Here is a 72,089-nt window from a genome sequence, read left to right as displayed (position 1 = left end):
AGGATTGTGCTTAAGAAAGCAATTTGAGGGAGTGGAGGCCTGGCCAGGCCAAATTGCTTTCTTAAGCACAATTTTAAGATTGTGCTTAAGAAAGCAATTTGGCCTATTGGCCAAGCCTCCAAATTGCTTTCTTAAGCACAATCCCAAGATTGTGCTAAAAAAGAGATTTGGCCTATTGCCAGGCATTAAAAAAATAAATTTGCACTCTTGAAAATAGTGCTGGGTGCATACCTCTTGGGTGCTGCTCCATTTCCAGCACAACCCAGGATGTAGCTCTTGTAATGTGAGAATCGAGTATGGTGGTGTTGTAGACATCGAACGAGCAAAGTATGTCCTAGAGAAGAGGAGAGTATCGATATGATGTAGGAGGTCAAAAGGGAGAACACAAGAGGGTAAGCAAGAATCAAAGAGTGGGAGGTGTTCAGTAAGCCTTTCTAGCCTTGTATACCCATGGGCACGACTCCTAATGTCTGTACTACAACCGTTGAAGCCTGAAGGGCACCATTCTTGGTGATGATGCCTGCGCAATGGTCATACCATGGGGCTAAATAGAGAGTCCTTCTATTTATGGCATGTACGGTGGTCATACCTTGGGGCTAAATAGAGAGTCCTATTTATGGCATGCATGGTGGTCATACCTAGGGGCTAAATACTAAATAGGGAGTCCTAGAGTTATGGCATTATGGTGGTCATACGGTGGTCATACCTGGGGGGTAAATAGGGAGTCCTATTTATGGCACACATGTGTACATAGATTTCAAGGTGGCTGAACCATTCTTGGAGGTGGGTGCATACACCTCTTTTAGTACCTTAGTCATCTACTTTTTTGAGCTCTTTGCTATCTCATACCGACGATCCTGTTCCAATCTGATCTCTTCGATCATATCTCGTTCCATTGTGTGTGCTCCACATCCATTAACCGCACTCTCTCCACACTACAAAAATTGACTTGTAGGCTTGGTATGATGAAGTCCTGTTCTAAATATACTCAGATAGTAAAGTGTGCTCAAGAAAGTGATTTGAGCTATTGGGCCAGGCTCCAACACTCCAAATTTCTTTCTTAAGAACAAATAAAAAAATGTCTTCAGTTAGAGCACAAAATGCACATGTGTTTGGAAATTTGGTAGTAAAGTGTGCTAAAGAAAGCGATTTGAATTGTTGGGCCAGGCTCCAACACTCCAAATCGCTTTCTTAAGTACAAATCAAAAACGTCTTTAGACAGGGCACAAAATGCACATGTATTTGAATTTAATAGATGATATTGGAAATGTGCTCATCTTGGTCTGTTGGACCCGAAGAGCAAGAAATTAAATTTGAAGAATTTATGTACTAAGGAACACAATAATTTCGACCACCGTGTTGCTCAATAACTAATGTTTGTTCAACCACGCTAGTTTAGGACAATCACATAACTGGTGATTGAGCTGAAGTAGCCACAGTTGCATGATGTTCCAACCATCGGGATGGTTTAGTAAAATAATAATATATTGCTGTTCATTTTTGCTCAACCATGCCACGGGGCTGGACAACAACTAATGTCTCTTCAACCACGGTGGTTCAGGACAATCACATAACTAGCGATTGAGTTGAACCAGTTGGACAACAACTAATGTATGTTCAACCACGTTGGTCCAGGGCAATCACATAACTAGCAATTGAGTTGAACCGGCATATGGTTGCATGATGTTCCAACCACCGGGTTGGTTTAGAAAAATCACATTTAGTCCAAGCTTGGTTTAAGAAATGAAACAAGTAAACTATCCCAAAGTTCAATCACAAACAACCACCGGGCTGGTTTAGGCACCACTAACCTACGTTGTATCTAGCATGTGTATGATGTGCTCCTCAAACAACTTGCATCCCGTCTGCTTCTTATAAATGTCTTTTCTATTTAGAGAAACTCTCATATTTTTGTGCCAAAATGTTGTCATTGTAGCAATGACTTCCTCACTTAGGTTGTCTCTCCTTTTCTTGCATTTTGTTGAAGCCCACAGACTTCTTAGATCAGGATGATCATGCATTGCTTCTACTGTACGTTTAATCAATGGAGCCACATTGGTCCTTTTGATTGATAGCATCTTCGACATTGTGCACCCAAGCCATTTCTCTTTTGTTTCACTGGACACCAACATAGCTAATGTCACCCTCTTTGCTACTAGTTGATCTAAGCTATGCACCCCTTTCACTTTCTGTAGGCCATTTCTCACAGGTTAGAGAACATCACCTCTTGGGTGTGCATCTCCCGAGGTGTTGGTAGGGTTGTTACTCTATGAACTTTATGGTGCAGGATAAAGCTTGTGAAGACTTGAGACTAGTAATCATTTGAATGGCTTGATGTTGGTGCCTCAAATGCTTCCACCAATCATGACACCACAGCTCGTGTTCTTTGCTCCGATGGCAATGATTGAATGCGTGCATCTCGAACCGCTTCTTGCTGTTGCTCTACAAGGAGTCTACTTTCTTCTCATTGTTTCTCCCTTCACAGATGTTGCAAAAGTGTCTTCCATTGTCATTTCGATACCATGCCAGCACTATCCTCAACCCACACTCTATTCCTTGTGCCTTGACCTAGCTTTTCAGCTTTCCTATCTCGCAGCCTCTGTCTGCTTCTCTTGCAAGCCATGGCAAGCTGCATGTTGCCATTGATGCCATGGTGAAAGGGAACGTTATTGAGTTTGATGCTGTGTAATATGAAATGCAATGACTTTGGCATGCTCATGAGCCATATAGCACGCAAGTGCATGGAAAAAGAGACAATTCAAAATTGCAAATTCTTATTGGTGACTTTCTCTTATTTATGCATAGTTTTTATGTCCTTTATATAGCATTTTCTTTTGAAAACTTGTGATTCTTTACAATTTACGCATCTAGGTTCTTTTTTTTTAAATTATAGGGTATAGTACCTTGAACTTTCAAAGTTTGTACCAATAGAAATATTGCTAACGTGTGGATTAGAGAGGCATTAGAATTGATGTAGTTTCAAAATTTGCTCACACCTTGACTCTTGCCATTTCATAAGGGAAAGAAACCCGAAAGTAAGCTCATCCTAGAACTATTGGTCTCTCTAGGGTAATGTCTACACAAGGGCTTAATGCCATCCTTTTGCCCAATGGACCATCCTGCACTATGATGAGGAAAATGGAACATGGATGGTGTTGGGGAGATAGACAGAATTGCCAACCATTGGACTATGGGACTTGTCAAATTTGAATCTTTCAATGAACTTGCTTATAAAAACTTTCAAAATGATCATGCTTTAAAAAAGGTTGCAACCATGAAGGAATTTTAGAGGATCAAGTAGACCTTAATAATATTTTGCTTTCTATCTTAGAAAAAAAGCCAAGCCAATTAAGTAAAATATTTTTGAAGCAAAAATTAGGATCTTTCATCATTCAAGTCTCAAGAAAAACTTGCACAAGGCTTAGAGACCTATGAGGTGATTAATGTATCTTCCAACTGTTGATGATTTTGATATTGTTTTTACTATTTGTGCTTTTTATTATGTAACAATCATTTTTTCCTTCTTAAATAGGATGTTACTACATCTCTTTCAAAATAAATAAGGACTTTGAAGCTATCATTTCAAAGTGATGGGGATCTTAAAAGATCGAGCAATGAAGAAAAGTAACTAGCACAGATACAAGTTTTGTCGTGGTTTGTGAAGATGGCTCATTGGCACTTGCACATTCTATTACTCCCTCAAGTGCATGATGACTGTGTTTTACATATTTTGACGAATGTTTTGGTTTGTGAAGAAGGCTCATTTTGGCACGTGTATATTCTATTACTCCCTCAAGTGCACGATGACCGTGTTTTACATATTTTGATGAATGTATATGAAAGTTTTGTATTTCCAAACTGTTATTGTACATTTACAAGGAAAGGAAAATACATCCATTAATCTATGAGGTATACTAGGGAAATAATTAAATGCTAAAACATTATGAGAAATAGCCAATAAGGACATGGTTTTTTACACATGTTGAAAAACATATGTGAATGAATGAAATATTTGTTTAATGAAGTCATTTGGAGTCAAAAAGATAATTAGTATTCCAAAAAAATCAACGAGCATTTGAATATCAAGTAGGTTGGAGCTATAGAATTTCAATCTTTTAATTGCAAGAAAAAGATACCATAAACCAATGTGCATAATTCCTAGCTATAGCTTTATAAACAATTGAATTTTAAAGAAAAGAAAAGTTAAAGTACACATTGCATGCATGGCGTTGGTACCATACAAAGGAAATAAAATTCCTTAATAGACCATCTATCAATACCATAAGGAAGTAAAAAAGCTTAAAATATATGGAACATTCCATCTCTTATATATAAGAGACATTAGTTTTGTTATACATTTATGGACTAATAAGCTCCCATTTTGGATGAATTGGAGAAAGAGACTACCAAAAACAAAATCATTGGTTTGAAAATGTGTCACTTCCTCATATGAGGCTTCATTTCAAGAACATGGTTTAAAACTTAGGATCTCAAAGTATGTGGGAGCATATAAAGGTTCTCCCTTTCACAATAGAATTCTATGCTTTTGTCCTAGGGCCTCATATGATGATTTCAAAATTTTAAAGTTTAGTGATTTTTTATGGCTAAGATTTGCAAAATTTAGGGCTTTTACAAAATCAATAGAAATTCTTATATTTTAAAGGGAATCTTTCAATAATGCAAAACACCAACTGTGTAATGTTGCCGTTTCAAATGTAACACTTTTACTGTAGTAAGCATCATAATTTTGTACTTTTAGTCAAAATTGAATGCCCCACTAAACTCAATTACAACTAAAATATGACCACATATGCTTTCAAAAAAGAGGACAACTTTGAAAGGCTTAAACACTAGGCATGGCATTCTTGACAAGCAAAGATATGTAGTAAGATGATGATATTCTTCACCAATAAATTAATCTCTCTCTCTCTCTCTCTCTCTCTCTCTCGTCTTCTTCACCAACAAATGAATCTCTTCCCTCTCTCTCTCTCTCTCTCTCTCTCCCCCTCTTTTCCACCTCACACATCACACACACAACCATCTAGGACGGCACAACTGCCCGTGGCCTACGCTCATAGGAAGTGAGGGTCTTCCCAAGGAAATCGAACATGGTAGCCAGCATAGGTGGGTGAACGCCCAAAGTGCAAGCTCTGCTGCTCCCTACTCACATTTCCGAAACCACTCTCGATTACTTTGGAGTCCACCCACCTTCTCTTTGTAGGTGCTTCAACAATCAAAGCTCAGCATCTCGTGACCTTCTTATATAACTATTGCCGCTCGCAAATCGGTAGAACAAAATAAGACAGCTTGCATGCACGGGTAACACACACGATTGCCACACTCATGCACCGATCGATGCCTCCCAAAACCAACACCTTTCTGTCAGAACTCACGAACTCTTTGCGTACCCACACCATCTCCATTTCACAGGTCCAACTGTCCAAGCCTTGCAGTACGTGATCATACGTACTCAATCTTTCCCGAAAATTTAGGGGCTACAGTGGGCAACAAATTACCCTCTTACGGGAGCCGCTGCATGATTTCTAATGCACTCCTTCCCTCCTTCCCTGTGATCGCTTGATCTTCCTCTCCATCACCTTGTTTCTAGTCATAGCTCCTCTAACAAAAAAACTGGTCCTCGAGCTTCAAGGGCGGGGCGGGGTGGGAAGAAAAAAAGCAAAAAATAGAAGATCCGAGATGGGCAACGCATCTTATTTCCATAGAAGTTACATGCGTTCTCCAGTTTACGTTTCTCATCAGGAGAGGCCACCGCTTCTTTTCCGAACCTCGAGTGCACTCATGGTGCTTATGGTCTTGTTAAAGTGTTTCTGCATACAATGTCAAAGCGGAAGCAATGCTGCGTTGCCAAGGCACTCTAACTTCCTTAGGTCAATGTACAATAGGAATGGCGGCCGACAACGATACGTTCTGTGCGCAAACAATGCGAATATATGCTTAGATTCGAGCAGAAACCCTTCAGGAGGTCTCACTTGTTGTTCCAATAGATACTGCAGGGATACCAGCCAGGATCCTTACAACTGCGGAACCTGCGGGAATTCTTGTGCGTATGGCATGACGTGCTGCAACGGTTCTTGTGTAGATGTGAATACAGATAACAGCAACTGTGGAAGATGTCGTAACCAGTGTCCGCAGAACGATGAGTGTACGTATGGTATGTGTGATTATGCGAGCGGCGGAAGCTATAATGATCGCAAGTCGAGTAGGGGACCAAAGCACAGATGATACATCTCTAAGTATGGAGAGGAGTCCATCATTTACTATGAACTGAACTTATTTGTAAGAAAGAATCGTTGAGAAGGTGAGTTCTAATATAGAAGACGGGAATGCCTAGTTACATGGCTGCGTGGGATGAGGTGGTTTTTTGATGCAGAGTGAAGGTCATGCGCGCATACGACAAAACAATGAGGCTTAGGAATAACGCGTCGCGAAGGTCATTGCAAGAGGCGCGGACCTGGAGGAGGAAACATTTGTACAAGAAGAAGTACTCCTCTTTCATTCCGGAACCTTCAATTCATGTGTGAAGGAGTGGATTTTCATAACTATTGGCAATCTGCAACGAGCCCGTTCCAGATACCGCAGATACTGTAAGAATTGTTACCAGCTTGTCACCAGCTTGTATGTAGCTGTATTTTCCTATGAGGTTGGGCGAAGCTCCTAATCGGAGCTCATATATCACCCTATCTACGACATCCTGTGGTTAGACTGCCGATTACTGCGTATTATTCAGTTGTGGTGTCATTCTGTTAATCTATAAGCCCGTGGCAAGTCATGGGACATACTCATGACCTTGAATCTACAACGTCTGGGTATACGAAGGCATTCGTAACATTGGTCTCACTGTCGTTAATGATGAAATTTCATGAACGATGTTCTCCGTCTTCCTCAATACTCATTTTTATTTAAGGGGTGCTGGCATGCTCTTTTTATTGTCCTATCAATCAAGGCCTAACGTACATGCGCTAGTTCCTTGTGCACATTGCCAAGCGATGAGTTAAGATGTTACAAGCATACACCGTACACCTATTAATTAAAATAGAAGTTAATAGTGTAAATGAGATTCAGGGCATGTTACCTGCTCCAAGTTACTCGTCATGCCTTGGCATATTTTTTTGCATGAGATGTTCATCTATCAACATAATAGTAACAAAATCACCTACTTTGTAGTGCTAGAGCCTGGTCATTTAGTATTTGCTATGTTTCTTAAACCAATCCCTTCTCAAGGTAAGTCCTTTTTGAGGCCTATCTAATGGGCTTACGTTCTCCTCTCTCCGTCACCAGGATCGATCCTTCCACCTCTCTTTCCATCATATTCAGTCATCATCTGTCTTTTAGTGCTTCTAAGGAGAAGATCCTAGTGCAACCAGGTGCCACGGAACCAGAAGAAGAAGAGGAGCAAGATAGTGATACTCTCCCATCCTCAGTGTCTGAATCAATGGAAGAATCAGACAGGGGGGAGGAGTTCTCAGAGGAGGAAGTTTACATGATGGGGGTGTCTTCGATCCCACTACCTATAGAAAAGGTAACAGCTAGTCCTCAACAGCTTGAATCTATACTTTCCCCAGACCTCACTCCAAGTGAGAAAGACGAGTTCCTAGAAATGTTCAAAGATTTCCTTGACCTCTTTGCAACTAGCTACCACCACCTTCGCCATGTGACTGCCATAGAGCACAAGATAGAGCTGAAGCCTGATGTGAAGCTGTGGCTCAGAAGTATCGGAGATTAGGGCCCCTACAGACCAATGCTTTGTGCTCGGAGTTGCAGAAGCTTGTAGAAGCTGGATTTATTGTTCCGGTTCACAATACTGAATGGGTTTCACCAGTAGTAGTCACCCCAAGAAAAACAACAAGTGGGGGTCTGCATCGACTATAAGAAACTCAATGCAACCACCAAGAGGGACCATCATCCTCTTCCCTTTCAAGACCTCATTCTTGAGAAGGTAAGTGGTCATGAGATGTATACTTTCTGTGATGGTTACTCTGGGTTTTATCAAATCAGGATTGCTAAGGAGGATGTGGTTAAAACCACATTTGCCACGCCTTGGGGGACATTTGCATTCAAAGTAATGTCATTTGGCCTCACCAATGCTCCTGCTACCTTTCAAAGATTTATGCAGATGGTGTTTGCTCCTTATTTGGGGGATTTCTTGGAGGTGTTTTTAGATAATTTTTGTATATTCTCATCACGTGAGGAGCACGTCATGAAGGTTAGGTTGGCCTTCCAAAGGGTCAATGATGCGAATAACAGTCTCAACCCTGAGAAATGCAGCATTGGAGCTACTCAAGGGAGGTTACTGGGACATATTATCTCATCTGAGGGCATCAAGCCTGAAGGTAGAAGCCATCCTCAAGCTCTCCCCACCAACAACCAAACATCAGGTATGCTCATTTATCAATTTAGCAGGATACTATCACCACTTCATTTATCAATATGCTGCTTTGACATGATCCATGACTATGCTATTAAAAGATGGGGTTGATTTCTCTTGGGATGAGGATTGTGATCATGGGTTTGCACAAATCAAGAATGCTCTGGCTTCAGAACCCATTCTATGCAATCTAGATTGGTCAAAGACTTTCTATATCAATCCTAGGTTTGGTGAGCACACTCTCGCAGGTATTCTTCTCTAGCAAGGGGAGGATCAGTTCATGTATCTCATTCGATTTGCTTCTCGACAATTACTCGTCGACACTGAGCGACGCTATTCAGAGGCTGACAAGCATGCCTTGTCTTTGGTGTTCTGCATTGAGAAATTTAGGCATTATGTGGCTGGAAAGTCCTTCATTATACTCACTAGCACTAGTCTTGCAAAGCAGGTTCTTCAATCACCAAACCCTATGGGCCGGTTGGCCAAATGGTTGGCAGTTTTACAAGAATATGATTTTTCTTTCAAAATTGTAAAAGGGGGTTGTTCCAACTTGAAGAATGGTTTGATTGATTTAGAGGAGTGCCTTGATGTAACCTTTGTAGCAACCATAGAAGTTGAGGATCCATGGTATGGTGGTATCTACAGGCTTCTGACTGCTTTCTTTTTTCCTCCAAAAAGTACTAGCTATGAGAGAAAGAAGATCCGCAGAGATAGTAGGTGCTACACCCTCCTTGATGGGGTGTTGTACCATCAAGGCATGGATGGGGTACTAAGACGGGCCATTGATCCAGATGAAGTGCCTAAGGTATTGAAGCATTATCATGATGGATTTTGTGGAGGCCACTATGCCAGTAACTATACAGCTAAGAAGATTTTACATGCTGAATACTATTGGCCGACCTTGTTCAAGGATGTCACTTTGTATTGCAAAACCTGTGAACCATGCCAATTCTTTGGTAGGAAGGATTTGCATCCTAGGCAACATCACCCAGTGATGTCCATCCATCCATTTCAGAAGTGGGGAATAGATTTTGTCAGGCCCTTGCCCATGATGGCCCGCAAAAAGAAGTATCTTTTGGTAGCCACTCAGTATGTCACTAAGTGGGCTGAAGCTATCGCCCTCCCCGCTGCAAATGGTAAGGTAGTTTCAAATTTCATATTTGAACATATCTGCACAAGGTTTCGGACACCCATGGAGATAGTCTCTGACCATGGGAGTCCATTCTTAAATGAAGCAGTGGAGTTACTCATGGATCGCATGGGTATTGATCATCGCACTTCTAGCATCTATTACCCAGCATCCATGGGTCAAACGGAGCGGACCAATGGCCTCGTTTGTAAAACCATGGGAAAAATGGCCGCATGGAACAGGAGCCAGTGGGATCAGAAGGTCACTGAAGCCATTTGGGCTTACAATATCACTCATAAATTGTCTACAGGTCACACTCCTTTTGAGTTGGGGTATGGTACTAAGGCAGTTTTACCACTAGAGATAGAGATTCTGGCCTTGAGATTGGCAAAGAACAGAGGATGATAGAAGATGAACATGTAGAGGCTAGATTGGTACAACTTGAGAAGTTAGATGAAACCTGACGCCTTGCACTACACCAAACAGAGATCCAAAAGAATCGAAAAAAGGCTCGCTTGGATGCTAAGATTCGCAAGGGATGGGAAAGACATTTTGCTGAGGGGGATGTTGTGCTATGCTTTGATAACAGATTGGACCACCAAATGAATAAGAAGTTTCTGCCATTGTGGACCGGTCCATACAAAGTCATCAAGGAATGTAGCAATGGGTTTGTACAAGTTCAGGAGCTGCATGAACCATATGGCAAGAAGGTGATCAACAAGCGTTACCTCAAGCCCTTCTTTGTGCATGATGGACCTAGGCATGGAAATGCTATGCATTCCCTACCTGGAAGGGGGAACTATTATGGATAAATTTGTCTAAGGAAAAAGGCATTAATATGTGTGTGTGTTTGTATGTGTGGCAATAGTATAATAAAATATGGTGTGCATAGGGCCCAAGGTTGAGGTGGCACGGCATGACCATGTGCCACCCTTCCACATAAGAGGACCCATAAGGTGTGTTGTACATAATCCATGGTAGTAATATTATAAAATGTAAGGTGGCATGGCTTCTCCATGTGCCACCCCTCCACCTAGGCTGCATTTAGTGAGATATGGCCCAAAGTCCATGGGAGAAGTAATATAAAATAGGTGGAGATGGATATTATATTGGGTTATTCCCTCCATATAGGATAGGCCCATGTGGGGGAGGTATAGAAGGTCGAGGAGAGCAAGTTAAATAATGGGGAAAGTAGGATGAGGTGGCAAGATTCCTTGTGCCAACCCTCCACTTGTCCTCCTAGAGGTTTGAACGTATTATAAAATTGGGAAGAGACCAAGCGAGTATCATAGACTTGAGATATGGGGCTTGATTTATGTGGAAAAATGAGGCAAAGGGTTGTCACATGCAATTGAGAGTGCGTAACTGCCTAGCCCACATGGGAGACTTTTCCACACACACCATGCATGTGGGAGGATGCATTTATTGGGAGAGACCCCCTCTCTTGGCTATAAAAGGAGGGGGCTATTCCTTGATGAGACACGCTCATTCTTGTAAAGCCACCTAGCTAGTACTTTGATTTCTCCCTTCCCTTCCTTTCAAAATAAAGCATGGTCCTCTTCCCTTGATGTCTCCATCTTTACATTCCTCCTCCCATCATGTACATGCTTCTCTTCCCCCTCTCCCTTTCCCCTTGTGTCATAGTCTCCCTCTTCATTCCCTCCCCTTCTAATTCATTTTTCCCTCCCATGATAATGTTTCGCCTCACGTTCTCTTTTCCTCTATGGCCCTCGAGCATCGCCATGCTTAGCCTCTAGCCTCTGGTCCTGATTTCTTTTCCGGATAATACCACCACTATGGCCATGTCAATCCTATTGAAACCCCTATGGTGGCTGTTGATGTTGGGCATGTGGTGCTGCATGCGACCATCATGAGACGACTAGTAGACCCTATGGCCCACGTGAAGTATTGTGATGGTTGAGCATACCACCACGATGGTTGTAAAACCAACCAACTAAAAACCAAATCCATGCCAAAAAAATTTTGCATCCCTTAATTTAAGGCCAATCCTAAAGTGTAATCGAGTATCCATAATAATATCAAGATTTTATAAATAAGACGAGTATTGATAAGACCAAAATTCAAAAAAAGTTTGTATTCATAAGACATGCAACCACCATGCTAGCTGGTGATGTAGGCATAGTGGCCCACATCAACCACTGTGATGGTTGACAGCACCATCGCAATGGTTGTAACCTACCAACTATCCATACAAACATTTTTTGAAACCCTTAAATTAAGGCTAATCCTTAAGACATTAAGGGTAATCCTAAAATAAATATCAAAAATTTTCAAATTAATTATTGTGTAGCTTTCAGTAAAGGGGTTTTTAAAGATGATTTGGGTGAACAAGACATGCCCAAAGCTTGTTTAAAATTGTCACAAGCTGAGGAAAAAAGGTAATTATTGTCTAACTTGTATTACATGGTTTTTCAATATGAGTTGGGTGAACAAGCCATGCCCAAACCACCTTGTCCCACTACTACACACAAACCCTATTGCAATGCTTAAGTATCGATGTTTAGCATGCGCGGGGAGCTAATCATCGATATTAGAAGCGAGCTTTGTTAAGGGTTGCTACATAGCGACTTTAGGAAAACATCGCTATATAGCAACGTTTGCCTAAAGTTGCTATATAGAGACTCTTATCAGATTGGTAATGGTCGTTATATAGCGAGACTGAGATAGCTTCCTATAGCAACGTTTTACAAAGAGTTTTTTTTCCCATACCAACCTTAAAAGATAGTTTTTCCCAATGACAAATTTTTTTAAATTTTCATACATGTTTGATCCTTTGAGAGAATAAAAGTACAAGAGCATGTATATCAAGCCTTTGAAGCTCATATATTCATGTCTAAGTTTGAGATGAAAAAAATCAATGAAGAGCATTTACATCAACGGCTTATCCTGAGCCAAGTCTAATGCACCAAACAAGTCTATCTCTAACTCTATACCGAGTTGATCTCCTATATCATCATCGTATTCTAGCATCGTACGTTCACCTAAGAGTACTTGATCATCTTCTTTAATAAAGTGTGGTGATTCTTGATGATCGTCATCTTCTTCCTCAATATCGTGATCTCCATCTTCCTCCCGTATGATGTCATTATGTGCATCTTCCTCTTGGCTCATATTGTGATCTTCATCTTCTTTGCTAGATCCATCTAAATCAATTGGATCTGGCATTGGTAGTGGCATCTCCATATCCACATCTCTATCTTCAAATATTTGCTTACTTCGTGGTGCAACTTGGATCATGTACCACCATCTTGGATTAGAACGATCCGGATGAAAAACCACCTATATTGAAGATGGGTGCCAAATGCCATCAATTATATATATGAAATTATGCTTAAATACATGTATCAATGGATCTTTAAAAATGAAAGCTTCGATTAATTAAATCATTAGTATGCACTTGCTCACAGTGCTCGGGAAGAACAAAAGTATCACTTTCATCGGTCTAAAGTTTGGTGGAGTCTATTACAAAGAAACCACTATTGTCTTTTCTCACTATCGCATGGGGACCATTGTAAATAGTTCTAAACCATTTTACATCAAGAATGAAAATACTAAATTATCTGAAATCAACTTCATAGATTTCGCATGTGGTTCCACAATAATCCAACTGTGAGGAGAGGAGATTGGTATTCGAAGCACTTGCTCGGCTATCTTGTGTGAAGTTAGCCATGACTCCACAATCATCGGTGACTCTCTTTGAATCGATGTGTTCCACACAAAAATGTCGTCCATATGACCATAATGCACTGTACCTTTTGTATTGTAAAAGAGCATCATTAAAACAATGAAGATGCATCTATTTTATAGCATATATTGGCACAAATAATTACTTAATTACATCAAGAGCTAAGAAACTTACATGCATCATACATCCAGATGAAAACTCTCGCTCACGCTCGTTTATTGTCTCTCCATCACGTTCGACTTTACATAGAGCCAGTTGTAGCCAATCAAGTGATATGTGAATGGAGAGAAGGGCGAGATCCCATGGATATGGTTGCGATCGCCTATACATTACTCTGAATCTCGTCCTTGCATTTATTCTTTCTGCTTTGGCCACTTCATATCTCTCCTTGCTATTGAGGATACAAAACTTATTGAATTTCTCCATTTGCTCTTCGCTCATCTTTCTTTCAATCCCTTTTCCTTGGGGAACCTCGCCAACGATGTGATCATCATCGTTGTTATGCCAAGCTTGCAGCATATCGGGATCCGTGGATGCAAGAAACTCCGTGATATATACTAATGACTCTTGCACAAGCCATCCCTCTGCCATGCTTGCTTCTGGTCTTGCTCTTTGTCTTACAAATCCCTTCAAAGTTTTCATAAACTGCTCGAGAAAAAACATCCACCGACTATGAATGGTACCTGCAATGGCCGCCTTGACCGTTGCCTCCTCTCTTGTAGAGAGGATCCATGTTGCTTTCGGGAGGATAAATTTTCCTGAAGCATGCACTTGGGGCCACAAACGAGACATCCTATTCATAGCATGCAAGTCTTCTCGCACTCCTCTTGAGTCTTTGGAACCAACCAAGTGTGCCCAAATAGTAGCTCCCACATTCTTGAAGATATGCATGGGATCCAAGAGATGATTGATTTGTAATTGACCCCAATAAGGAAGCTCGTGAAAGATCGATAGCCTCTTCATACCATGATGAAGTTCTTCTCCATTCGCCCTCCAAGCTTGAATCTAGTCACTTGCCTTCAAATATGGTGGTAGATCAAGTTGACCTCCACGCACGAGATGGTCTAGCGGAAGGTATCGAGCATGACCTTCATAAACATTTTACCTCATATGTTTGGAGTATCGTGCAAGCAATTTCAAACCCGATCCACAAACAGGACAAGCATGGTACCCACTTGTAACAAGTCCTGCATGCGTGCATGAATGTGTTAGTATAAGACATGCGTGCGAAAGAGAGTCATAAAAGCATAATCCTATATTATACATGTAAAGACACAACCATGTACCTACGCACTCTCCATATCCTGGGTAGTCATGCATGGCCCACATCAAGATACCCCTGATCAAAATATCATTGGTATGTCTAGGAGCTCTAGAAATATCAAAGACCCGCACTCCTATCCATAAGATCTGTAACTCCTCCATCAAATGTGCCATGTACACGTCCATATTTTTAGCCTTGTACTTCCTTGGCACAAGTAGTGCAAGAATATCCAAGGCACAATGATCTAAGCACTTTAATAGCATGACCAAATAATGCGTGGCAACATTGATTGCTTCCTTCGCCTAAGTGCGATCTTTTGTAAAACATTGGAATACATTTTAGAGGTCCCATGTTACCTTGATGGCCATTTTCCTCCACTTAGTTTCAATCCCAATGAACGGGTCGATGCTCAGACTACAAGATGACTCTATCAAAGAGTGATCTTCTTAGAAGCATGCCACATATCTCTGTTTAAACAAATGGTGGATACAGGCTACCTGGAAACTGAGCAAAAATTGTATGGTGCCAAGGCTTTAGAGTAGGATCGACTGGCATGGCATAAGTTCCACAACCATTGGATTGCATGCATGGCAACCCAAGTACGTGCTCACAATAAGCCATAACCCGAGGATGGGTGATAAAATGGATCTAGGAGTATCTCTTCAAGCTTGTCTTTGCAATCCTGGAGCTCTTCTTCTTTGTGAATTAGAGTGAGTCGAGCTTGTGCCACTACCTCTATCTGTTGCGCATGTGTAGATGTCAAGGAGTTATAGTAGGTCTGTAGGATTGCCGTTGCTTCTACTGCCATAGTCAGTTGTGTTTGACTTTGGTGGAGGTTGGAGGTCACATCCCTTACTGCCTTCTCTTGAGCTTGGAGAGCTTGATTCATGCACACTTCTTCTACCTCCTTCTCATCTATCTGTGCCCGAAGTGCCTTGACCTCTATGGCGATTGCCTAGAATTGGTCTTCGATTTCTAATGCAGTTTACCTTTCCAATTCTCTTGCATATTGTTCCTTGGCCAAGCTAGTGAATAATTCTGACATTTGGATCATTTGGCTAGCTTGATGTTGGAGAATGACAGATGGTGATGAGGTCTGGAAATATTGCTGATACAAGTGGTGCCCATGTAGCCATCCCAATGATTCTATAGTACTTGGGGGAGGTTGTTCCAATGGCATTTCAGTCCCTTGTGTACAATAGTCATATTGCTGATCTAGCACTAGCTCCCCTTGTGGCTCATCAACTGGCATGGCGTCGATGGGCGGTTCGAGTGCTGATGTAGTCTCAGGCTCTGGTGCTGATCTTTCCTCAAGTTCAGGTGTCGATCTTGTCTCAAGCTCTAGTTGGTGCTGTTGGTGGATGCTTATTGGTTGCAGTTGTGCATCGAGCTGTAGCATCTCGTGGGGCAATTTTGTAATCTCGACCTTCAGAATAGGTACTTCTGCTAAGGCATTTGCACTTATCAATGTGATAGTTGGAGAAGTTGGTGACGGCTCCCATACTGGTGAGAAGGGTATGTCCAATCCTCAATTGGTTTTGGTGACTGGGGCAGAGTCATTTCTCTTTCTTGTAGTTCTTTTTTGATGATTATAGCCAATAAGTGTGGAATTTTACATTTTTGGCCTGAAGAACCATCGAGTTTCTTAGTAAAGAAGATGACGAAGTGCTGGACCCAATCTTGTTTTAGCTTCCTACTCAGCAAAACAAATGTGTGGAGTGGAAGGGAGCAATCTTTGCAGTACTTAATGCCCAGGATTGTGGATAGGAATTGTGCTGCTTCCTTGAGGCGATGGTCAAGGATTGTGCAAAGCAATATGCCATCTCTATGGATCAGTGTGCCCTTGGTGAGGAGAGACTGTACTTCGATAAACTTTGCATCGGCAGACCATTTAGGGTATTTGCCACCTTGTTTTGGTAGTGAGAAAGCCCTTTGAATGACTGTACTCTCGAGGATAATGTTGAGTGGGATCTGCTGTACAATGATTGTATCGTACTTGCCATCCTTTGCATTGCTGGAGTAGTAAGAATGGAGAAAGTCCCCTAAGAGAGCCCCAAATGTAAAATGTTTGATGAATAAAGTTAACACTATTTTGAGTCAATTATAGATTCCAAAATTCACAAATTTGTTTGGAAATTGTAGAATTGCATGTGCGACATGGCAGGGCAGAGGGGTGAGTGGGTTGGGAGGGAGAGTGGTAAAGATTAAGTATTACCGAACTGGCGACAAAAGACTAGGGGGGAGGAGGTGCACTCAAAAAACCCTAATTTAAAAGAAAAACCCTAAAGTGCTTTAAAAATGACTATATAAAGCACTTCAAAACCCTAAAATCCCTCATTTCTATGGCACGAGTTAAACAAACTGCTAGACCCACTGGATGTCGTTTAGATGCTACCCGTTGTCCTCCTCACAACACCATGGCCTCCGAACACATTGCAAGCCCCAGTGGCCAAGAGGGCAATGATCACCAAGGATCTGAAGGCGGTTCTCCTCATCAAGAGTCCAAGCAACGCGAGTCCCCACCATCCGACTCTCATGGGGGATCCCAGAGATCTCAGCACCATGAGGAATCCCAACACGATGAAGGATCCAAGCACGATGAGGGGTCCTCTCAGTCCTTCCACACAACTAATCGTGGAAGTAGAGAGGTCTCCCAAGAGGGGCAAAATAATCTAGTCAATCATGATCAACTGCCCCTCCCTCCTCCATGGGGTCCTAGCGTGGAGCAACTAGACAAACAAGGGGAGCAAGAAAGGCAAAGAGAGATGGAGAGATTATAGGGGCCACAACAAGAGGAAGTATTTGGTGGGCTCGCAGATATAATGGAGCTTGGCCCAAATCCTCCAACCAAGCAGACCGCATGCAAGAGCAGCATCAACCCCGCATCGGTCATCTGTGAGACAAAGTCGTTAGGATTCCCAACAAAGCCATGGGCTGCTAGCAAAGGAGTTAGCATAGTGAGCATCCTTGGAGGCTAAGAATGATTGTATTGTACCACCAAGGACATTGCCTAGTGCTATGACCCTTATCTCGTGGTTGTGAAAACCCACTCAACCCCCACCATACAAGAAGGGGTCGAGTGGTTTTGTAAAATATTTTTTTGATGGTTGTCCAAAGATGAAAAAATAAAGAAATAAGAATATATCTTAATCTTTATATATCTTGATAATACCAAATTATGATATAGTGTCTATTATATTACAAAAATAATAATATTACAGAGATGAAGATCTAATTTTAAAGATTATGATATATCATGCATTTACATTCTAAACATAAGGAATTAAATCTATTATTTATCTAAAGTATGTACATAATTATAAAATATCTTATTTTATAAATAATAATATAAACATATAGTTTGGCACATGAAAATTTTATATTATTAATATATATAGATTTAAAGAACCTAAAGAAATAATTTCTAAATTTATTATTTATAAATATTTTACTTTCTAAAAAAATAAAGTAAAAAATACAAGATAAAAATTATAAATCTATTATGTAAAGAAAATAAATATAATATTTTAATGGATATATAGATAGATAGATAGATACATCGATAGATAATAGATACATACAAACATACATACAACCTTGCATGACCTTCATGCATGCATGTTGCATGCAACCTTCTGGCACTTGTCTGCTGCGCTGGAAGGATGTTTTTACTTGGTTCTCTTCTTTGGATGCTCCCCACATGACACCTCCCCCCATGGAAGAATGATGTGGTTGGATGACGTGGGCAATGGTCATTTTCCCATTACTTTGATGCTAAAGCTTGTAGGTGTTGGACTAGATAATGTGGAGGATCTTATATGGACTAAGCTACCTGTTGAGGAGCAATCCTATGAGATTTTTCTGGTAGAGTGGATAATATAAAGAGACTAGCTGGTCGAGAATGTACTATTGTTATAGTATTTTTGCTTGTTATGTCTGTGTGATCTATAGATTCTTGAGGATTGAGGATCTAATGATCAATTAGACCTTCTTTAGTTGGTCAAAGCATTGAATCACATCCTTGTAGCATTTTTGGATATTGAGTTGGGTGACTTTGGGTGTGAAGGTCACATAGGTATCCACCATATAGAGCACATAATGGGCTGATCCATGTTTATCTTTGCACAGTTGTATAGTATGGATGTAGGATGTAAGGAAGGACGTTGTCCAAATATTTGTGGTGTGGGTCAATGTACATAGAAAGTAGGCATTTGATTGTCTTACTGAGGCATTTAGTGAGTCAATTTGTTTGGGGGCGGTAAGGGCTGATGATTGTAGCTTGAATTCCCAGAGCTTTGGTTATGATTTGCATGACCTTTGATTTGAAATTAGCACCTTGATCGAAGAGGATCATTTTTAGACAATCATGCCTAGGGGATATGTATATGAGGGATTATGTCCCTGAGGGAAAAGTTTGGACAATCGTGCATGGGGATTATTTCTCTGAGGGAAAGTTTTGCAATTGAATTTGTAGAAGTGTTTTGGAGAGCTTTGGCTTCACATCATCATGTAAGGTATTCTATGAACATGACAAAAAACTTGTTACCATTGACTAATAAAGGGAATGGTACGACCAGGTCCCTAGTGATGAGCTAGAAAGGGCAATTGGCAACTATGCTTTGCAATTTTCCAAGAGGTTTTAGATCGGATCTTTGCATTGTTGGCATCAAAGGCACTTTTGTAGGCAAGAGGCTATTGTGTGGCGCATGTAGGGAAACAGTAACTCTGGCTTTTGTGTGGCACATCGGAGGCACTATTATAGGCTATTGTGTGGCACATGAGGGCAATAGAAACTCCGGTTGAAGGCAGCTAGTACTTTGTGGAGACTGAAGTGAATGAACAATGGCTGTGGATGGTAGTAATCTAGGCTGGCTTACATCTAGGGAATACAGAGACAGGGTGTGGTTTGCACATGGTAGAAATATAATAAGTCATCTCTTTACATGAATCATGAATGATGTGGGCTAATAGTGGGTTGTTTTATTGCAAGGGTGATGGGAATGGAGGTTTGGATCATTGTTTTGAATGGAGGGGAGGACAGTGAGATAGACGAGTTGGGGGTGGACTAACTCAGAAATGGTATGTGCATTTTGAATTTGGGGCTCTTAAGGCAGGGCATTTTCTTCGACATTCTCTTTGTCAGGATAGATTTTAATGAGAAAGTTTGTGACTTAAATTTTTTTTTAATTATTTGTGACTAAGAGGATCCACTTGAGTAATTGACATTAGTGTGGCACTTTTTAAAAAGTGGAATGAATCGTTTGTGATCGGTTTTGATAGAGAATATGGTGCCATGAGCGTGTAGTTTATAAAAAATAAGATGACAATGAGAAGTCCATGTTTTGTTGTGGAGTAATTCTTCAAAAGGTTTTGAGATCATACCAAATGAGAGGCAAAAAAAGGGAAAGTGATCAAACCTATGACATGCTGAAATATGTATGAAAGAAGGATAGATTTTGATGCAACACCAAGTTTGTCACATAGAAATCAATCCTCTTCCTTCTTCTCTCAAAAAAGCTTGTATGTTTTCTCCTCCCAAGCTAGAGGCATCCTCTACCATTAGTTGGGGATGTGCAACAAACAAAAAGAAATGGTGAGAGAGTTTGCATTTTCAAATTGAAAACATTTTGAAATGGAGAGGGAAGCTTAAAAGAGGAAACAAATGATGATTTTCAAAAGGATAACAATTGAAACTTGAAGAAGAAGAGGTCATGTCAGATCTCCTTTAAAAGCCTTGAAAGATTTGAAATAAAGGAGGTGAAATGGGAGGAAACATGTCATAGAGAAATAAAGTGGTGAGATCATGATGCAAAAGGCCAATCCAAAGGTCAAGACGAATGGAGAAAAGAGCTTCCCACTCAGAAGAATAATAGAAATGCTACGGTTGATGAAGCACAAAGGGGACCAACCTTGAGACTATTGCTCCCCCTTTGTAGTAGTAGCACCTAAACCATGGCCTATGACATTTGTGCATACTAGGAAGGATTTAGAGAAATCAAGGTGCCTCAATGTGGTTGCCATCATGACTAGCCTCTTGAGCTTGTTGTAAGCTATTGTGCAATTTGTATCCCATTTGAAAGGTTGATTCTTTTGCAGCAAGGTTGGAAAGGAAGCTATAAGGTGTGCAAAATTTGTAATGAAATTCGTTGAGATCTGGGATATTCCTAGAAACCATTGTTTGCAAGTGTTTGATGTGTTGTGGCTATGGATACTTTGTGATTACTTTTGCATTTTTTGGATCGATGTCAATGCCATTAGGAAAAATGACATATCCCAGGAACTTTAGATTGAGTGTTTCCCATTTGAATTTCTTGAATTGTAGCTTAAGATTGCATTGTTGTAGATTCTCCATTACTTTTCTGAGAACACACATATGTTCATCCCATGTGCTAGTACTAGAATGTTGTCAATGTAGACCACTATTGCTTTTTGTTCAATCAGCTCTTAGAAGATGAGGTTGACCATTCATTGGAAGGTGTTGTCATGGAAAACAAAAATTGTAAGCCATCCATGGGCACCCATCTAGAGAAGAGGCATGTTGCTTACCATATATATGTTCTTTAATCTACCTTTTTATTGGGAGAAATTGATTCTAAAAATCAAGTCATTCAATCTCGTGGTACAACATTTCTCACTTGGTCCACTTTAAAAAATCTCCTGAAATCATAAGTTTCTTTCAACCGATAAACTTCAGGCTGTGGAATATGAGATTCTTTCACAAGGTTCATCATCTCTACCAAAATGAATTAATAATTTCTTCCAAGGTTCTTGGAGAATTTACTAAACATTTTGACCTATTTGATCATGAGTATTGTGACATAAAACTGGGGGTTTGATTTTGGTCACATCTCAACCCACAAATTGAAGAAGAGAGAAGAGATTTGGGCATTAGATGAAGCTTAAAGAGACACTCACTCTCTATCTTCTCAGATCAAAACAAAGATATAGACATCAAAGGTGAGGTTGTAATCTAGCATTGGAAATAAGAAAGGCTGAGGGAAAGCATTGATTTGAGCTAATCGGTCAGCCCCAAAAGTAAGGGTGAGCCATTGTTGGAAGAATATCTTTTGACTCAACAAAATGTAAACTGATGTGAAAGGCATGAATTGATAGGGCTGATTTGGCTGAATGGGATGGTTGGGGTAAAATATAGATCTAAAAAAGACAAAGATTCTGATATCAGTTTCATTTAAAACGGAGCTTGGAATAAAAAGTTATGATGGTTTTATGAAAGGTTCTCAAAACTGCTCCAAACAACAGACCCGACCACTCAGACAACAATAACTTTTGTTATACTAAATGGAACAAATATATGAATACATCAGTAGATAGATCTTGAAAAAACGAAGATTTTGATATAAGTTTCATTCAAAACGGAGCTCGGAGTAGAAAGTTATGACCATTTTATGGAAGACTGTCAAAATTGTCCATACTCGATTGCAATTACGGAAAGGGCAACGATCTCCTTCACCAGAGAAGTAGCTTCCAAGATACATGGCAAATTGAGGTCGCCCAGGGGCACAGAGAATACCCTTAAAACAGATCTAGAAATGACTGACTCATGTGGGTACACTAAGCTTTAGAGCGAGGAGAGAGGAGTTGGAAGAAGGATGAGGAAAAAGAAGCATGAACTTTATTCAAAACATCAGAAGAGGGATACCAAGTGAGAGCCTAATGCTCTAGGGAGAAGGGAAGAGATAGGCAAAGCTAGATACAAGTGATGGCATAACTACAATGAGAAGAACCAGATGCTGGAGAGGGAGGAGAGAGGTCTTTTTTATAAAGCAATTCTCACCTTCCTTCACCTTGTTACATTTTCAACCAGTAGATTCCTTCACCCCCTGGTGACATAAGGACATGGGTCACCATCCAATGTCCTTTTGGGCACATTTTGACAAGTGTCCCATCACAAGATCCTCATGACTCTTTAAAATTTGAGAAAGTCAAGAGTCTTTTCCCTTGGAGCCCATAGGGACCCTCTCTTTTCCATATTTCAACATCCTCCATATACCACCTTGGAATTATAGAAGGATTTATCTTGACTTTACACTCTTCCACACTCCTCCACATGCCCTGCATGTGCTTGGCATGTGCTCTCCATATTATCCTAGTACATTATGGAGGCCATGCAGTCATCTGGCCCACTCAAAATACATGACTCATTTCTATTTTCCCAATTATAAAGCAAATAATATATCTCTCAAACCATTCTATCCCTATACCAAGGTATTTATAATTCATACCTATGGTATTTACAATGATGCACTCCACTCATAATTAGCACCTGAAGTGAAGGCGAAGCACGTGCTTGCATGTGTGGAAAAGAACCCCCTTCAAAAAAGCATTCAAGGTACATCCCTCAAGGAAAAGGAGTGAAAAATTGCTTCCAAATAATGTAAAAGGATAATGTTGATTTACAAAATCACAAATCACATTAATCCAAAATTAACCCTTAATCCCCCCACATCCTGTAAAAGTAACACCAAACCCCCTCACTTCTTTCCCCACACTTTTGCTAGTCACTTCCTTCTCCAAATTCTGTTTAGCCTCCATATTTTCTATCTATCTCTATTTTCCATCCTCTAACTTCCATCCACCATTTACACCACCACCACCACCACTTTTTCCGTCAAACCCCCCTCCACCACCACTTTTTCTATCACCCCCCACTTCTTTCTCCATCTCCACCTCCCATCATCTTCCTCCCCACCACCTCCACTTTTTCCGTCCATCCCCCATCCCCCCCACTCAAGGTAACCATCCTTTTCCCCTCCACCATCTCTCTACCTCTCTTTTCCCCCCATCTCCTCCAACCCCCATCTCCATCACCCTCCACTCCACCATCTCTCTACCTCTCTCTACACCCCATCTCCCCTTTTCCCCCTCCACCTCCACCCCCCATCTCCTACACCCTCCACTCCACCATCTCTCTACCTCTCTCTACCCCCCATCACCCTCCACTCCACCATCTCTCTACCTCTCTTCCCCCCCATCTCCTCCACCCCCCCACCTCCACCACCACCCCCATTTTTCGCTTTCCCCCCCTCCTCCACCTCCCTCCACCCATCCCCCCCCTCCCCCCTTCCCCCCACAACCCCCCATCTCCACCACCCTCCACCTCCACCCCCCCATCTCCACCTCCACCCCCCATCTCCACCTCCACCTCCACCCCCCACCTCCACCTTCACCTCCACCCCCATCCCCTCCCCCTCCACCTCCACCTCTAAACCCCCCCCTCCCCCCCCCTTCCTCCCCCCCCTCTTCTCCCCCCCACTCTCCCCCCCCTCCTTCCCCCCCCGCTCCCCTCCCTACCTAACTCGAAGGCCTTGGCTGCCTAAGGGTAGCTCGCCCACCTGATAGGCACGCCATGCGGTGGTGCCCATTAGCTCGGCCACCCTTTGCCACTAGGCCTATTAGGCCTTCCCTCCAAAGCCACCTCCCCTCCTACCCTCCACCCCCCTCTTTACTTTCGCGCTCCTCCTGCCCCCTCCTGCATCTGCATCTCCACTACCCCCCCCCCTCTCCCCCCTCTACACCTCAGCCACCGCCCGCCACCGCCCCCCCCCCTTCTTCAAAAAAAAAAAAACCTAACCCTAAACTAAATTAGCCTTAGTTAGGTCACTTTAACCCATGTTAGGTTAGTTCTAACCTAAGTTAGGTTATATTTAACTTACATTAGTGGGTTAGGTTAGTAAGATACTAGGTTAGTTTAATTGTGATTAGTTACCTGAGTTAGTCTAACTGTAGTTAGTAGCACATTAGTTAGGTTAGTTAGTAGCACATTAGTTAGGTTAGTTAGGGTAACTGACTTGACCTAGTTAGAGTAACTGACTTGACTAGTAGTTAGTTAAACTAAAGGGTTGGTTCTCTTCTAACTAAGGGAATCTTTAAGTCTAGGGACCCTTCACACCAAAAGCTTGGGACCCCCCAAGGGCCACAATTCACCCCAATTTAACCCTCCATATCTCATCTGTTTGGGACCTGAATTGGACCGAGATTGAACCACACATTCACACACAAAACCATTGAGCTACGGGAACTTTTTTCAGCCAATCCCACATCATTTAGGCATCCATAACACTCGTCAAATTGTGCCCCCATGTGGGCCCCTTTTTTGCACTATTTCGCTAATAAGATTCCACCATGACCTTCGATTGACAATCCGTCTGCACCGGCACATTTTCTCACTCATGTGGAACAATCCTAGGCACATTTTTAACATGATGGCCCCTACTACACTCACGCATCTCTAATGCCCCTAACATCTTTACTCCTTTGCGAGCCCGTATCATGGCCGTTTGAAGACCAAATCACACCCAGTTGACACCAAGATTCACTCACGCAATATCCTATCTCACACGTTAATTTTCAATTCTTTTTATCATCATTTTCAATCTTGGTAGTCACCATTACGTAGGAACTGATTTTGACTCGTCGATTGCATATTTTTTGCCATTATCGGGCTATGAAGGTCAAAATCAATTGTGAATTTCAAAATCAAAAGCACTCAATTAAAGAATACACTTAAGCATTGCGTATGCACCTCAAATCTAGACGAAGACTAGCCCCTGCATACTTTCATGAGCTTTCTTCAACCCTCGACACTCTTCCAGAATTCAACCTCTCACCATCAACAAGCAGCCTGGAGGACATAACAATTAAAGAAGAAATAAGTAGCGAAGATCAACATCGTTCAGAACACCTTAAAGAACAACCCAATCGCAACAAAAATAACAATGGCAAATGACACTTTGGTAAATTGGAAATGCCAAAGTACAATGGATGAGGGGACCCCGCCAAGTTCCTTCAACTCTTTGACGCAGCATGTTGTGCTGGAGGCAACCAGTCAAATCCGCCTGGTTCCCAATGGCCCTAATCGATGAGGCTTTGGAATAGTACCTCGACCTTCTCGTAGAGGAAAGAGCCACATGGGACTGCTATCTAAGCAGTTTAGAAGAAGATTCCAAACATGACCTCGCATTACAACTAGGCAATATAGATATGCCCAAGAAAGAAAAGGTCAGAACATACTAAGAAGAATGAAAAGACTAAAAGCAAAGTGTGATCCCCGTCCGAACGACAAGTACCTCATAGCATGGTTCATCTCTAGCCTGAAAAAATCCATTCGAAAGGATATGAAAAAAGTTAGCAACTATGCACATTTCAGTGACACTCATGAAGCTGCAATTGACATTGAGGACGACATGATAGATTCTAACAGCCGACAATGATGATGGCTATAAATCAAGTCAACACGACAAGAAATCTTCAAAGAAGGGAAGCACTTCCAACAAAGATCGCACCACCAAGGACAGAGTGGAAGCCATGGCCCTAAGAGTAAAAGATGAAATGATGCAGGCCATCAAGCAAAAGTAGTGTGTCTCTTAGCCACCACAATACCCATGGAGAGAAAATGTTGGTTGCCCACATTGTATGGCCAACCATATAGCCAATGAATGCCCAATCTTATGGAGCAGACTATACCCACCAGAAGTGGCTCAACCCCCATGGTTATGGTGTCCCATTTGCAATGTTGTAGGGCATGATGTGAATACTTGTTTCTATAATATGAGGGTAGAATAACCCCGGCCCCAATAATACCAATAGTTGCAAATCCTAGTGTACAGACAACCGGCACTGGCACCTAATGCACAAGTTCCTCAACTAATGAGGAATCCCAATCCTCTGCAATATCCATGAGATCCGAATCTTGCTCCAGTAGTTCTGGTGCAACAACTCCGACCTGAAGAGCTGGAATCTCACTATGAGTATGAGAATACCATATGTACTACACAGATGGTGCCGAAGGACTCATCTTGGTGTATGCTAATCAAGTAAGGCCCACAACATATCAAACACCCATTAAGTGTTTTGGTTGTGGAGAAAACCAGTGCATCGCAGAATGCCCACACAAGGGTAACCCCATTTCATTCCAACCTCCTGTGTGCAAGGAATGCGGAGTTGGGCATGCTTGCATGGATTGCCCACTAAGAACAAAGCCTCAACCAACCACGGAAGTAAAACCTGATGTACCCCTAGGGATGATATGTGTGGAAAATCACGGTGTGGCAACACAAAGTGTGGCATCACACCTAGTCTTGATCATAACAAGACAAGAGAAAGAAACAGCACGACAAAAACTCCTTTCCGCTCAAAAAGCAAAGAGTCCTCTGGCAAAACAAGCCATGCCAATCCCACAACATAGTGAGACCATGCCTAGCACATCCATGGAAAGTGCCACTCAAAAAGCCAAGGAAGCCCCAATGCTAAAACTAAAAAGATGTGTTACCTGAAGAAGAGGAAAAGATAATTTCAGTAAAATTCGGTGCTAGAAAAAATGTAACCATCCCGCTGGAGCATAAAGCCTTTGGTCAATACTCGGCAATAGTAGAGACAGTGGAACTGGAGTAAACATTCTGGAAAGAGAGCTATATGAAGAATGGGGCCTACCTCCAATGCAGAAGGCCACATTTAACGTCAGCCTAGCTAACCACATGAAAATGAAGCCATTGGGTATCGTTGACAATGTGTCAACAAAAATTGCTGGAGTAAGATTCACGCTCCAATTTACTATCTTGGATCTTCACAAGGGCACTACAGCATACTAGATATTGTTGGCAAGACCATGGCTTCGGGAAGCATCGGTACTCCATGATTGGGGCACTGATAGGATCACTATCCAAAATAGAGAAATCATTGTGAAGATAAATCTGGAAACAAGAGAAATCAAACCCACTATTCCTAGAAATGTTGAAGACACTTTTTCCACTACCGCCACCAGTCATGCATCCCCTGTACCTACCAATGCACTTAAGCCCATAGAAGGAGATACACAAAGTGACATCAATAATTGGATACAGGCATTGGCTATAATAGATAATTGTAAAACAACACATCTAATGTTGCCAGATGTGGATGCCCAAATGATACAACTAGAAGCACCAATCTGGGACGATGAATCAAAAGTAGTGGAAATTCCAGTCTTCATGACAGGCATCGAATGGGACAGTGACCTTGAAGAGTCCATAATAGAAGGCTATGGTGCCGAGATTGGGATATGGAAACAAAAGCTGATGTGTGACTCCTATTGAAAATCCATCACTGGTCTCACAAAGCAAAAACCTTAGAAAGTTCAAACCCAATGTGAGAATGAAGAGTGAAATGGTGAATAGTAACAAAAAAGAAGAACAAGGGAATAGAGGTGAATTGGACCAAATATATTCCAGTAGAGCTAGCAGCCAAGCAAGCACCTCAAAGTGCCATGAAGTCCAAAGGGAAGTTCCCGATTACTTTAAAAACTACACTAGAGGAGAAGCAACAATAGCAATGCCTAGGCCAGTTAGGGAATCAGAGCTCAAAGAAACTGAGAATATTGAGGATACTGTAGTTTATGAAGGACCAGCCAAGATAAGAAAACTGAATCTTGCCTTGGACGGTGAAGAAGAAAAGCCTATATACATTGGTGAACAGCTCACTCTAGAAGAAGAAAAAGAATTGAAAGCATTGCTAATGGAATATAGAGATTGCATGGCTTGGTCCTACAAAGAAATGAAAGGGATTTCCCCAGAAGTTATAGTACATGCCATGGTAAGGGAAGGATCCAAACCAAAGGTATGTGGGCCTTACAAGACAAATCCTAGCATCCATGTCTATGAAGAACTTGAAAAATTATTGGATGCTGGTTTCATTTATGAGATCGAGCGTACCGATTGGGTGTCCCAAATTGTGATTGTTCCTAAGAAAAACAAGAATCTTAGAATATGTGTGAATCTCAAGAATGTCAATGCAGCAACAATCAGAGATCATTATCCCCTACCATTGACTGAAACAGTTTTAGAAAGGGTAGCAGGATCTGAAGTGTATAGCTTCTTGGATGGGTTCAATGGGTACAACTAAGTACAAACCTTAAGATCTGGCAAAGACAGCGTTTGCCATAGAGTGGGGCATTTTTGCATATAGAGTCATGCCATTTGGCTTATGCAATGCCCCATCTACTTTTCAAAGGGTAATGCACACCACCTTCAAGGAATATCTCAACAAGTTCCTACAAGTCTTCCTCGATGACTTGTGCATACACTCAGGAAAAAAGGATCACTTAAAATGCCTTGAAGAAGTTCTTAAAAAATGTAGGGAGTATGGAATCTCTTTGAATCCTCTAAAATGCCAATTCTTGGTCACACACGAAGTAGTTGATTGTGAATGCCTATGCTACAACGACATGACTGTAGGTGACCAACACCCTCAGAATTCGCACTTGGGTAAAACAGAGACAACAGTCACACCTATTTTAGATGGGGTTATGAGAGTAAACATCATCACCAAGCAATATGCAGGATGAATCGTGGAAGCCCTTAATGGGCTCCACATGAAGCTTGTGGATGAAGCAATTGCCAGGCTCATTGAAATTCTATGAGACATAAAAATAAGGACTTCAGTCTATCTTATTCACACTTATTTGTGGTGAGATAAAAGCTTTGGTAAATGCAATCTACAACTGAATGAGATGAAGCAAACCTTGGCTAATCTATTTGTAGAGCTAGCTAGAAAGCATAGTTTATCAACCAAACTATGGTGCTTTGCTAGCTTCTATAATAAGGCTTTGTCAATGTAAATGGGACCCGCTTGTCAACATAAGCTCGAAAGCTTGAAGCTCGCCGAACTAACAACCCCTGTTGTGCCTAAAGAGATCCATTGTGAGACGAGATAGAAGTTGCAAAAAGGGATGGAAGGTGCAAGATGGCTGAGTGCAAGGGAGTACAAGTGAGTGTGCTAGGGAGTAAGACGGCTGAGTGCAAGGGATTCTACAAGGGTGGCGTCAATTTAAGTAAAATTATCACCGGGCTTGCATGTAGAGTAAGTAACTGGCTGGCATGCATTGGACGCGAGTATACGGCTCGAATTTTGATTGGTTTCCTGGTGATTGTCATTGTGGATACAATTTGATTCATCGTTATATTCTTAAATTGATGCCACGCTTGCACAAACTCAATTTGAGCCATATACTTGTGTCTAATGCCATCTAGGTGGATCTATTCCCAATGGTTGGGCCATCAAATTAAGCTTGGGTGATTGGTAATAATTAGCTACTCACTCTACTTACTCATATGCAATCGTGACTGCAATGGCCCACTCTACTGACTTTGCATGCAAGCCTAATGGTGGTTGTCATCGGGACTAGCAACTAGCTGCTCACTCTACTTACTCTACATGCAAGCCTAGTGGTTGTCATCATGATTCAAATCATCATTACATTCTTAAATTGTGATTTGTCACATTCCCCCTTACATCCAATGCATGACAGCTACTTACTGTATGACTATGAACTTGGTAATTAGTCCGGTAGTTGTCATCATGGCTACAGTTTGACACCCCCCTTACACACTCCTTGCGTTGTGCATGAGTCCACTTGGCTAGCATGCATTGGACACATGATTGATTGATTAAAGGCAAATCATAATCAATTGGACATGCCACGAAGCCTAGCATGCAATTAATTCAAAGACCACTTTGATTGTTTTAAGACCAATGATGATTTTTCAGACATGCCAAATACTTAGATACAAGTATAAAAGAGTGCCCTCATCTTCACGCATCTAATGCTAAGATCTAACACTATTTATCCACTACTCATCAGCTCCCATGTTCGCCATTCGAAATTCTATTTCTCCACTAACCCTCTTTCTCAATCGCTATTTTCCACTTCTCATCTTCTCCCCTAGTTGCCATACATAATTTTATTTCTACACTGCTCATCACCTATTTCTCCATTGCTCCCCCATTTGCCATATCTGCTCTTGTGTTGACACCTAGTTCTTATACCAACATCATCGCTATTCTACATTCTTCTTCCTTCAAGGTGGCCACATTGCATTGCTCAAAATTTTAATGTCATGTTTGTGTTCAGGCTTTGTGTTCAATAGCGGTTCCTGAGTGGTCTCAAGATCAAGGAGTTGACAGAGATGAACACAAACAACCTACATTTAGTTTTTTTCTATGGACCCCATCCAGTCGTTTATGAAGGAGTTCACATTTTTTTGGAAGGGTTTGCTCGCTTTGTCCCTTATGCTTGTTAGTGTCCCTATTTATTTATGTTCAACTTGTTTTAAACGCTTCCATGGTAGGTCAGTACTTATTTCCTTTAGATTGGAGCTCCACTAATGGCCTTATTTATGTCCGACCTCCTTCAAAGGCTTGCAAGGAAGGCCAGTATTCCTTTAGAATTGGAGGTGCCATATTTTATGTCGGACCTCCTTCGCAATGCACTAAGGGATGCAAACAGCTAAAATTTTGTAAATAGGGCTCAAGGTTGCACCTTTGGATGCAAACGGCCAAATTTTGTACATAGGGCTCAAGACTGCACCTCAAGATGCAAACGACTAACTGTAGATAGCGCCCAAGGCTACTAAAATTATGTAATATTTACAAATTTTGTAATAATACAAACATGTTTCTCTTTTTTCATATTCTCTCAACACCTCTCTCTCTCTCTCTCTCTCTCTGTCTCTCTCTCTCTCTGTTGTGGGGAAAAAGCCTTCCCTCAACAGAAAATAGCTTTATTCATTCATGCATGACACAAGAGAAGAGACATAGAACCGAAAAATGCTGGTGTCTTGCTCCATGCTCCATACGCGAGAGAGAGAATACAATCTCTGACCAAGAAACACATAACTGCCCCCCAAGATCAAGAACAGCCAACCGTCATGACCCTATGTAAATTTACCCTAAAGTGCCTACCCCTTTAATCCTAAGGTGTATGTGCACACATGCGCTTAACACTTGGCACACCCGGTGGGTCGAATTTAGAATTCGCCTACACGAACCCACACAAGCACCAAATGTCAAACTGAATACAGTGCCATAAATAGAAACTACCCTATAGTGCATAGAATCATGTGAGTGTAAATAATACAGTGCCACCACTTTATGGCAACATGCCAGGGCTGGGAACCCATATAATATAATATCATCCACTCATGATCATACAAAATAAAAATATAGAACCATGAAGTAATCAAGAGGTCCCCACTCCACCGGCACGGAGTGTGGACATCATAGGCACGTCCATGCCAATACGAAAAATATGTCGATGACGCTCCAGCAACTGCTACCTGTGCTCGAAAGAACACATCACCTCGAACTCGTAACGATGAAATACATGGCGAAATACCATCACCATAGTACCATGAAAAATAACTCCGCAACATATGCATAAAGAACTCATGGATAGTCGAATCATCCATCAAGGAAGAATCAAGATCCGCAACCTGAACAACCTGCTCCACATGCAAATCAAGATTGTCCTCCAGCAAGGTATCAAACCATGCCGCATTCACCTCACCAAGAATATCATCCTGGGTCGGCATACCGTCATCCTCCAGCAATCCATCGAACCAAGCTGAATCCACAAACTGTCCGAATACTGGAATAACCCCGCTCATCCAAGCGGCATCCTGCTCATCCATCCGAGCATCTAGCATGTAATCCCCCTGCCCACTCATCCGAGTATCCCGCAGGTCACACACAACAGGCTCACCTTCCGTTGCACTTGTCCTCCTTCCGGCCGTTACAAATTCAGCCATCGAATTTCCATTTCCAGTTTCCGCAGCATCCGCTGCTCTAGCAATCCGTTGCATCCGCAGCTCCTCATGTTCCTCACGCTGCAAATTCAGCGGCTTCTTTTCTTTCAGCTGCACATCCAGCAGCTCCCGGCTATCCAGCAGATCCTCCCAACCTTCCGGTTCCGGATCCCAAATGGGTAATCCAACCCATCCACGTTCATATCCATGAACATGAGCTTCATCTTGCAAATCTTCGCTCTTACGGTACTCCTCCGAATCTGGAGGCTCACCCTTGCAATCTTGCATCCTGTGAACATAAATAGCTTCATCTTCTTTCATCTTCCCCCCCTTGGAGCCTCTCATATCCACCATTTCAATGGTGGATACATATTCATCTTCCAGATCGTCAAACAGATCCTCCCATTTCCGCTCACGAGCTGAAATCTGTTGCTCGTCTTCAGCGTAGTGGTCTTTGACAACAACCTCTCCCATCGTAGAATCAACACATTGAATTATCCTTGAAGCATGTCGACATTCTGTATAATTGAAACCCAATCCCTCTTTATTGCTTGGGTGTCTGTACTCCGGAGAGACAAAGCTAGCTGCTGGAAACACTTGGGCAAATTCCTTCATTTCTGCTACTGTCCATGCCGGAGAGAATGTGTACCAACTGTATTTCTCTTTATCAAAATTCATCCCGTCAACACAATCTGATTCATCCGAATCATTTTGATCAATCTCACCTGCCCCAATTTGTTGCTCGTATTGCTTATGAGCTTGCCCATTATCGACGATTAGAGTGTAGCCAAACTGATGTTGTACATCATGAAACTCTCGAACATAGTCAACAAGTGCATCAGAATCGGCCTTTTGATCATCAGCATCATCCTCCTTCCCCTCCAAGGCACGGATATCCCTCCGTAATCCTACCAACAGATCCGTAGATGCCATGGCTACCCATTTACAATCCTCCACTGCTCGTGGACAAGGAGAATAAGACACATGCCACTGTTTTGCCCCTTCAGCATTGTGGATCAGCTTCCGTAGCTCCTTCTTACTCTTCTTGAGACGATGCACATCTTTCGATTCGCGTCGTTTGAGCAATCGATGTTGAATTAAATCAAAACGAACTAGAAAATCATCTGGACATACCTCCAAATAATGGCCACGATTGTTGCAGGCATTACAAATGTGAAGCCACCATTCTGAACTGTGATGATCAGATTCGCTACAATATTTGCAAGGTACACCGTTCGTAGGGCGATGCTTAGAACTGCCGTAAGTTTTGATTCGTCCCATCCCATTCGAAAAGGAGTGGCACCCCCAAATTGAGGAATGCACAATTGCTGATGATTCTGAACACAATGAAAAACAACATACAAACTTTGGTTGTGAATGGCTTCCGCTGGCTGTCGCTTGTCGCTGATGGTACTCCCGCTAACGGAACTATCGCTGACGGTGCTTCCGCGGATGGATATGGAGTTTCGTATTCTCGATTAGTTCCGTGACGGTGGTCTCCGTGATGGAGGTTATCCGTGACGGTGGTCTCCGTGATGGTTTCCGCCACCATAGCTTTCAAAAAAATTGATCTCCACGACCTTTACCTTGACCTCCGGAACGGTGGCTACTCCGCGAATAAGTCATTTGCTTCCATAGATGACATCACCGTGAATACGGTTCAGCGAAACTACGAGACGACTCCAAATCCCCTCCCGTCATTTAATTGCCTGGTCTTCCTTGTTTTGGTTTGGGTCAGTGGATTGGCTCTTACGGTGGCGCTGTCTGCTGCTTGTATCCCCATAGCTTGCAGCACGTCCCCCTCTGTCATGGATTTCCTTTGTCACGGCTTTTGCTTGATGGACGACGACTTCGTCCAGTTATGGTTACGACTTGATTGACGACTCTTCCGCCCTCATGACCAATGAATGATAGAAGCACCCGCAATCCGTGTCACAAGATTGGTAGCAATACCAGAGCCAATTTATCAAGTGCTCCCTTATACGTCAATAGGTCTTCCGTCCGAAAACACGCCAGGCAAACTGACCATCCACAGCATCGCCGTCAATGTTGGCTGCACCCACGATCACCAGACCCAACGTCGAGTCCAACATGCATTCCCGTCGATAGTCAATTGTCAAACTCCGCCTGCGCCTGTTCATATCTCCTCAAAGATGTACTTCAAAGATGGACTACTCCCTCATACTGCCATAGGTCTCGAGCACCCAAAAATCAACCGCTTCCAAAGTCACCATTGTGGAAGCTTCACTGGGACTGCAGCAACGGATCCTCCATCACCAAAGGGATTCGAGTCTCGTGGTCGCCAAAGTGTTGTGGGGAAAAAGCCTTCCCTCAACAGAAAATAGCTTTATTCATTCATGCATGACACAAGAGAAGAGACATAGAACCGAAAAATGCTGGTGTCTTGCTCCATGCTCCATACGCGAGAGAGAGAATACAATCTCTGACCAAGAAACACATAACTGCCCCCCAAGATCAAGAACAGCCAACCGTCATGACCCTATGTAAATTTACCCTAAAGTGCCTACCCCTTTAATCCTAAGGTGTATGTGCACACATGCGCTTAACACTCTCTCTCACCCTCTTCCGTTCCACTTTCATCGAGAGCACTCTCAACCATAGTAGGTGCACTTACAATAAACTTAATCCATTCATTACAAGGCCCTTTTGAGACCCCAAATCTCCCCTGATGAATAATTTTAGATAGATATAATTCATTTCATGTGAACATAATAGAAAAGCATACAGTATCCTTGAAAAATTAAAAAAACAAAGGGTTGGGATGAGTTAGTTAATACATGGTGTCCATCAAGAAGGTAAGAATGATTAGATTGTAGTTTTCTAAAATATTGGAACCATGATGGGCATTTCCTAGTGCAATAACCCCTACCCCATGGTGGTGGGAACCTGGAAGTATAGGGAAAGTCTTTATCCCAAGGGTTGGGATTCCTTGTTCATATAGAAGAGCATCAACAAGGAACTCTCCATCCCAAGGGTTGAGATAGGTTTTGATGATAGATGATGTTCATTAATAAGGCAAGGATTATTAGACTATAGTTATCTTAAAAAGTGAAACAACCATGGGCATTACCTGGTGTAATGACCCCTACCTTGTGGTCGTGGGAACCCAAAAGTACGAGAAAAGTCTTATCCCAAGGATTGAGATTCCTTGTTTATGTTATAATAGTCTAAGAAGATTCACCATTTGGCACGTGTTGAGAGAATCTGAGAAAAAGAGAAATGTGTTTCTATTATTACAAAATTTACAAATATTTTAAAATTCTAGCAGCTTTGGGTCCAGCCAAGTATAAATTTTTTATTAAAATCTAAGCAGAGAGAGAGAGAACTAGAAGAGAGCCACACAAGTTTTGGTGGTGTGGTAGACTGGGTCCAAGGCTGCCAACATTATTTTATAATATTTACAAATTTTGTAATAAAACAAGCATGTTTCTCTTTTCTCATATTCTCTCAACAAGTGCCAAATGGTGAATCTACTAGACAGTTGTAATACAAATTTTATAGTAGATTGTAATTTTATAGTAGTGTGACACTCTTTTTGGGGTGCTAAGGGATTTCTAATATACATTCTGTGCGATCATTTGTTTTCTTTGTGTTAGTCTCTATGCGATCATGAGCATGCTCTAAAAGAGCTAAAAAGTGCCCAAATATTACTCAAACAGTGTTAAAAGTGCAATCGATTTTCACGATTATCTTGCAGCTTGGGGGCCCTTAAGGTAGCACTCAGCTTAGAGTTTCTGTTTTATGCAACAGGACACACAAATGCTTGCTTTGGGCAATAATTTTCATAAGATAAAATAGTGGTTGACTTACTTCTTTGCACCAAAATAGCTATAGCAAAAGCTCCCGAGACCATTGCGCTGGTTTTAAATAGCCTTACAAGTGGATGTAGCCCAAATGTTGCACGTCGATGTCAACAAATGAGAAGTATTCCATATGCACAAGATAGATGAGCTGTAAGCCAGCTGGTAGTGCCGCACAAGAACTAGTGCAGCAATCCCATGATTTTGTGGATTGCAAACGTGTCATACACTTTATTGTTGTTTCGTAAAGGCATGTATTCTTGCGTTCTTGTCTAGTAAAGGCGTGGAGTGGCTCATGTCAAGTTCTGCACCGTGTCTAGAATGGTTGTATGCATGTGCAGTAAAGGCCCTAGTGGAGTAAAGGTGTGGAGTGATGCATGTCGAGCTCTGTACCGCATCCAAAAATGGTTGTATGCTTGTCGAGTAAAGGCCTGGAGTACCACATGTCAAACTTTGCATGGTATTTAGAACGATTACGCCAGCAAGTTATAACATGACGTGTTTGATCATTACACCAGTGTGGTAATCAATACGTCGATAAAAAACTTGGCGAGAGTGTTAGCCTGCCCCGAATTTGAAACCTCACCCACCAATGCATCACAACGCGGCCCAAAAAATGCCCCAAAAATAGCTCTGCGATTGGCTACACCCCATCGTGTATGAGTCCATGACCTGAAGAAATACCATGTAAAGATAATCCAAAGAGTTGGCTTATGAAAGTCTTCAAGATATGTGTTAAAGATGCCATGTGGGTGATTTAGAACGAATGCAACAAAGTATGGAAATAGCTCATTGATCATATGATCTTCAAGATGGATCTAGATGTCAAGGTATGCAAGGAGCTTGAAAATGAGCGGCAATTGTTGCACAACATATAGAAGAATCAACTCTTCAATCTTTTGAAAATAAGTCAAGGTGGTTAAAATCGTTGTGCCAACCATCCACTAATCCCCAAGGTTCGATTTGTGCAATTTTATATTGGAAAAGACTCCAAGCATCTATAATTTAGGTTTTGATTATAGTGAAGATGCTAAGGAGTCTCATCCATTTAAGGGAATTCGCCCCATGTGCTCACATGCAAGATATCCCATGTATTTGTGCATATGGAATATTTCTCATTTGTTGACACCGACGTTCTTCTCAACTACGTTACTTGACCTTGATGTGAGATAGCAATTGACTTGGAGCTCTTACTTGATGTGAGATAGATCCTAAATATTCTCTCCAATATGCACATTTTCTACTTTTGTTAATGCCATCATTCTTCTCAATTATGTTGTATAAGCCCACTTTCTCACTTTAATTGTCTCCCTCCCTCTTCATCTCTCTTTCTTGTATCCCTCCCTCATCTCAATCTCCCCCCATGAGTCACCCCTTCCCCATCCTCTAGGTAGCTTGCCAACCCTCCTTTTTCCATTGTTATATTGGATTTCCACCACGATAGTATTCATGTGAAGGATTTCCTAGCTACAAAAGTAACAAGAGCAACAAATGACAACGATAAAATGCAAGAGTCAAATTTATCCTCAAAGGTTAGGAAATATGTTTTCTTTGACATTGGTTGGTGGTCAAATACTTGTGACAAATGCATAGATTTCCCTTACACTGGAAGAGCTTGCATAGGGGTTTGTCTTTTAATAAAAGCTTTACCTAAGTGGGAGCTTTTTCAAATAAAAATGATACTTGTAACATTTGGCACCTATGGATTAATTGTTAGAGCGAAGCTAGGAACCATTTCAAAAATGTAAAACTAGAAAACAAAGTTCAAAAGGACAACCCATCGAATTCCACAGCTTTATATGGAAGAGAAAGGGCGGCCACATGGGGCACACTACATAGGGTTTCCACCTCTGTATCTAGATTTTGGCAACCCCATTGTAGTGGGAGGTGACCTATTTGTTCTCATGGCAAGGAGTTGGGTCATCGGCAGAGGTAGGCAAACTTGGCACAGGGTAAGAGAGAACAGAAGAGGCTGCCACACACATCAACAAATGAATAGAAGGTAAATGATAGGAGTGGAGATTGAATGATGTTCATGTGTTTGTGTGGTGGGATAGAGGGCATGCCCACTGTCATGCCTGCACCCTCGTCTCTCACACACATGGCCACCTACGAGGGACACACCGCCCATCCGATAGGCAACAGCTTTCCTAATGGAAATGAGCGAGGTCAACCAGCTCAGGTGGATGAATGCCCAACCCACCTGAGCTACCACTACTCCACTCGGGCATGCCTATCTCGCATGTGCCCGTACCTCCAAATTGCCACTCTACCTCAAAATCTCAATGCCCTCTTTATCCAAGCCGTTTCTTTAAGAGATGTGGATGCAATAGTCTAAAAAAAGAATAAAATTTTAAAGAAAGGGACTTTTGACTCAGTGATTCAATTCAATGGGGGAAACCACCCTCTCTTCGTTAATGGTAATGGGATCAACAAACGAAAATTTTGGTTTATCTTTCTTAGCCTGCCCCCAGGGGAGTAGGGTATGGTACCAGTTTGGCTTGAGAAAGCTAAAAATTGATTTTTTTTTTTTTCCCTATTGAGGTTTTCAGTGATTGGTTGTGGACATGTGATCTCCATCTTTTCACTCCTTTTTTTCTTGGGGGTTTGTGAGTAGTTGGTCAAGTTGACCGGGTTAGTGGGAACTAGGGTTAGGTTTTAGGATAATGATGTAGTTAGGAATGTTTGACCCAAATAGGAACTAACCCTAAATTTGTTTTGGCAATTTCTTTTATTGGAAGTACTTAGTACCTACCCTCTTAGCCTTGTACAGCAAGCAGTAGAAGAGCAGCAGGAGCAACAATAGTAGATGGTGAGTGATGAAGGCGAAGGTTCCAAAGAGGGCCAGAGTGGTATCGCCACGTTGTTTTGTAAATAAAATTCCTTCTTTGCCTCGCAAAACAAACGGAAATTCAATACCTTCTTCCTCGCAAAAATTATGCAGAACGCCTCAAAGAAGTATAACCATCTTGTTTGTATTTGCGGAAGTAAGCTTTCTAGATGTTGAGAATCACATCATCTTTCTCACTGTACATCCAATTTATTTTCGAAGACGAAAGTTTGTTCTCTGATACCGGAGAAAACAAGTCTGTCAAATAAGATATAAAACAGCAGGGGTGCTCTGTTTACACTGTGACTGGAGTCTTTAGAGACTCTAGAATTTTGTCATCCACCTCAAATTTAATGTCTTTTTTATCCCTCCCTATCGCAACATATTCTTGAAACCGTTCCTTCAGATCTTCGGCCAGATTTGTGGTGCTCGTCCAGCCCAGCTTCTCCTTTGCAGCTCTTGGCTCAGCGTAGAAATGCTGGTCACAAACAAGATAGCGCATAATGCGAAAGAATCAGACATTTGGAGAGCTGGGTTTTAGTTCCTTTTCCTGTTTAGCTCCTTTTTGTGTCTCCCGTGTTTGTGGAAATGGGTAGTGAAAAGGCATGGCACAAACTGACAAACTAGCCAATCAAAACAATGAAATGATCTTAAGGATGATAAAAGCGAGTAGAAAAGGACAGGACATGACGCACCATGTTACGGAAAGGGAAAGATTTTTTGGCATCAATACCGAGCGCTTTTGGATCATAATACACTATTTCTGCTTCCTTTCCAGCGGCCGCGGCACAAAGTTTAACGAGTCCAGAAAATGTGACTCCTCGATCACTCACAGCATTGAAGGTAGTGCCATTTGCAGCAGCAGGTTTTTCTATAGCAAGCGCCAGCATGCTTGATAAATCGCGTACATGAGAAATGTTTGTTATTTGTATCCCTGGAACTGGAAGAGGCACCGGTCTTCCTCGTACAATACCTACATGAAACAGAGAGCTGAAGTTCAGCCAAAAGAGCTCACAATCTACGTTATAACGTGTTGAATTCAGACTTCGAAGACAAACCAACGTTGCAGATCTACCCGTTGACAAATTTCTCCAAATTCTAAGCTTTTATTGTGTAGTAAGAATATGTTTAAAGCTGACCTCCCTATGTTTTTGACCTAGAAAGCTTCAAGTCTCTACTGTATTATGTCAAAACCTTCAGGCTTGCCATTATGATTGTAAGAAACATTGACCAGTTAAAAGGACATTCACAGTTAGGTTGCAGAAGTACAACTCAAAAAGAGACAACTTAGAGTCAAAGACACATAATGAAATGTGTGTTGGACTTACGGTCAAAGAACCATTCTTCACAGTCTTTGTTGTTCCCAGATCCTATCATGTATTGTGGGCGGAACGAAGCCCAGAAGGAGAATGATAAACCTGAAATGTATTGCTCCACTGCTACATGACCTGCATCAGCTTTGACAACATCCTGCATTATCGGCATCTTATGAGTTAGCTAAAAAAGCAAGCCTGGATATTTAAACTTTCATTTGACTTAACATCAAGACTCCACGTGTATGAGCCCCATGCATGCACATACACAAACCATGTGTGTGTGTGTGTGAGAGAGAGAGAGAGAGACCATACAATATCCATATGTTGGACATCACACTCTCATATACGCTCTCGGATATGTTGGACATATAATATGACTTGTATATCATCACCTCCAAATGATCCTAGACTTGTTACTTGCGATGCTGCTCCCATGCCACCTCACTTTGTTACTAAGAGAATCCTAGTCATACAAGCCACTCAAAACTGGTCACTAGTCATTGGCTAGGATTCGTTCCCAATCAATACTATCACTATTTACTACTCGCTACTTTAGACTAGTCACTGGCCACTACTAAATGCATTTAGTCAGGATTAGACGCTAGTAACTACTCGATTAGCACTAAGGACTATCAAGAGTTAGGACAAGCTACTAGTACAGCACAAAAGAACAATCCACAATACACACCAATCACTAGTTGGTTAGCACTAGTCCTCTGATTATTAGTGAACATTACAAAATAATCAGGAATACAAAATCTAGTTGTCATTGATCAAGATTAATCCGTACTCCCTAACCAAGAGATGGACTAGTGACACTAATCAGCACTAACATAGTCAAGAGTTAAGACCAATCACTACTCACTAGCTAGACTTAAGAACTAGTTACTAGACAAGAGTTGGGACTAACCACCACTGATCACTAATCACAAGGATCTATCACTAATCATTGCTAAGGACCAATCACGAGTAAAGGCCAGCCACACTTCGATGCTAAGGGCTATTAGAAGTATGCAATTCATTTATCGAGCTGCTCGTTGGCAAGTACGATCTAGGTGTAAGTGCATTTGGGGCACTTGTTTTTTCTGCTCCTTTGGTGCGTGTGCAAGGGCTTGTAAAGAGAAGATACCACATTTATTCATGAATACTAAGTTTTGAAAGAGGTCGGTTTGTAGGAATTTTAAATATAGGGGACGGGGAAACAAGCGTGAATAGAGAAGAGACGACTCGAAATCAGGGACAAAACGCAAGCCCCATGCCCTTCATGCCTTGCTTAACATTGATAATCCTCCAGCTACAAACGGTTGGCTCCTCCAGCTACAAACGGTTCCTTGGTCTTCAACGGCTCTATACCATGCAGATTATTCCCGCAAAATCGGTCTTGCATGCTGAGCTATTCAATAGCTCGTGAGAGAATGGCTGATTCTTAGCTTGCTAAGGTGGGTACGTGATGCCAGGGGTCGTGATATCTTTCCCCCCTGTAAAGCAGACCGTGCGGGCATAGAATAGTTTGATGCGTGAAATGTGGGCCGTGGTTTTCGTTTGGCGAGTGTGAGGACCACAGCGTTGAAGGGCATAAGTGGTTTTGCCGACAAGTGAATCGCTTGATACAGGCCAATCCACTTGGCTAAGAATTTCTCAAGCAAGCCTTTTGCCGGATAGGGTACTAGACCATCACCAAATCGCCAATGTTGAAACTTAACAGTTTATGGCGACGATCATAGAGGATTTTTTGGCGCCTTTGTGTCCAAGACGAGTGGGGAGGAGAGATCCATTTCCCAACCCCTACCACCACATAACCCTACACATACTTCAATGTTTGCCATGATGGCCATGATGCTGACTTTGATGCAGATGCAACAATAATAGTCTGAGACTCTCTTCAACCGCATGGCTTAGCTCCAGGAGATGTGGGGCGATGATGAGCAAGCCCTAGAAAGCGTGATCGAGCGGCTCAGGAGGTGAAAGAGGAACGCAATCGGGAGGCTTGGCAAGCCACGGACCCCCTAGACCACAAGGCTTGGGAAGCCTAGGAACTCCAGGATTGCAAGGCTCTAGAAGCCAAGGAACTCTCGGGGAACCGCGAGGCTCAAGAGGCCAAGGAGCTCAGAGAACGTAGCACTTCAGAGGAAAAGGAAGAATGGGAGCATAGGGCTCGGGAGAAGGAAGAACCGAATCGGCAACTCCTCATTTCTCTACTCCGACTATCGAGGGAGGAAAGGGAGAGACTCCCACCGCTCGTCAAGCCTTCTTTTCCTTAGGAAGCTCAACTTCACGAGGTACAATGGTAAGCAAGAACCTTTAGTGTTGACTTTGTGGCTCAATTAGTTCTAAAGCTATTTTTCAGTGATGCCTTGGAACGACAACGAGCAGTGCATCCTAACATCCATGCACCTTATAGGCGAGATGGTCACCTAGTGGCTCAAGTGGCAGAAGGACCACTATGATGCACACGAGGAGGCACCTCTTTACAGATGGACGAAATTCGTGAAAGGCCTCCTAGCAAGGTTACTGGCACCCCATACCTAGATAGGCTTTAGAGTTAGTTCTACGAGCTACGCCACGGGGACACATTATGCCAACAAGTTCACTTAGGTGGTCATACAGTTGTAGCTAGAGAAAGTCCGAATTCCTTCATGGGCTGCGTTTCGACATCCAATGTTACATCCGTAGTTTTCGGCCACGGGATTATGAGTGTGCATACGAGCTTGCTCAAAACTTTGAGCTCATGCACGAGGGTCAAGGACCCAAACAGATCAATAGTAAGAGGTTTGAGCTCAAAGCCATTTTGTCTAGTATCCATGAGCTTTGGAGGGACTTATTAAAGGAGGGAGATGTCCCTTCGCAATCAAGCTGGATTTTAAGTGACTCTTTAGGAGTGATTCTTATTGTAAAAAATTTTAATTCCTCTCGAAGCATTCAAGAAAAAGAGTCTCCTATTCTCCTTCAAACCTATGATTTTACTACGCTTTATACAAACATCGAGTTGGAAGATTTGAAGATTAGAATAAAAAAGCTAATGGCTGAAGTTTTTCCTTCGCAATCAAGCTGGATTTTAAGTGACTCTTTAGGAGTGATTCTTATTGTAAAAAATTTTAATTCCTCTCGAAGCATTCAAGAAAAAGAGTCTTATATTCTCCTTCAAACCTATGATTTTACTAAGCTTTATACAAAGATCGAGTTGGAAGATCTGAAGTTTAGAATCAAAAAGCTAAAGGCTAAAGTTTTCCAAGTGTTTTTTGACAAAGATAGATGCAAAGTGCTAAAAGAATTATATGTTTTGACTTCTTGTGGCTAAATAATACAGATCATGACAGTGATTCTAAAAAGAAAAGATTCACAAAGGTCATAAAGCATTGAAGATGTTTGCTTTTGGATAGATTTTCTTTTAGATAATCTTTACATGACAATAGGTGATTCCTTGTCTCAACAAATTATAGGAATCCCTATGGGCAGAGTTTATGCAACGTCTTATTTCTACCAATACTTGCCCTATCATTTTCCATAAGCTTAGCCAAGTTAGGCGTCTTATAGATGATTTATTTGTATCAGATGTTCCTGACTTTCAAGACTTTATGTACAAAGACACTTTTGCTTTTACAGAAGGAATCCATCCTCGTGACTCTTGCGGACTGAACTGCACTTCACAAAGGGATTCTTGTGTTTTCTTAGATCTTAGAATTTCTCAATCTTTCGTAGGATTAGAGGTTGATACATATGATAAACGTGAATAGCCTGAATTCAGTGGTTTATACATTATAAAAATTCCTCACATTGGATTCCATAGATTTTTCTGTCTTTGTAGAACAAAGGACTCTTTTATCACTCTTATGTAGTAATTTTATCACTTTACTAAAACACAAGAGGTATAATACAAGAAAAATAATGAAAAAAGTACGCACAATCTTAGATATGAAGTCTTTTATATATGGTGTATCGGCCTTAGGCATGTGTAGAATGAGTGAACATAAGCTGAAAACAAAAAGCCGGGAGCGGAACAGCCCATTTTTCTTTTAGTTTCAAAAGAGAGTTTGATAACCCAATATAGTTGCTTATGCTTGGGCACTGATGGTGGCATAGGTGTTACTTTGCTTACTAAGTATGTCTACCTTTTGTTTTTCAAAAAAAATTTGGTTACCTTATTTTTCTTCTCTTTCGTTTTCTCTTTTATTTTCTTTGTAGAATTTTGGACTTTAGAACAACAAAATCCTAAATTTGTACGATTGGATATATTCTAGTCTTACAAAGGTATATATAAATAGTCAGGAGCCCTAGGATTTCACGTCAAGAGATGGTGGGAAGAAATCCGGCAATGGGCAACATAAGAAAAACTAGACGGCAAAGGACATCAGCCTATGGAGGATACTTGGATGTAGCAACTCAAGCTACCTATGCCAAAGACAATCTCTGCTTCTTTTGCCATGTGCACGGGCACATCAAGCAAGATTGCCCACAGTTCAACAAGCTTCAGGTAGAAGGAGCCACGTCAGGTGGTTCTTCTACAGCTTTGACTCAAGCCAAGACTACCTCAGTGGTCGAAGATCAGCAGAAGGGGTAGCGGCCATAAAGTATTCTCGGAGATTCAAGGAGTTTCGAGGACATCATTTCTACCAAAGCAGCTCAGTGAGCCATGTTGCCTCTTACCCCCTCAAATACCATAGCTCTAAATGGGGCCTTGACAAGAGTGCAAGTGGAGAGCAACATGGTGGCCGCAACAACCACTTAAAAGATAGGAGGGTGGGAAGATACCTGTACTTTCAGGGTAGCACCAACTCAGGCTTCAGACATCATCTTGGGAGCCTGATGGTGGCACTAGTTTGAAGTTTGTCTTGACTATTAGCACCAAGGTTTGGACCTCAAAATTCCACATCATGGGGCTAAGATCATCTCTTGGCTCAAGAACACGTTGCCTCGCCCTTTGATTTCCGCAATCCAAATGGCATGTGAGATCCGACGGGGAGGTGAGGCATACATAATCTACGTCAACTCAGCCAGTACGGAAGTTCCAGCCAGGACCCCCAAACAGGAAGCTTTGCTTCAGCAGTACTAGGACATTTTTGTCACATTGAGCCTTCCTCTAGCTCTACCCTTGAGTCGGCTAGAGGAACATCGTATTGAGCTCATTCCTTGATCGTCACGCCCTAGCAAGCATCCTTACCGTCTAAGCAAGAGGAGCTTGAGAAACAATTAGAGGAATTGTTACGAAGTGGCTTCATCCGCCTCAGTAATCCACAGTATGCAGCTACGATCCTTTTCGTCAAGAAGAAGGACAGATCAACTCTGATGTGTGTGGATTAGCGCACATTGGTCAAGCTGACCATTAAGAGGAGGTTACCCATGCTAAGGATCAACTACGTCTTGGAGCGCGCCTAAATAGGGCCAAGATGCTCTCAAAGATTGATCTGAAGAGTGGTTACCACTAGATCCGGATTCACAAGCCGAATATACAAAAGACGGCCTTCCGCACGGAGAAAGCCCCGTATGAGTTTGTACGAGGAGATGCCCTTCAGCCATACAGAAGCACCAGTGTCCTTCAACCGTATGATGCTCTGGGTCTTTAAACCTTCGATTGGTAAGAGTGTCTTTGTGTTTTTAGATGACATTCTGATTTTCTCAAAGAATCCCGCGCAGCATGCGAAGCATGTTCAGCAGGTTCTTCAACTTCTAAAGGACAACCAGTTATACGTCAATGCCAGGAAAAGCTAGTCCCTGCTATGCGTGATAGAGTTTATGGTTTTCAATATTATGAGTTACTATCTTGAGATTGAAACTGCACTATGTTGTGTTTTTAGAGGATGAGTTTGGGAATGTTCTTGGATTCATATAGGTATGTACGTCAATGCCAAGAAAAGCAATTTCTTCTTGGAGGAAGTACATTACTTGGGGTACATCATCACCCCAACAGGTGTTCGCCTGGACCCAGCCAAGATGAAAGATATAATGGAGTGGGATGTGCCTACCACAGCTCAGGAGGTGTGAATGTTAAAGGGCATTTGCCAGGCATACAAGAAGCATATCAGCCCGGCTGAAGCTCTATATGCTTGCTCCCCGACCTTTCCTCAGGAAATAGGCTTGATCAACCGTGGCAAGATCAAGCATAATGAAGCTAGACGGAGGGCTGACTATTCGCAAGATGCTCTGACGTTTGTCTATCAAAATGTTACTGAGCATTGCATTGGCATGGTCACTAGTACTCATGGTGTACTTTCCAAATCTTGTCTAGACCATAAAACTGTGGGGTTGTCCCTAAACTAATCCTCCCTATCTCAGGAAAGAAAAATTGAAGCTCTGATACTAATGTAACAGGGAGATAGACTAGCTGACTCTCTCTTCTCCTCTATACTATCTGAACTGAAAGAATGATGCACTCAAAACACAAGTGATGCTGTGGAGTGAGTGTGAGAATCAGAGGGAGAAAATACTACTCACTAGCCAAGAGCAGTTACTCTTACAAGTCACTAGTACAAGCATGACTCGTGACACTAGTTACTAGCCAAAGTAGGCACTATAGCCAAAGTAGGCACTCCTCACAAGCCACTAGCAATTCTAGCTAGCAATTATTAACTAATCCTGGCCAATGGCTGGTCCTAACTAATGACTAGAGCCTGATGTTCAGTCACGAGTTACCAGTCATTAGTCACTAGCCCCTAGTCACTAATCCTTGCAGAAGCCAGTCCTTACTAGTCACTAATTTCCACTAATCATTATAAGCTGGCTACTAGAAGTACACGAATTGGGAGGTTAATTAATGGGAACGAACTGCTTTAAATGCACACCAATCAGCTGCCCGATTTTTCTAGAAGAACATCAAAATGATCAATGATACAATATCGAGGGAACATCAATTTCAATTTTCAACTAAAGATTAAACCATGAAGAGGACAGTTTTTACAAGGAAGAAAACTCAATGTTCAAAACATATCAAATGGTACTTAAGTAATTCATGAGTGCAAAACTAATATTGTCGTTTGCTGACATTTGGAGAAATTGACACAACTCCAATGCTTTTCCTAATAAGCTCAAGCAGCACCCCAATTTAAACAGCAAAAAGGCAAATGCATTAGCAATCCTCAAGGTACATGAATGAAGGCCAAGGTAGCATCATGGAGAATTATCCGACTACTATTACAAATCTTAAATTGCAAGTCTCAATTCCATTGACTAAAAAACTTTCTATGTGACCAGTGTTTTGGAATGATCTGTGAGTCCCCCCCACGGAAAAAAACCAACCGCCCTCCTGCCAACTTAATCTTGGTAACCCTAGGCTTATAAATATGTTGAAGCTGAAAAGACCAAATTCTCAAAGAAACTTCCAAGATAGCTTTGCATGAAACACTTTAGGGCAAAACATATTAGAGGAATGACAAGCCACAACTAACCCCTTCAACATGTGGAGGTTCATCTGTTGTTTTGTAAATTCCAGCACTGCTTATGAAAAGAAACTGCTGTGCACCATTTGCCTTCGCCCAATCTGCGACAGGTCTAGCCAAGTAAAGTACATTCAGATCCCGTAGGTTCATTTTCGATATTAAGAAGTACGTCCAACATAGTATTCATTTGTAGACCACATGATTTCCAAATTCCAAACATAGAATCTGATCGATACCCGACAAAATTGTTATTAAGGCCAAAAGCATAAAATTAAGAGAAAGAACAAGTACAAGACTGAAGATAGACAAATGACCACATGATTTCCAAATTCCAAACATAAAATCTGATCGATACCCGACAAAATTGTTATTAAGGCCAAAAGCATAAAATTAAGAGACAGAACAAGTACAAGACTGAAGATAGATACCAAGTCAAACATAAAAGAAGGCACATGCTGTCAACATAGGCTACCCATACTCAGAAGATATTATCCATGCAATTTTTTGGGATCTCATTATTTTTTGCTTCAGAGATTAGGAAAAACGTGTTTTGTTTTCAGAAGCCTGTGCAAGGGAGCATACTTCACAGCATCTAGATCCTTGCCACTGTTTTCAAGAACAACATCGTAGGAAGCCGATCCGACAACAGCACCAATATCAGAGGGACTACCCCACACCGTCTGTGCTCCAAGTTCCCGAAGTTCCTATCAAGTAGTTAGAAACAGATGATTTTGATTAGTATAAACCACATCCATATGTAGAACTGTGTGTATACGATGCACTGCACTCAATACATATCAGAAAATTATTTACTTTTCGACACTAGGGAAAGAATCGAGCAGACCTCACATGTCTTCTAGAGTTATCTTGGAGGCGGACATCCCATGCATGCAGACGATGAGATGCAACCATTGTTAGATATGCTCAATGCCCCATCCTCCTGGTCCAGTGGTTCAAGGTGCTCAATTTGTAAGGCCCCCATATGAGGAGAAGCCATGTGTGAGCCTCGGACACTGCATGGATCTTAACTTGCATGTCAGATGAGGTCTATCAATGAGATCGTTGATGGTAGAAAGGTGATTGTGTGGGAGCCCCTTGTTCTTGCTAGGATCTAGGGGCCAGCTGGCCCCCAAGCTGCACCCTAGCTAGGGGGTCCCAGGGGGGAGCCCCTTGCTCTTGCTGGGATCTAGGGGCCAGCTGGCCCCAAGCTGCTCCCTAGCTGGGGGGTCCCAGGGGCCCCCCCTGGTGGGGGTTCGGGGGTGAGAGCCCCCAAGGCGACAATATAGGGAATATTCCTTGGATATTCCATGGACGACTGGTCGGTTCCACTAACTAGGTTGACTGGTCGGCTCCACCGACTAGGTTGATCCAACTACCGCCCTCATAGCTATAAAGAGGCGACCTTCCCAATCCATTGTATCAGATCAATTCAGATCAGATCAGATCTTCCAGCTAGTAGCTCTTCACCTAATATCTCTCTAGATCGCCATCTAAGCTCCACTGTGGGAGCGCACGGGTGGACAGAGCCATCATCTATACTACATCCGTATTGAAGGAAAATTTGGTTCCTCTCCAGTTTGCTGTGTACTCTCTATTCTTTGTTCAGTTTCTGTTCCGCTGCACCGTGTAATTTAACAACCATTTGAAGTTCTGTGGAGAGCCGGATGAGGGATACCATCACTAAGGTGTGATCTTGGGTAACAGTCTTCCGCTTCAGGGATTTGGCTACAGCAAGCATCTATCTATTCTGTGACAGGCAGTGACGTGGAATGTGATGAGTATAGGCTTCGTGGAACCTCTTGAAGTTTGGAATGAAGATCATATGTGTTGTACGTGTCAAATGTACCAAGGTCAAGCCCAGGTTGCAAAGAATCCAGAGACAACTAATTGTCTTGTCAGCAAATTGCAGCACCCCAGGCACAAGGTTTTGCAGGCCCCAAAAGGCATGCTCCAAGCAAGGAAAAGGGCTGGGGAAGGCGCCTTTCATTGGCAGCCGTGGCTCCTACAAGGTCGGCCCCTAAGGCTGCTAAAAGGAGCCCTACCAGCCAGCCTGTTGGGCTGGTCAGGTCGGGCCTTACAGCCCCCTATATAAGGCTGATTCAGTTCCCAGCCTCCAGCAGCACATTTCAGTCCCAAGTTTGGTGTTCTATCTCATGTGCAAGCTGGCTCCTTGTTCTTTTTGTGAGTCGGAGAGTGAGCAAGAGAGTAGGAGAGTGAGAGCTGAAAGCAATAGTTGCAATAGAAGAGTGTTACAATTGAAGAGTGGGATAGGTTTTCTCCAAGTGGCAAAACCTTATCCTTCACTAACCATAGTTAGTGAACTAACTGTGGTTAGAGGGAAAAACCTCTAAAATGAGGGAAAAGTGCCCCTAACCTACTTATTACATTACATTGGTCACTGCTAAATTATAACAATAATTCTAACACCCCCCTGCAGTGCCAATGTCATGTACAAGGAAATGATCAATCACCAAAAGGAGATAAGTTCAGGGCACTGCAAAATGCCTCAAACTTTTCACGTGGAAGTGCTTTGGTGAAAATGTATGCAACATTGTCATGTGTTGACACATAGATCATACTGATCTCTCCTGCATGCAACTTCTCTCTGACGTAGTGATAGTGAACCTCAATGTGCTTCGTGCGAGCATGAAACACAGGATTCTTTGCCACTGCAATAGCACTCTGGCTATCAGTGAGAATTGGAGAAGGACCCTCCAATGAAAGATGAAGATCAGCAAATAAACGACGCAGCCAAACACATTCAACTATCAATGTGAAAGCTGCCCTGTACTCAGCTTCACATGAGGAGGTAGCCACTGTATACTGTTTCTTGCTTAACCAAGAAATACAAGCTTTGCCCAAAAAGAAACAATTGCCACTTGTGGATTGCCTAGTGTCATAGTCTCTAGCCCAATCTGAGTCACTGTAGGCATGCATCTACAAGTCACCCCCCCTGGGAAACATCAAGCTAAAAGACTTTGTACCTTGCAAATAACGGAAGATGCGTTTTACAGCCTGCCAATGCATAGTCTTTGGGCTGTGCATATATCTGCTCACGTGAGAAATTGCAAACTGAATATCAGGTCGTGTATTGCAGAGATAAATGAGGCATCCAACAGCCTGGCTGTAGAGTGTGACATCAATTGATTCACCTGCATCATGCATTGTAAGCTTCAGCCCCGGCTCCATGGGAGTAGCTATGGGCTAACAATCCTGCATGTTGAATCTGTCCAAGAGTTTCTGCACATACTTGGATTGAGACATAATGATGCCACTTTTCTCTTGAGTGAACTGGATCCCCAAATAAAAGTGTAGCAGCCCCAAATCTGACATGTCAAAAGTGGTCTGCAATTCAGCTTTAAAATCTGCAATATTATCCTCATTTGACCCTGTAAGCAGTAAGTCATCTACATAAAGAATGATGACTAAAATATCCCGCCCATCCTTCTTGATGTAAAGGGTGCTCTCAGTCCGACTATTGTGCAGCCCCTTGCTGGTCAGAAAGGCATGAATTTTGGCATACCATGCACGTGGGGCTTGTTTCAGCCCATACAAAGCTTTATTCAGCTTGCATACCTGAAGTGCATTTCCTGAAATTTCAAAGCCCGGAGGCTGTTTGACATAAACCTCTTCCAATAAGTCTCCATTAAGGAAAGCTGTTTTAATGTCCAACTGATGAACATTCCATTCAAAATTTCCAGCCATGGCTATAACTGATCGGATGGTTGTCATTCTGGATGTAGGAGCAAAAGTCTCCTCATAGTCTATGTCCTTTTTCTGAGCATATCCTTTTGCAACCAGCCTTGCCTTGTACCGATCAATGGACCAATCTGGCTTTCTTTTGACTTTGAAAACCCACCGTGTACCTATGGCATGTTTACCTGGTGGCAAATCGACAACTTCCCATGTCTGATTTTTCTAAATGGACTGCAATTCATCATGCATGGCATTCATCCAATGCACATTATCCAGTGCTTCTTCAAATGTCTCAGGCTCCTCCTCATCAAGAAGAGTACCTGCATAAGCTGATTCAACTGAAAGAGCTCCCCCCCCATGCCTTAATGCACTCCGAGTTCTGCCAGGTAATGGAGCATCAATTTTACTCTCCCTGAGAGTTTGTAACAGCCAGTGTATATCTGCAATTTCTTGTTGAACAACCTCTTCCACTGCTTATGGAGGTGGTAGGATATCTTGTGGCTGAATCGGAGCATGTGGAGGTATCTGTAAATTGTGATTTGCATCAGGTATATCAGCAGGGGAACCCAAGGCAATGGATAGTAATCCCTCAAAGACATCATCGGAAGAAGTAGGCATATCAAATTCAGCTTGAGTGTTAGCTGAATTTTCTGAAAATATAACATCTCTACTGACAATAATCTTTCATGTGATAGGATTGTAGAGACGGTAGCCCTTGCTCTCTGCACTGTACCCAACAAAAATGCATTTGATTGCCTTATCAGACAACTTATGCCGAAACTCAACGGGCACATGAGCATATGCAAGGCATCCAAAAACACGAAAATGATCCACACAAGGCTTTCTCCCTTGCCAAACTTCATAGAGAGTCTTGGTCTTCAAAGCTTTTGTGGAAACCCGATTCAAAACATAATTGGCACACATGAGACCTTCAAGCCAAAATTTATGAGGCAATCTTTTGCTTTTTAGCATGCATCTATCCATCTCCATAAGAGTACGATTTTTCCTCTCAGCTTTGCCATTTTGCTGAGGGGTTAGCCTCACTGTAAGCTGTTGTGCAATGCATTTGTCTTTAAAAAATGCATCAAAATCTGCAGACAAATACTCCCCTCCTCTATCTGTGTGTAATGTCTGTATCTTGAGTCCTGATTCATTCTCAACCATGGCTGCAAAGTGTTTGAAAACCATAAACACTTATGATTTGCGTTTCAGTCCATAAACCCAAGTGTAGTTGGAGTAGTCATCTATAAAAGTGACAAAGTAAAGATGACCACCCAATGATGGAGTCCTCATGGGACCACAGACATCACTATGAATAAGTTGTAATTTTCAAACAGCTTTTACTTATCCATCCTTCTTGAAAGGAAATCTGTGCATTTTACCAAGAATGCACCCTTCACAGGCATGTGGAGGAGGTGTTTCAAGAGGAGGCAATGCATCAACCATAGCATGTTTTTGAAGTGTCATCAAGCTGCCATAATGCATGTGTCCATATCTGGCATGCCATAACTCCGCATTCTGCATAGCAGCAGTAGGAGTGGAAACTGCAAGAGCATGTGCTGGTCTTTTCTCATACATGTCAAGTTGAAAAAGACCATGTAACAAAGTGCCAGACAATCTCAAGGCATAGTCATTCTCTCTGTCATGGACTGCACACTTGTCATCTTCAAAAATGACCTGAAATCCAGCTCTGTTAAGAGTGGACACTGAAAGTAGATTTTTTGTGATACCAGGCACATACAAGACATCTTCAAAAATGACCTGAAATCCAGCTCTGTTAAGAGTGGACACTGAAAGTAGATTTTTTGTGATACTAGGCACATACAAGACATCAGAAATTGTGAATGTTGAGCCATCAATGGCTGTAAGTTCAACTTCTCCTGTACCACGAACTGAATAGGAGGAGTTGTTGGCACATGTGACCTTTTTACCAAAGGGAGGTGGATGCAGAGATGTGAAAAGACACTTCCTGGAAGTGATATGCATCGAGGCACCGCTATCAAAATACCATGTATTTTGTGTCTCATTGACACTGAAAGCTGATGCATCCTTGGAAGAATCATAACTGCATGTCAAAAAAGCATAAGAGTCATCATTACAAGTGGCTGTAATATCCAGAGCAACCAACTGATAGTCTGAAATGCAAGACAAGAAGGCATAGTCGTGCTCCAGAAAGTTGGCTGTAGCTTGCTCATTGTCAGATGCATGAGGAGCTGAATCTGAAACAGTGGCTGTAAGAGTCATAACTGCATGTCAGAAAAGCATAAGAGTCATCATTACAAGTGGCTGTAATATCCGGAGCAGCCAACTGAGAGTCTGAAATGCAAGACAAGAAGGCATAGTCGTGCTCCAGAAAGTTGGTTGTAGCTTGCTCATTGTCAGATGCATGAGGAGCTGAATCTGAAACAGCCATACCGGAGCTGTTTTTCTTTTCTTTTGCAAGCCTCTTCTTGCATTCTCCAATGTAGTGACCTGGCTTTTTGCAGTAATGACATATTCCCTTCTTCTTGGGCTTACCTGCATCACCCTTAGCCTTTTGAGAAGGCTGTCCTAAACCACTGGAAGGCTGATTTGCTGATGTCTTTGTTTGTCCCTTTGTTTTAGGCTTGAATTTTGAAAGCATGGCATGTTCACCTGCTCGTGAAGCCATGTTTTTCCTGGTCTGCTCTTCCTACAACAGAAGTCCTATCAACTCGTGAAAATTGAGAGGATTTGCACCCCCCCTCAATGACAAATTCAGGGAGGTATGAAAGCTGAGATAAGACTCAGGAAGAGAATTCAGAGTAGTGGTAATCATCTCTGAATCAGGAATGATCTCATCAATATTCAGCAATTGCTCTCGTAAATCCTATAGCTTTGTGAGGTGCACTGACATAGAGTCACCCTCTTCCATATGTGTATGAGACAATTCTCTTTTCAAAAAAGACACCCTGGCATCATTCCGAGCTGCATACATGCTCTCCAAAATATCCCATGCTGCCTTTGAGGTCTTCCACGACCAGATATGCTTTGTTTGTCCCTTTGTTTTAGGCTTGAATTTTGATGTCTTTGTTTGTCCCTTTGTTTTAGGCTTGAATTTTGAAAGCATGGCATGTTCACCTACTCGTGAAGCCATGTTTTTCCTGGTCTGCTCTTCCTACAACAGAAGTCCTATCAACTCGTGAAAATTGAGAGGATTTGCACCCCCCCTCAATGACAAATTCAGGGAGGTATGAAAGCTGAGATAAGACTCAGGAAGAGAATTCAGAGTAGTGGTAATCATCTCTGAATCAGGAATGATCTCATCAATATTCAGCAATTGCTCTCGTAAATCCTATAGCTTTGTGAGGTGCACTGACATAGAGTCACCCTCTTCCATATGTGTATGAGACAATTCTCTTTTCAAAAAAGACACCCTGGCATCATTCCGAGCTGCATACATGCTCTCCAAAATATCCCATGCTGCCTTTGAGGTCTTCCACGACCGGATATGCGGAATGATGAATCTTTTCACTGAAAGAGAAATACACGACAAAGCTAAAGCATCATGTGAATCCCATCTCTTTTGCTCTGGAGTGGTAAGTATAACTGCACCAATAACTTGTCCTGCAGCTGTACCCTATGCACGACCTCTATCTCCTCCTTGCTGGGGAGGGGTATTAGGTGCCACATTTGCTGGCCGGATCTCATCCCCATTTACATAGTCCTACAAATTACGGGAAATCAGAATGTTGCGTATCATAAAACTCCAGAGGGAGTAGTTGGTACCATCCAGCTTATCCTCTTGTGAGAGACCGCTGAACTGGAAATCATTCTGATTTTGCTGGGCCATGTCTGAGAAAGAAAATACAACAAATGCAAATCTGAATTCCCTTGCTGGGAATGGAGTGCACAATTCCCAAAAAAATACAGCCAAACACTAGCTGAAAATGCAACTCAAATCTCTGTAATGTCTCTGTCAGCCCAAAACCTTCCAAAAGTGCTTCAAAACACTTATAGAAAGGCAGTGTGAACTGAAACCTGCAAAATTGCTCTCCCAACACAAAAGCCCCAATTTGTGGCTTGAAATTGCAACCAGAAAGGGGCAAATAGTCTAAAAGCCCCAAATGTTGCACAAATTGCACTCTGCCTGCAAAAGCCCCAAATTTCACTGCAAAATTGCAGTGTGATTGCAAAAGCCCCAAATTTTTGCAATTCTCTGCAACAAATACAGAAGTCTAAATTTGACAAAATTCCCAATACACAAAATGTGTCCAAATCTGCCCACAAAATGGCCTACAAAGCAAAAATCTGTCTTGAATTTGATTTACCAACCAATAGCTCCCTGCAAAATGTACCTGCAAGAAGACCTTGAATGCACATGAAGGCTGGCGACACATTTTGTACAAAAGTACGAAACTGTACGGAATGTACAACCTTGTTGTACGGACGGGTACCCTCCTGTGTACGGGCTGATGTGTACAACAGCTATACGGAACAATATCTGTACGAACGACCTGTTGGTTGGCGATGTTGGAAGTTTGTACGGACGGACAACCAATAGCTCCCTACAAAATGTACCTGCAGGAAGACCTTGAATGCACATGAAGGCTGGCGACACACTTTGTACAAAAGTACGAAACTGTACGGAATGTACAACCTTGCTGTACGAACGGGCACCCTCCTGTGTACGGGCTGATGTGTACAACAGCTATACGGAACAATATCTGTACGAACGACCTATTGGCTGGCGATGTTGGAAGTTTGTACGGACGGACAACAGGGATCTATGCTGCAGGCTGTATGGCGCACCCCGTACACTTGTACAGACGGAGTGCATGCACTTAACGTGCAGGTGTACGGAATGCGCTGTCAACGTACAGCTGTACGGATTGCAAGCGTGGGAGCTATTTGTACGGTTGGAGTGTCGTACGGACAGATAGCCGTATGTTGTACTGTGCATACGGATGGCATTGTCAGCGCGTGCAGGTACGGACAAGCGTACGGCACTTGTAGGCATGGGGCTGTACGGGCGATGTACGGACGGACCTGACGACAGGAGCTGGTACGGCGGTGCAGAAAGTACAGTCCGTACAGATTGTACGGACGACGGGCTTGTACGGACGGGCAGCAATCTGTTGTTCTTGGAGCAGGGAGCTTGCGAGCAAGGAAGCAGGGAGCAGGGTCATTAGAAAAGTGTGTTACAACTGAAGAGTGGGATAGGTTTTGTCTAAGTGACAAAACCTTATCCTTCACTAACCGTAGTTAGTGAACTAACTGTGGTTAGGGGGAAAAACCTCTAAAATGAGGGAAAAGTGCCCCTAACCTACTTATTACATTACATTGGTCACTGCTAAATTATAACAATAATTCTAACACTTTTCTGTGGTGGAGGTCTACAGGCTTAAGCACAACTGCTAAAATGAATTAGATGCCCCGTTGGGGGCCTTTATATATGTCCTTCAAGATATTCGATAGCAATCTGGCAACTGTTTCATTCTGCCTTATAACTGTTCTCTCTTAAGTCACCACTTGTTCAATGGTGGCCTGATGAAGTCGTGTAGAACCAGGTTGAAAATCAGCATGTTTTTGTAGCTGCGAATCAACTGCAACTGGCTGAGTTTGAGCATCCTTAGGCTCATCAAAATCTGAAGCCGATTCAAACAAGGGCAGGAATGTATCAAATACATTGGGAGTGCCAACAGTTGGTTGTTTTTGAGTCCAACAAAGGCATAACAGAGTTTTCAGTAAATATTACGTATCTACTGACAATAATCTCGCCAATGAGTGGCTGGTATAAACGGTAACCGTTACTCTCAGAACTGTAACCAATGAACATACATTTAATTGCCTTGTCTTCCAATATATGCCAGCTTTGAGAGGTTGAAAATCAGCATGTTTTTGTAGCTGCGATTCAACTGCAACTGGCTGAGTTTGAGCATCCCTAGGCTCATCCAAATCTGAAGCCGATTCAAACAAGGGCAGCAATGTATCAAACATGTCGGGAGTGGTTGAGTCCAGCAAAGGCATAGCAGAGTTTTCAGTAAATATTAAGTATCTACTGACAATAATCTTGCGAATGAGTAGCTGGAATAAACAGTAACTGTTACTCTCAGAACTGTAACCAATGAACATACATTTTATTGCCTTGTCTTCCAATTTATGCCATCTTTGAGATGGTACATGTGCATAAGCAAGGCATCTGAACACTCTCATGTGTGAAATGACTAGCTTACGACCTATCCAAGCCTCATCGGTCACCTATTCAAGACATAGTTTGCACACATAATATCATCCAACCGGAATTTGTTTGGCAAAGACTCGACCTTCATTATGCATTGTGCCTCACCAGATACTGAAATGATTTCAACTTGAACCAATTCCTTCCACACGTAAGAAGAATTACTGGCACAAATTGCATGCCCCCTTTGGGTTCATTACTCAAAGGAAGAATCAACTTTTTGTATGAAGTGATGTGCTTAGAAGCACCACTATCAAAATATCAAGTACTGAATACATTACTAACAGCCATACATGAACCATGAGCTGAAGGATTATACTAGCATGTGACAGCAAAAGCCCAATCATTGATGAGCAATTTTTGCTGACTCATCCTTCTCATCCGTGCAGGAAACATTAGTAACTGCTTCACTTCAGATTCGATGTGCTTCCTGCATTCAGAGATAGCATATCCAAGTTTTTTGCAGTAATTGCACCTCTTCTTTTTCTTTCCAGCGTTTTCATTGGAATCAAATGTGCTGCCAGCATTGTTTTTCGATTTTCCATGTCTTTTTGGTCTTTGCTTTGCCCTTGTGATGGGTAGCGAATGCTTGATCAGTACTAATAGAAGCAGTCATGTCTATACAGCTTTGCTCCTCTTGAAGTGACATTTCTTACCAGCATAATGAAAATTACACCCATATTGAGCACTAACCCAGTCCAACAAAAGCAGTTGCAAAAGCTCCAGAGAGTTCTACCTGCTCTGGAGTCACTAGTTGGAACCCTCCTACCTGGAAGAGCAAGATAATATCAATTCTAGGTAGCCTCATATCGTTTCCCATATTCAAGTGGTGGTGAAAACTCAAAGGCCCACACTTGGTGAGACGGCAATCAGTCTATAGTTGAGTACTAGAGCCTATACATGATTGTTTCCAAAAACCAGACTCAGATTTCAAATGGGGAAAATAATATACCTTCGTAACACATTTTCCCAATCCTTCCCTCTTGTCCACATACTATATCTCAGATTAATTGGTTTATTGGAACACTACCATCTAATCATGGGCATGGTACTGACTCTAGAAGATGCATCTTAGCTCGACAACCTCAAATCTCCTCACCAATCTCTGTTCTTGTATCCTCCTACCAACCTCTCTGCTCTTGCTTCTAATTCTGTCTGTGCCTACATTTTGCTTGTTTTGAAGCACTCTGAGAATTCCTTGCTACTCATTTTCCTAAGATTAGTTGTCAAGGGTTATGCACAGACATATAGGATTGATTATGAAGAAACATTGAGTCCGGTTGCAAGGATCTAGAGCATACTGCTTTTCTACAAAATGCCTGATCGCTCCACAACCTCAAGCCTCCTCATGCGTCCTCCTAACTAACCCCTCTGTTTTTTCTTTGTAACGTGCAGTTGTGCGGCCTGCCTAAGTTTTGCTCGCTTTAAGCACTCTGTCTGTTGCTTGCTTATTTACATTGATGCGAGTAGATTGAATAATTGAGAACCTTCTAGAAGGCTTTCCATGAAGGTTTGGTCTGATAGCAGCGCTGCCTGCTGAGCCTAGGAGTAGCCAAAGTTAATTTTCATTGGCAATCCCGATCGGACTGGACCCCTGGAACGGTATTGGATGGTTTGAAACTGCAACGCTAAGCAGCACTAATATGATTATATATATAATGCCGTTAGTCAATATTATACGTGTCAGTTTCATATTCTATCTCATTCCCGCACTTAGATCCTTTCACCTTTTCCATATGGGATTTGCTTCCTTACAGGATTCCCCTTGCATTGCTTCCTCACTCCTCTACAAGGTATTACAGAAGTCCTCTTACAAAACGAATCCACTCCTCCAACTTAGCTCTGTATTCTAGATCAAGTGTACATGAGGCTTTTCCTTGTGAACTTGTGTTGCATTGTTACATTAATGAAACCACTGGAGATTCCAGCGGCGGTACTTTTAAAAAAATGATCGAGCTTCAGTGACTTGGAGGATGAATGCTATGCTTCGTTAAAATTTTGAAGTTGCCGAGTATACAACGACATCGATCCATAACTCACAGAGAAGCGGGAGAATGGAGGCTTCTTCATCTTGTCCGACGTCTCTTCCCCTACAGTGAGTATAGTCACGTCATGACCACGCGACTGCAAATCTTTGACGAGCCAGAACCCAATCACGGCATGGCCTCCACTGTTGGTGTTGACGATGAGCACCTTTTTCTTGGAAGGAGAGGCGGAGGCAGTGACAAGAAGGGAAGAAAAGCCATTGACGCGGCTGCAGAAGCACTTGGGAGAGGATTTGGAGGGAAAAAAGAGATCACCGGAAAGGAAAGAAGGAGAGGAAAAGGGAGGGGAGGCAAGGGAAGAAGGAAGGCGAAGGGGCGAGAAAGAATTGCAAGAGCTGACGAGACGATTGAAAGAGGAGGCTGTTATATCCAAGGCAGGCAATTGGGCAGCCTGTGGTGCCATGGAGCTTCAAGGGATGGGTAGAAGACGATGAAGAAATGCAACCTTAAGGTGGTCCTTTGCCCACCTTTTCCTTTAGTTCGTTTTCCTCCACATTTCAGTGGATATGGCCGTTGGATAAGAGTAGCCTTCTCTCTCTCTCTCTCTCTCTCTCTCTCTCTCTCTCTCTACATGCTTGCTCCTAGTGCCTCCTCACACACAAACTAGTTGAATACATTCACAAGGCCTCCCCCTCGATCCCCCCCCCCACGCAATTTGAACAGCGCACGAAAATAGTGAAAAACCTTGCGGAAAAGAATCCCCACGACGGGTTGACTTTCACCTTCACAGGCGGAGCAGAAGGAGGTGAGGCAAGAAAGAGAAGGAGGCGGGGCAGGAGGAGGAGAGAGAGAAGGCGCCCCAAATAGGTTGTTGCCCCATTTATTGGTGCCCAAAGATAGTTTTCCAAGGTGGATACATGAAAAAACCATGAAATTAGGTGAATGACAGTATCATTCAAAAGGCCTGCCCGGAAAGAGTGAAGAAGGAACAAAGACCAAGCAACGCCCAAAAACTGATGCAACTCAAGGCGCCAAGAGAAAGCCTAAAAAAGATGATGTAGAACCTAATAAAAAAGTATCACCTTGACAAAAACCCAATAGAGATGCACGCAGTCTCGACACTGTTTACTCTGACCCGCCCCCAGGCAATGACATTTATCATAGGAAATTTGGTCTGTAGGTGCAAAGCCTGGTATTTTACTTTGTAGGAGATATCAAACAAGCTGTGCTACCATCCGTGAAACATAGAAGCCATTGACGAAGCCTCCATTTAGGAAGAGGGAAACTTAACTATACTGCAGAAGGGTAGATACCCACTCCTTCCTAAGGGCAACCACCCCCTCCAGCCAGGCGTTGTTCCAGCCATTTTTCAAGCTTAAACGATCCTTCTCGTGCTCTGGATCTCATTCTAACCCATAGCTCTGACATAACCAGAGAGACTCAAATCAGCACAACATAGCTACAAATTGCATCGAACAAAAGGCAACTGGATTGAAGTATTGTTGTCTCGCAAGCTTGCTCGCAAGTCAAAACTTTTCTTATGCCTACTGAGCATTTGCTACCACAGCATTAACCATTACTACACCTCATTTTGGGAACAAATTGAAGAGACCGTAGGCCAAGTCGCTTCGAGCTCTGAGAAACAAAGGAGGCAAGCAGGCAAACAGGCTATGCAATGCAAATGCGGGCCACGAGAGGCTAGGATCTCAGGCGAAACATCAAATAGGGGGAAGCAGGATGAGAGGAATATGCATTCCACCTGAGGTAGGGGAAAGGCCTTCGACCTTTATACTGGAGGCCTCAGTGAGGGCCTGCTAAGAAACGTGGGAAGCAAGAGCAGAGGTAAAGAGAAGGTCAAGGAGGGCAAGGTGCGAAGAAGATTGTGGCTGCTAGGGGTTAGCAAGGAGGGGAAGGAAGGCCTGAAGGAGAGAAAGGCGGAAGAGGAAGTAGAGGACAAGTGGCATGGGACTTGCAAATTTCCAGAGTTGTCAGTGATAATTCCATCTCCATAATCTTCAATCAATGAACTCGCCTAGAATTACTTACAAACAATACACGTCGTTCCTGCAACACCACATTGAGAGCCTCCTGCAACACCAATAAAATTGAAGGATTTTAAAAAATTCTTAAAAGCCTATTTTTCCTTTCTTATCACGCATCATCAATAAGGCCTTTCGATGGGTAGGCCAAAAATGATTTTTCTCTTTCAAGCCCAAACAATTACTAAGCCCTACACCTTTGGAGGTAGGCCGAAAACCTACACTCAAAACAAAACTCTAGTAGTTCCACAGGCATCTAGGGACTAAGGCTGTTCCGCCCATGCACACCCATGGTGCATTGAATGCATTTGGGCCGTGGGCTGGAGTTTCACTAGAGGCAACCTTGCTCATCCATGACCCATGGTACGCTAGCCTATAAACACCCTAAAATTGACAAGGATATTCCTCATCATTGACCCTTTTCTTCATCATTTACACATTGTTTTAGTTTTACTTTGTCAAATGAGATTCAAGGATTGCTTTAGCCAATTTCACGTGAAAGTGGATTTGTTATTTATATTATCAAATGAAAAGCTAGTCTTAGCCTTTTTTTCAGAATTTTATTAGAAGCCAAGGGAGTGATTCTCCCGTGGGCATCGAGCCATCACGTGGATATGGTCGTTGGATAAGAGTCACTAACCATATGATGTTTCCACTATAGTCTTTTCTCTCTCTAATGCTCTAGCTGAAACTCCCCATCCATGGTTGTAGCCCAATTTATAGGCAGCTAGGGACTAAAAGTGACGAGGATATTGTCATCATTTCACACAGAGGCAATTTAGGTTGTCAATGTCACCATCACATCTTGAATGACTAGAAACTCAGCATCCCACAACCCCAATCCAAGGGGTGCCCCTAAATACCAAAGTATCTCACCTCCCCCTAAATACCTAACTATCTCACCTCATCAAATCCAACTACACCGGAATTGCTTCAACTAAGTCTAGAAGGGGGCTTTGGTCCACCTTGAGGACAACCTTTTCATTCAACTCCATTCAAAGCTTGAGTATACACAAAACTTATGTAGCTTTTCAAACAAATTCTTCGCAATAGCCTGACTGTCCTTTGAAACAACACCATGTTGTTGGCAAAGAGTCTGCTTCCTCAACATTAGATTAACCCCCTTGATTTGCCCCTCATTCACACCCTTTTTTAGCAAGGTGATAAGGGGCATAGAACACAATGGAAAAATCAAGGGGAATAGGACAACCCTACCTAATTGAACGGCTCAACTCAAATCTCCCAACTACTCCACCGTTCGAACATAGAGTCGTAGACACATTACCAAAAAGGGTTGACAGCATCCTACCAAACCCACCACCAAATCCTAGTGAGTCTAGAACTACCGAAATGAAGTCCCACCTAATCCTATCATAATCTTTATCCAAATCAAACCCAAAATTGGAATTAAGCACAGTAGATACATTGAGTACATTAAGGTATCCCGTGCTTTAATAACCCATATCAACCACTTACATACATATCTCTCAAATCCTGAGTGCCAAAGCCTTTGGAATGATCTTGTATGAAGTGTTAAGCATGATAATGGCCTCTAATTTCCCACTCTCAACCTATTTTGTTGCCTTGGAGACAACATGACCAACCTTGCATAACATCTTCTAACAATAAACCCCTATGTATCGCTGCATTGGCCATTGCCACTACGACTTGATAGAAGACATCCCAAAATGCCACAAGAACTCTGCTATTAGCCCACCAAAGATCGGAAATCTATCCTTTTCCCTGACACTCACTACATCATAAAGCTCTTTGCTCGAGAAAGGTCTGTAGTCTTTCCACATCCAATACCTTATCAATGACACCCACGAGCACTGCATCAATATTTTCTTGCTAGTCCCTGTAGACCACATGATTACCTATAACTCTGATCCAAATACCTCTGCCATGTGTGAGAATTCAATCACCATGTTGCCTTGGCACCCCATCACTCGACATACTAACTCTCGAAGTTTCTCCTTTTAATGGCTTGAAAGAACACCTTGGATGCACAATCCCCAACTGCAAACCATAGTTACCTGCTCTTCATGTGCACCTACTTAATATCCTCTAATTCACTTAGCTTGCATGGCCACCTCCACTTCCACCAGCAATGTCAATGGCTACATGTCGAACATGTCAAAGATGAACATGCCATAAGTTGCCATGGACTGTCCAGCTACTCTGTAGAAGAGGCATCCAGATTTGAAGCTAGTTGATGTAGTGATGGAGATGTCATCCAATAGGTTGTGACAACTAGATTGCTTGGCCAGCTGGGCTCTTGATGAATACTTCTCTCTTTTGCTATCTTGTTGAGGTTCACATGAGTCACGTTGTCAGAAATGATGCAGAAGATTGATGTTCAATTGCATGCAACCTTTTGTAGAGATTTCGTTATCATCCAGTCCTGCTTGCACTTGATGTTGTTCATGTCGACAGTAAAACGTAGTTTTTCTTTTTTTCGGAGGAAGACAAATTCCTATTCTTTGCACTGTAAGCAAATCTATTGTCATTCCACTTCGAGCGAACGACGGGGAGATGTATTTCAGAAATGTATAAATAATAAATCAAAACCAAATTGAGACAGAAGCATGCAATTGTGACAGGAATAATCCAAACCCAAAGCTGCATTGCATGTACGACAAAAGTTCCAGCACCATTTGCAACTTCATTGGATCCCTTTTTTCGAAGGCACAAATGTTTATTTTTTGGGTCAAATTATGTTCCTACGCTTTAGGAAATAGTACTTCCGCGCTCTAGTCGGATGGCCCTCGAGCGTGTTGTAACCTAATGGACCTATTGTGTTGTGGCTCCTTATGTAGTACTGCTCTAAAGTTCGTGCTTTGTCTACAGTGTCTGTTGTTTCCAAAACTTTGATTTCGAAACTTTCTTTGAAGGGCTTGTAACGTTGCAAGTCCTCTTTCATTTTCGCCGGTGGTTTTTTATTGTGCTGTTTGATCCTCCGCGGCAGGTCCGTCGTGCTCCCTATGTATTTTCTGTTGTTGGGCTTGCACATGATGCAGTAGACGACGAGGCTCGCACGATTCCCTTGCGCGGGCGCTTCAGTGGAGGCTCCTCCTTCATCTAGAGGCTCGCGTCTTTCAATGTCGTACCTGCGTAAACATTGACAATTACGTTAGTCATCGAGGTTTTCGGTCTTTTTTTTTTCGTTTGACGTCCATAATAGAATGCATTTATTTACTTGCCCGTGTTTTTCTCTGTTGGCGTTAAAGGATCGTTTCCAATACCGAAGCGCTCCTCGTATAAGTCCCTGTCGAAAATATACGTAAGCTTCTCCATTGTCGTCACTGGGTGTGTCGCGTCGTGCGTCCCTCCAAATTGTTCCATGAATTGTTTGAGTATAGCCGTTCCTTGATCGCGCGTCGTGTCCCTCAGCAACTCCAAGGATACGTTGTACCCGTAATGCAGCAGCTCGCACGCATACGCTGTGATCCCTTTCGTCTTCGTGTGTAGTAGCTTCTGCCCCTCCAAACTTTCCATCATCCTATCGGTCTCATTGAACTCAATGTCAAGCTCGACAAGGATCTCTTTGAGGAGTCCTGCAGGAGAAGTGCAATCCATGATGAGTTTGTTGTTCTTGCAACTCGTTAATTCTTTTTCTCAATTGTTGTGGTTTTTTTAAATTTTCGGAAGCATCACGTACCATTTGCGAATCTCAAGCCTCCCGGCTCTCTTTTAGCTGGCAAACGCCTATTGCAGTTGTCAATGAAGTCGCGTAGTTCCGCATACGTGTTGAAGCCGTTGATGTAAGCTCCCGGACGTTCTCCTGCATTGTTTGCTAGCCAGAATTGCTTTGTGGTTAGGAAGAACCTCCTCTTTGCTGGTGGAGGTTTTGTTGCCTTCGCGTTGCTTTTGTATAGCTCAAATAGCTGCTTGCAGGCACGACTTATTACACCGTCTTTTCAAATGATCTGTCTTTTTAAATCTTCAAGAAAAAAAGATTGTTTCATGCTGGTGGAATTTACCTTGTCTGCGTCCATGTCTTATGCTGCAATGTCCCGATCTTTCTGATTCTCTGCACCTGTTCTCGACAACAGACAAGATATTAAAACCATTTTCCTTGCACGCATGTTTGACGTAACATATTCATGACTTGTCTCTGCCTTTTTCAATCTCTGGTAGTGAATACCTTTATGCGCGTGGTTGTGTTGTCGGCTGTGAGAACTCTCGTGGAATTGGTCTGAATATGTCTGGATGTGGGCAATGTAGTATGCGCAGCCTCGTCCTCTCAGTCACTCTGGACAACATCATGTATGCTAGGCCAGGGGCAACAAACACTCCTCGAAATATGAGCAGCGCTTTGTTGGATATGGTTGCGCCTTGGGATTTGTGTCCCGTGATAGCGTATGCTAGGGTTAGTGGAAATGTGGACTTGTGGAACCATTTTCCATTTATTGCCTTTCGCTGATGCTTCGAGCATCGTAATGTGAGCACGGCCGCTGTTGTGTCCACGACGACAGTAATACCGTTGATTTCTCCCCGGCTAGTTGTATTGATGCTCTTGATTTTGCACATTGCTCCATTTGCAGCACCTATTGCGAGGTCGATGTTTTCCGTTATCATTGCCTTCGCCCCCACGCAAATTTTTCCTATCTTGTTGAAGCTTTTGTCCTCCAACCATTCTTTGAGAGCTGGTTCCTCGCGGTGTTACTGTGTATTTGAACATGCACAATCATCTCGGGAGTGTTGAATTTCTCCACAAGCTCATCGTTGAAGGTAGCGACATCGACTCTGTGCGTGCAAATGATGGTTGTTTCGGCATCGATGAAGTGGCATGCACCTTCCTTGTCGACAATGCACTGCCCCAAACAGTCGGAAATCTCGTCAGTTTGGGCGTCCTGAGTCTTATGGTATGCAAGAATGCCAGGAACGGCATGTCTCGTGCATGTCGCACCGAGAATTGCATGTGGTACATCATCACTGTGTGTCGGGAGTAGCCAAGAGGTCGTGCAAGGCTGAGTTGTATGTGTGCAAAAATAGTCAACAATACATGACTTTACATGGGTGGCATGTGTGTGCAAGATGTGCAATAATCTTGAATCCGAGAGAGGGATAACTCTGCCAAGTGTCACGTTGGTGTGGTGAGTTGCCGAGTGCCAAGAGACTGAGATGGTGTCAGTGTGTGAATGTGTACATCGATGATAGATCCGATGGGACTGACGCCGATGGGAGCTAATCGTGTAATGTGGCAATGGTTGACTTGGCTTGGTGGAGTTGGATCTCCTCTATAGCTAAGCTAGTCTATAGCTAGACTACATGTCAAAGCTTCAAATTTTATCTTAATTCATTTTATGTGCTGGGTGCATTGCAGTGGTTCAGGAGGTGGTTCCGGTGATGAGGTTTTGATGATGCTGACTTGTGGAAATGTCAGATGTGAAATCTGAGGTAACAGGTACATACAGCGTGAGCTAGTGAGCAATTTGTCTTTTTTGCACTGTGAAATTCCCTTTGGATCAAAAGATACGGCCCTCGGAAGGATAGGCCAAACTCTGATCCTAAGAAGGCCCAAAAAAGATGATGTGGCCTATGGTGAGGTGGCAGGCTGAGGTTACATGCAAAAATGCACTCCGTGCCTGTGTAGGGGAATGTGCTTAGAAGGCACATGCTGATGTGGCATTGCATGTTCACATGGAGAGGCTAGGAGTGCCGTGGAGAGGCAAGTGTGCCTTGCTGGCACTCTGATTACATGGCGTTACCGATGTAGAGAGGCGAGGTTGCTGACATGGTAGTTGATGTGTCAGCAGACATGGATAGACTACCACCAAGTCAATGATGACGTGCTCAATTACGTGGTGACATGGCAAGTATGATGATGTGGCTACCACGTGTCAAGAGCTAGAGGTGGAAGACGTGGCAAAAGGTGAACCAAGACACTCTGGGTGACCAGAGTGCCATGTGTCAAGGATAAGGTCAAAGCAGCCAAAATCTTTGTGAGATTCCGGTGGAATCTAAATAGTTTCTGTCAATGGATGTAGTGTGGTTGCCAGGAGTTTTGACCTCGTCATCGAATCCGCTTTTGCGTTGTGGGTGCTGCCGAGGCGTTGTCGTCCATGGGCACTTGTGGGCATTCATAGAACCGCCAATGATGCCGCTAGTTGAGTTCTCTATGCCTGAGGCCGCTGAAGCTGGAGCCGTTGTGCCAGACGTTGCTTGTTGTTGCTGGAGCTTGTTGGCGCTAATGGAGGTCGCTCATGGAGGCGGAGGCGGTCTGTTGTGGCATTCTGGATTGCTCGTGAGCCCTTGAGCTCGTTTAGGAGAAGGGTCGTGGATGGAAGTCGCGGAAGTCACCCATTTGCTATGAGGGAAGTGCTTTGCTTGGTGCTGAGAGAGCCAGTTGTTGGCTGCAGGAGCTTGGTGAGTGTTGATTACATTTGGGAGCCGGCGCTAGAGCTAGAGGAGCTTAGGAGCTTTTGGAGCTTCTGTCGTATTCGTGGGATGCTAAGGAGCCGACCTGTCTTGTACTTCTACTGGGCCGGGAGAGTCCCTTGCTGTCGTCAAGGCCGTGAAGGAGACTGTGGCTATGTATCTTGTTGCAGCTAAGAGAACTAAAGCTTGGCGCTGTGTCGGCTGTTGTCTGCGCTATAGTTGTGCTCACCGTTTTCCTTCTTGCTAGGCGCTTTAGGCAGATTGTCGTAGCTTTATTAGTTGACTTTGGTGCAAAAGAGTACTATTGTCGAAGGAGCTCATAGCCTATTTGTTGGAGGCTGTATGGTCGATAGGTTGGCATAGGCTATTAACAACCTCCAGATATGATTAGGCGCGAAGGCTAGTGTTTAGCACATATTCTCCTCCCATCAAAGCATGCATCCACTACCCCTTCCTTTAGGAGTAAACCTATCAATCCTACTTGCTTCAAAGTCTTCCCCCTTTCCTTGATTGCTCTACAAAAGACTCCCCGGCCCCTATGTATCTAGGTTAGCATAGTCTATTAACCCCCAATCTAGGCTTTGCTAAAGTATGCATCCACTACCCCTCCCTTTAGGAGTACAACCTATCAATCCTACTCGCTTTAAAGTCTTCCCCCTTTCCTTGATTGCTCTACAAAAGACTCCCTCGCCCCTCTGTATCTAGGTTAGCATAGTCTATTAACCCCCAATCTACGCTTTTCTCTTCCCATGAGGCCATCTACAACCCCAATGAGGATTTACCCATGTGGGATCTATCCTTAGGGTTCTCCGTCATATTCCAATCACTTCCTAGGATGCACTTATTATTGGTCAACTTGGAATTCAACTATCTCCAACACTCCCCTCTTTCCCAAAGGGTTATTTAAGGTCTAAACACTAGCTACATTGAACTCAAAGCTATTGACCACAACAATAGTAGCAATAACTAGCTTTCATCATCATCAAACAACTCCTTGACATCCAGGAAACTTTTGACTAGGATGGTAGAGTCCCCCCTTCCCTCGACTGGGGTAGCTCACTAACACCTCCAACCAAATTTGACAAAAGGAGAACCAAAGGATCTCCCCATGTCCACATTTTAGCTATTGTAGTAGCACTACATCTAGTTTCTTCTCCCTCACAATAGTAATACATCCCTTCTTAACCACATCACCCACATAGATTCCAAGATAGCAAGGAAATCTCATTAACTTTATCCCCCCACCCCTACCTCACCTTTACATTATTGTTGGGTAGACTTGTATGCATCCCTAAGGAAATGGAATCTATTTTCCTTTTCTCAACCCAAAATCTTGGCCCCATCCTTAATGCATTTTGGCACTCCATGGCCTAATTGTGCATTAGCCTCAGCCTGAATCTCTAAACCATTTTGTTTTCTCCTCATGAATGCACTTCTTGTGATTTTGTTCAAGCATCTCATCTTCTTGACCTTCCCCATGCTATTGTGATGACTCTAAGATGCATTCGCTTCTTGGTCCTCCTAGAAATGCTCAACCATAGGCTCTTTTGGCCTTGACTCAGTCTTGACCTTTGGGAGGAGGGCAATCCTGCTATGAACCAGGGAGCTCTTGTCCAATGTCCATCATAGAGCTTCACCAGTGTTTTCCCCTTCTTGCCCATGGTCCACCAAGGTGCTTCCTTTGCACCTTTGCCGTCTTGTCAAAATCCTCAGATAGATCTCTCTTCTTCATAGTGATTTAAGGCCTTGAGGGGCCTTGCATGTTACATGCATGCTCATGTATTTTCTTTATGCCATTGCTATGACCTTTCTAAATGTCGGGAATCCTTTCTCCGCTCGTGATCACCATATTCCAATCCTTAAAAGAACAAATTCAAGAGAAATGACTAGTTTCTTTGCAAACAAAACAAGAATCTAGAAATGGGCCAAAGAGAACCTATTGAGCCAGAGCTAATCTAGCAAAAATCCTAAACTCAAGATAATCTAGAATGTCCTAGCACCTATCCCATAAAATCCACACTTTCTTGAGTCCAAATGTAGTTCCTGATGATGGGGATGAGTAGCTCTTTGCTCAACATAGTTGTCATCCTCCACCCAAACATGGCAAAAGATTAGGGAAGTCAATTTGCACTAGGTAATCATTGAATTAAAAAACATGTCCACACTAAAGGAAGGGCTCCAGGGAATAACAAGCACCACAACACAAAGAAAAGGAAGGGCTCCAGGGAATAACAAGCACCACAACACAAAGAAAAACGATCAGTCCACTAGTTTCTTTCTTCTTTCCTTAGAAACACATGTAAGTAAAAACAAACCTCAACCAAGAAACCTCACAGTGTAGCCACTTGTTGGGATCTCACATTGAAATGCCATAAACTATTTTGAGTATGCCATTGAAGGTACTCAAGCTGTAAGGAATAGATAGACTCCACCCTTGAATAATCTCTTGAGTTTTGGCTTAACATCTTGAATAGATAGACTCCACTCTCGAGTTCTGGAACTGATATACTCCACCCTTGAACAATCTCTCAAGTTCTGGCTTAACATCTTGCATCTTTAACTCATAGGCAGCTGCATGCTTTTGACCCAATCCCAAACACCCCTTCTGGTCAGTCTCCTTGGCATGCCGCATGACTTTTGCTTGTAGAAACTTTCAAGTATCCTCATCTTTGAGAGTGGAAAACCCCCTTGCATCTTCAAAGCCTTTGCATCCACATAGGATGGCAGGTTTGTGTTGGCTCCATCCTCCTTGATTGACACCACTGCCTTCTCCTCACCATCCCCATCCCATCTTGCCCACTTATACCGCTCATTGAGGTCTCCTTGAGACCAATTCCACTCACTAGCTCACTCTAGTGCCACTTCCCACATCTGTAGACCTATCATTGAGAAAAAATCATGTACAATGCCCCTCTCCTAGCTCCAAATTTGGTAAAATGACATTCATAAACTTCATCTCTTGAGTCTTTAATTAATTTGTGCATAAGGGTGATCTTCCTATTGCCACCACATTTGGTTTTCTTCATGGGTCTTTGGCAACCACTAGTAGTTACTATTAGCTTAGGAGTTGCATTCTTCCTCATTTCTTTTGAGCACTTGTGCTCCAAATTTTGGCATTTACAAGGAAGATTAAGCTCTACAATCTACTCCCTCAGAACCATGAAAGGACAAACAATAGTGTTTCAAAGAGATTGCAGGTCTTCATTGATGAAGATTAACTCAGGATGAAACTTTAGGCAATAAATGTGCAAGCCCAATCTACCAACTCAAAGGCATGATATCTATATTCCACACCTCTTGATAAATACAAGTAGAGGGGCCTTCAACTCAGTGAGACAAACTTAGTGAACAACTCATTGGGGACGCAACTTGGACTTCCCTTGTGGCAAATGAATCAACGTAGCTTTCAATTTGTCCTTAGATTGATCTCTGTCCTAATTAGTTGTAAAAGTATTTGATACTTGGTGACAAACCATATATAACAAAGATTATCTCGCTACAATAACATCGAGAGTTATGACTTTTGATGGAACCAACAAGTCATATTAAAATTCCATACACATGTCTAGAATAACAACAAGATCAGTATTCAATACTTTTACCCATCCTACATCCTAACAATATTCTCTTGTGCATGCTTTTGCTGCATGCTTTTGCTGTAAATAAACAAATAAGGTATGTGACTAACAATTAGCATTTTTAGGGCATCCATGCGAGCCAAGAGCACATATCTCACATGTTGATTCTTGTGCAATGCTACAACCTGATGGAAGAACCAATCAATAGCTAGCTGAATGTTGAGGCAAGAAGCATCCTCTTGAACTAATCGGTGCAAATTAGCTAGCAATGATTCAAGGGTCTACAATGTCTACCTTAGATATTATGCATTGTGAATCACCTATTGGGAAGCAAGCTTTTGAATATTGAGAAGACGTGGCCTTAAACGTGTTGTGACACCTCCAATATGGATTGAGCGAAAATCATATTCTCCAAGAAATTGTGGTTGACCTTAAGAGGAGACTTCCCTAGTAAAAGTAAAAAAGCATCCACAAAATGACTATGCATGCATCTCCAATACCAAAGGGAAATGATATGACAAAATATTAATATATTCCACTTGCATGGACAGTAATTTTGGTAGACACAAATCATGCTGACACATATGCATTTGGTCTAGATGAGCTCTTGTACCACATATTTTTGAGAAGCATATGTAAATTCTCTTTCATGTGAGAGTAGCCATTACCACATATCTTGTTTCAAAACTTGATTGGCAAACACATCCTAGCATGTGACCCCATACATTATTGCACCCTCAATTTCATGTGACAACCCTTAATCTCATTTTCCCACAAGAATCACGCCTCAATATCTTAGGCTATGATACC

The 72,089-nt window shown here is 42.5% G+C and overlaps 1 protein-coding gene across 1 annotated transcript; it reads right to left on the bottom strand.

Moving 5' to 3' along the window:
- Positions 1–38,837: 38,837 nt before the first annotated feature.
- On the bottom strand, positions 38,838–59,832 carry CSP41A (chloroplast stem-loop binding protein of 41 kDa). Its single transcript, XM_087401798.1, has 6 exons — positions 59,334–59,832; positions 47,981–48,102; positions 47,408–47,510; positions 40,041–40,182; positions 39,408–39,685; positions 38,838–39,190 (listed from the first exon to the last, which is right to left on the bottom strand). Exons 1-6 carry the CDS (start codon positions 59,739–59,741, stop codon positions 39,008–39,010), a joined length of 1,236 nt encoding a protein of 411 aa, XP_087257924.1. The 5' UTR covers positions 59,742–59,832; the 3' UTR covers positions 38,838–39,007.
- Between the last annotated feature and the right edge of the window lie 12,257 nt (positions 59,833–72,089).

The sequence above is a fragment of the Dipteris shenzhenensis genome, chromosome 3 (genome assembly GCF_047967505.1).
Source record: "Dipteris shenzhenensis isolate YYH24624 ecotype China chromosome 3, Dip_SZ_1.0, whole genome shotgun sequence".
Classification (NCBI taxonomy): domain Eukaryota; kingdom Viridiplantae; phylum Streptophyta; class Polypodiopsida; order Gleicheniales; family Dipteridaceae; genus Dipteris; species Dipteris shenzhenensis.
This window is presented reverse-complemented; position numbering and strand designations above follow the sequence as displayed.

Bases quoted from the DNA above. Each gene is read 5' to 3' on its own strand.
- CSP41A (XM_087401798.1), bottom strand. From the start codon at position 59,741: ATGGCACCACAGGCTGCCCAATTGCCTGCCTTGGATATAACAGCCTCC. The intron at 48,103-59,333 runs GTGAGTTATGGA...ACTACTTGATAG, and splicing joins CTCCATTCTCCCGCTTCTCT to GAACTTCGGGAACTTGGAGC. The intron at 40,183-47,407 runs GTTAGTTGTGGC...CCGATAATGCAG, and splicing joins AACCTCCACATGTTGAAGGG to GATGTTGTCAAAGCTGATGC.